The 71,874-nt window shown below is 45.4% G+C and overlaps 3 protein-coding genes across 4 annotated transcripts; 2 read left to right on the top strand and 1 right to left on the bottom strand.

Moving 5' to 3' along the window:
* Positions 1-40,901: 40,901 nt before the first annotated feature.
* LOC123439570 lies at positions 40,902-45,235 on the bottom strand. The gene is made up of 11 exons (XM_045116269.1): positions 44,618-45,235; positions 44,454-44,523; positions 44,235-44,363; positions 44,010-44,126; positions 43,308-43,679; positions 42,688-43,001; positions 42,487-42,586; positions 42,336-42,395; positions 42,165-42,251; positions 41,491-41,631; positions 40,902-41,403 (listed from the first exon to the last, which is right to left on the bottom strand). The coding sequence occupies exons 1-11, from the start codon at positions 44,785-44,787 to the stop codon at positions 41,044-41,046; spliced, it is 1,920 nt and encodes a 639-aa protein (XP_044972204.1). The 5' UTR covers positions 44,788-45,235; the 3' UTR covers positions 40,902-41,043.
* A 1,121-nt stretch (positions 45,236-46,356) lies between these two features.
* LOC123439581 lies at positions 46,357-49,590 on the top strand. 2 transcript variants are annotated; one of them, XM_045116279.1, is made up of 3 exons: positions 46,357-46,657; positions 47,568-47,749; positions 48,892-49,590. In XM_045116279.1, exons 2-3 carry the CDS (start codon positions 47,639-47,641, stop codon positions 49,342-49,344), a joined length of 564 nt encoding a protein of 187 aa, XP_044972214.1. In that variant the 5' UTR covers positions 46,357-46,657; positions 47,568-47,638; the 3' UTR covers positions 49,345-49,590. The 2 variants fall into 2 exon arrangements, with proteins under 2 accessions (XP_044972214.1, XP_044972220.1); XM_045116285.1 differs by lacking the exon at positions 46,357-46,657 and adding an exon at positions 46,816-46,839.
* A 1,983-nt stretch (positions 49,591-51,573) lies between these two features.
* Positions 51,574-53,809, top strand: LOC123411791 (VAN3-binding protein-like). Its single transcript, XM_045104756.1, has 6 exons — positions 51,574-52,140; positions 52,243-52,627; positions 52,762-52,908; positions 53,026-53,075; positions 53,160-53,217; positions 53,333-53,809. Exons 1-6 carry the CDS (start codon positions 51,865-51,867, stop codon positions 53,566-53,568), a joined length of 1,152 nt encoding a protein of 383 aa, XP_044960691.1. The 5' UTR covers positions 51,574-51,864; the 3' UTR covers positions 53,569-53,809.
* Positions 53,810-71,874: the final 18,065 nt, after the last annotated feature.

Below are 71,874 nucleotides of genomic sequence, written 5' to 3'. Positions count from 1 at the left end.
ATGAATCCCGGTAACAAAAGCTCCTCCCTTCTTCTATTTGGTTGTTCTTCGTGTTCTAGGGTTAGGAGCATTGGGGATTGGATTCATCTTGTTGATCCTATGGCTAGTTATTGGATGGCATGAAGGAAATATTTGAGGGGAGTATAGGTCCAATGGTTTGTTGTTATGATTGCTGCCATGGTTTAGGATTTCATCGTCTTAGATCGAATACTTGAACCTTCGGATTAGATCTAAAACGTGCTCTCTCTTGCCTAGGCATGTTTGTACCTCGTGTTGCTATGTGTTTCTCATGACAGTAGGGCTGGGGTGTACATCTTAGTGTTCATATTCAGTCCATGCCATCGAAAACGAGTTCTATATGTGTAGATCTGAAAGTCAAACCCCCAGCGGTACTACCGCCAGGGGGTAGCGGTACTACCGCTAGGACCCCAGTGGTACTACCGCCAGGGGTAGCGGTACTACCGCCAGGCCCCAGCGGTACTACCGCCAGGGTGGCGGTACTACCGCCAGAGGATTCACTATGTATTTTCTGCTTGTTTTTGCTTAGCAATCCGTGTTTACTTGTTTCGCGTTTTTCAAGATTCATTGCCTTGACTCTTCTTGTCGCCTCTTTCTTGCTTTGTGGTCTGTGTCACAGGTGGCTCTGCTCGCCGTTCGAACCCCCCACGGGAAACGCAATCCAAACAGTTTCGCAACCCAGAGGCGCCCGAGGGGTCCGCAACGTCTGGCCTGCCTCCCAAGAAGAAGTCCTTCAAGAAGGTCGCTCATAAGAGGGTGAATGTCCGTACAATGTCCCCCAAGGACTTTCTACAATTCTGCACCAAGAACCACTATCTCCAGGAGAGGGATGAGATTGATGGTGTTGACCATGTCTGGGTAAAGGACCATTGCAGGATCTATCGGGATGTTATTGCCAACTTCAAGAAGAACTATGTCTCTGTCCAGTGGATTGATCTGCCACATCTCCAGCGGAACATGGAGTACTTTGGTGATGCCCTTGCCTTGATTGACAAGCTGGGCATCAAAAACATCATCTCCTTCAAGACGGATTTTGATCCCACGGCAGTTGCTCAGTTTTATGTCACAGTCCATTTCTCCCATGATGAACAGCGCTCCATGATATGGATGACTGGGTCAAAGAAGATGACCGGTTCTTGGGCAGAGTTCATGCAGTTCCTTCACATTGACTTTCAGGGTGCTGACGCTCCTCTTGGGCTGCGTCCTCACGCTCCAGCCCCCACTAATAGGGCCCTCGCAAAGGACAGACTGCAGTCACTGTATCTGAGGAAGGGGGTGCTTCCCAAGCACCTGGACATCATGCATCGCATCTTTCGCAACACCCTCTTCCCTCGGAGTGGTAACTTCGATGAGGTCCATGGCTACTTGGCTGAGATGCTGTTACTTTGTGAGGAGGCTATGTCTCAGGAGTCTGCTCCACTGGATATTGCAGATGTGATGTTCACAGAGCTCTGGAACTGCATCATCAACCGTAAGGTTCCTATCTATGGGCCTTACCTGTTTGCATACATCAGTCATAAGTGGCAACAGGCGTTTCCGGATGAGGTGCTCTACGCACAGTCTGATTACATTGTGCATGACCCAATCAAGCTGCGCGTCAAGGACAAGTGGGCCAACCCATCTTCATCTTCTCAGCACATGGACACTGATACAGAGACCGCTGCTGGCAGACGACCTGCCTCTCAGCCCCGCTCGTCTGCCATGCCATCTTGGGCTATCAAACTGCAGGATAAAATGAAGACACTTTTCTGTACGCAGGCCAAGGGACAGTACCAGACACATGTGGCTCAGAAGCAGAGCCGCTAGAGGCATAAGCGTGTTCTCAGGACCTTGGATGTGGACATCTCCAGCGGCTCCGAGGACGACATCACTCCGGAGGCCACGTGGATGCAGGCTCAGGGGTACCAGTGGTCGGGCGATGAGGCAGCAGAGGAGGAGCAGACCGACCAGGAGGGGACAGACGAGTCTGGTGATCCTGAAGACGAGGAGTAGTTACCTGTGGCATTAGGTGTGCCCCTTTTTGGTGTCTTGTGCCAAAGGGGGAGAGAGTCTAGGATTTGCTTTCATTTCGAACTTTGCATTGCTTTGCTTTATCTCGTATGGTTTGCGTTGAACTTGGTTTGATTCGTTTGCTATCTTGTGTGAGACATGATCTTTCTTATGTGAGATTACATTATTTCCATCATATGTTGTGAGTCATATGTCATATATCTCTATCTTTTTATTCTCATATTATTAATCTGTGCAAATCCGGTATTGTCATCAATCCACCAAAAAGGGGGAGATTGTTGAGGCATAGTTTATGCCTAAGTAATTTTGGTGATTGATGACAGTACCGTACAGGACTAATTGTGTGTGTCAAGGTTTCAGGTAACACTCGTCAACGGCACAAGACGACACGTCCCCTCTCTTCTGGAACGGAAACACGGCGCTCTCTACGATTCTCTTTATTTGCGTCATAGGAAAGCCGTACTATTAAGAGGGGATCCGTAGTGGAAAGGTTTGGGTGGAATCTATCTTTACACACGCACACTTCACAATTCTCCCCTTCCTTGTTTAGAGCGGCACTCGCCTAATTCGTCTTGAGCATCTCTGCAAAATGGTCCCCAGCGGTAGTACCGCTGGTGCCAGCGGTAGTACCGCTGCAGCCAGCGGTAGTACCGCTGTCTGGCGGTAGTACCGCCACTTGATAGCGGTAGTACCGCCAGCCAGCGGTAGTACCGCCCCCTGGTCAGCGGTAGTACCGCTCCAGGTGCCTTGTTCCACCTACCTAGCGGTAGTTCGTGGACGGACCCTTTTGCGAAGACTTTCCCGACGATAGTAGTGCTTATGCACTACCAAGGGGCCAGCGGTAGTACCGCTGGTGCCAGCGGTAGTACCGCTGGAATCCCCAGCGGTAGTACCGCTGCATCCAGCGGTAGTACCGCCAGGCAGCGGTAGTACCGCTCCTTCCCAGCGGTAGTATCGCTGCATCTCGGGCAGAGAGTGGGAAAACGGTCTGAATTTTCCCCCCACTATATAAAGGGTTCTTCTAGTTGAGGAACCCTATCTCTTACCTCTCTAAGCTCCATTGTTGCTCCACAAGCTGAAAAGTGCCCGATCTCTCTCCCTAGCCAATCAAACTTGTTGATTCTTTAGGGATTGGTTGAGAAGGCCTAGATCCACACTTCCACCAAGAGAAAAGTTGATTCCCCCACCTATCCCTTGCGGATCTTGTTACTCTTGGGTGTTTGAGCATCCTAGACGGTTGAGGTCACCTCGAAGCCATATTCCATTGTGGTGAAGCTTCGTGGTCTTGTTGGGAGCCTCCAAGCTTTGTGTGGAGTTGCCCCAACCTTGTTTGTAAAGGTCCAGTCGCCGCCTTCAAGGGCACCTATAGTGGAATCACGGTACCTTGCATCGTGCGAGGGCGTGAGGAGAATACGGTGGCCTTAGTGGCTTTTTGGGGAGCATTGTGCCTCCACACCGCTCCAACGGAGACGTACTTCCTGTCAAAGGGAAGGAACTTCGGTAACACATCCTCGTCTCCATCGGTTCCACTTGTGGTTATCTCTAACCTTTACTTTGTATTTGCTTTTACTTGTGACTATATCTTACTTGTCTTAATAGGTCTTGTTGGTAGCTTCTATAGGGGTCACCTCTTTGTCATATTATTTGTGAACCCGCATAGTGTTTACCTTAACTTGTTAAGATTAATTAAAAAGTGGTTGTTGTCTATTCACCCCCCCCCCCTCTAGCCAACCATATCGATCCTTTCAATGGTAGTTTTCTTAGGTTATGAATCTAGTCCTAATATGATGGGTATCCAAGAGGGATATAAGAAAAACTTTCATATAGAGTGCATCGAATACTCTGAGAAGTTTGATTGTTTGCACGTAGTTTTGATATATAAGGATGGTGATATTAGAGTCATGATAGTGAGTAATCGTGGATTGATAGAAATACTTCTGTTAGAGTTTGTGATTCCCGTAGCATGCACGTATGGTGAGCCGTTATGTGATGAAATCGGAGCATGATTTATTTATTGAGTGTCATCCTTTGTGTGGAGGTCGGGATAGCGCGATGGTTAACTCCTACCAACCCTTCCCCTAGGAGCATGCGTCTAATACTTTGCTTTCATAGCTAATAAACTTTTGCAATAAGTATGTGAGTTCTTTATGACTAATGTTGAGTCCATGGATTATATGTACTCTCACCCTTCCACCATTGCTAGCCTCTCTAGTACCGCGCAACTTTCGCCGGTGCATACACCCACCATATATCCTTCCTCAAAACAGCCACCATACCTACCCATCATGGCATTTCCATAACCATTCCAAGATGTATTGCCATGCAACTTCCACCATTCCGTTTATTATGACACACATCATCATTGTCATATTGCTTTGCATGATCATGTAGTTGACATCGTATTTGTGGCAAAGCCACCGTTGCCTTTCATACATGTCACTCATGAGTCATTGCACATCCCGGTACACTGCTGGAGGCATTCATATAGAGTCATATCTTTGTTCTAAGTATTGAGTTGTAAGTAAATAAAGGTGTGATGATCATCATTATTAGAGCATTGTCCCATGTGAGGAAAGGACGGAAGCTATGATTCCCTCACAAGTTGGGATGAGACTCCGGATATTTTTTTTTTAAAAAGAGGCCAAAGAGCCCACAAAAAAATGAATGAAAAAAATGAAAAAAAGAGGCCAAAGAGCCCAAACAAAAAAATGAGAGAAAAAGAGAGAAGGGACAATGCTACTATCCTTTACCACACTTGTGCTTCAAAGTAGCACCATGATCTTCATAATAGAGAGTCTCCTATTTTGTCACTTTCATATACTAGTGGGAATTTTCATTATATAACTTGGCTTGTATATTCCAATGATGGGCTTCCTCAAAAGTGCCCTAGGTCTTCGTGAGCAAGCAAGTTGGGTGCACACCCACTAGTTCCCTTTTGAGCTTTCATACACTTATAGCTCTACTGCATCCGTTGCATGGCAATCCCTACTCACTCACATTGATATCTACTGATGGGCATCTCCATAGCCCGTTGATACGCCTAGTTGATGTAAGACCATCTCCTCCCTTGTTCCTCACAACCTCCACCATATTCTATTCCACCTATAGTGCTATGTCCATGGCTCACTGTCACGCCCAAGATGCGACCCTATCCTCAATTTGGCACGAAGGCCTCGTCAGGGATAGAAGCGCATCTCGTCATGTCAAGTTGGTATCAAAGCAGTACCGACCTAGGAGCCCCCTTGATTGATCGAACTTGGCCGAGTCGAGTCTAGTGAAAAACTGCTTTGAGTCTAGTATATATCGGAGAGTAGGATTCTTTTTTCTCCTCTTCTATGCTCTGGTGAGGAATCTTGACGTAATAATTTATTCTACTCCTCTTCTCACTCGAAGTTTTTATAGGATCACGCGGATATTCTTGGGATCTATGTGATGCTGATGTGACGGAGTTCTGTCTTGGTGCCTCCTATCTGCTTTGAGTTTCAGGGGAGTTGAGCTCCAGGGGATTCTTGAGCACATCGTTATCATTCAAATTTCTTAGTATCTAAGAACGAAGGATGTTCGAAATTGCTTCAATACTAGTAGTGGTGAGCTAACCCCGATGTCCCCAGTACTGGTGCAGATTGTTCGGGAGTACTGCCATACTTTGTATCGTTGTGATCACGAGGGTCTGTAGTAGATGAAGGTCCGAGATTCTGGTTGTGTGTTGATGGATGTGATACATGTGACGGGTTAGTATAGGAGTTGTGTGATATTACTCCTTGTATCCGTGTACCAGATTGCATGACCAGATATTTCGGGAATTCATAGGTGGGAATTCAAGTAGTTACTTATAGGACGATCTTCCAACAAATTTGTGTTGCTTCGATGTCAAGTGGTGATTTCAGACCTTTTCTAAGAGGTGTTCTCATATTTTTATGAGAGTATTAATTATTTTGCTCTATCAATTGTCTTATCAATTCCTTTTAAACCGGAGTCATCGTATCAATTCCATTCAACCAGTGTGCTTCTCTTCTGTGAATTCAATCCTCTCTAATTTTGCACATCATTCTCTCAATTCTTTCTGGAGTTCATCTCATCCGTTCCAAGTCGTCTTTGTTTTTCCCCGCCCTCCCACCCTTTTCTTCAGTGATTGGATTTTCATCCAAGAGTTTTCTTTTCATGGTGCTTCCGCTGTCTGTTATTTTCTCTCTTACCCAGTGATTCATTGTGAAGATTCTCAGGAGCTTCATGTTCATCCTTATTCAGTCTTGTTATTTTTCCAGTGAATTCAGTTTAGTTGTCCGTGTCATCTTATCCATTCATCCTTGTAATTCTTTCCTACATTGGGAATTATTTTCAGACTATCTTGTTATTAATTCCTCTCTCTTTCTATCCGGAGTGTTAAAGATATTTCACAAGTTTTTGTTTCCAATCTTTTCAATTATTTCGAGGTGCTAACCTCATCTTGTTCTCTTCATACCGGTGCATTATATCTCTTCTAAGCAATCTTTTCTAACGGTGGTTTCTTTGAGTGGGCCCATAACCCACAGGTTCTTTCCCAGGATCTTTCCTAGCTCTTTTAATCCTTGCCCGGAGATCATTAATTCTTTTCAACTATGACGTAAGTATGATTTCCATCAGTCATATCCCTTCGTCAAGATCTATTTGAATTAATTCTCATATTGGTTCAACCTTTCATTCTTCTTTATCCCGGAGTGTCTCATTAATTTTTGGTGGTGTTCTTCTCATCATTCTCTTCTTTCAAGACCGAAGGAGTGTTTCTCTCGAATCTTGGTCCATTCTCTTGAAGATTCTTCATTTAAGCTTTGTGGCATTATCTTATTATTCCCAATCATGAGTAATCTCTTTCTGGCTATCTGGTGCTTCTCTGAGTTGATTTCAGTCTCGATCCTCCGAAGGCCATCATTTCAGAAGAATCTTCGTTCTCAGCTTTCAGCTTTCATCCTCAATTCTTCTTAATTGTTGTCTCTTCGTTCGTCTCTCGATTGTCCGGTGCCTTGTTTAAGTTTTCTTCTCTCAGGTGGATTATGATCTCTTCATTATCATGTATCTCCATTAATTCGTGGTGTTCCCATTCAATTGTGAATTCTTTATGGTGCTTCCTTCAATTATGCTTCAAGTGGTGCTTATCTCTCTATCTCGTCAAGGTTCTTTCAAGAAGAATAAGTTGTATGCTAGATCCGTTGCTTGTCATCAATTTAATTTGATGAAGGACGGGCATAACATAATTCTTATTATTGTCCCTCCTTCTTCCAAGAGATTACAATTCTTCTTCCGGAGGGCTCATGATATCAATTATTTTCTCAAGTGCCTATCTTTCTTTTCCGGAGTTCCAAGTTCTTTTAAGTATCTCTTTGTGAGGCTTCATCTAAATTTTGGCAAGGTCATAATCTTATTCTTTATACCTTCTTATCGTCGCATCATTCATTTGTACACGGAGGTCCTTCATGGTGGTTCATCAAGGTTTCAATCCATTCTCAAGTGTTCTTCAAGATTCTTGTTGGAGTACCTCAAGCATTCTTTCTCTTGCATTTCCAATAGCTTCATGTTATTTTACTACGGACTCTTGAATAGATCGATCAGAAAGAATAACTTTGTGGTGGTTTCGTACCCGACAATAATCTCTTCGTTTGTTCTCCGGTATTAGTGACTTTGGAGTGACTCTTTGTTGCATGTTGAGGGCTAGTTATATAATCCAATTATGTTATCATTGTTGAGAGAACTTCACTAGTGAAAGTATGAACCCTAGGCCTTGTTTCCACGCATTGCAATACCATTCGTGCTCACTTTTATTATGAATTACCTTGCTGTTTTTATAATTTCAGATTACAAAAACCTATATCTACTATCCATATTGCACTTGTATCACTATCTCTTCGCCGAACTAGTGCACCTATACAATTTACCATTGTATTGGGTGTGTTGGGGACACAAGAGACTCTTCGTTATTTGGTTGCAGGGTTGCTTGAGAGAGACCATCTTCATCCTACGCCTCCCACGGATTGATAAACCTTAGGTCACCCACTTGAGGGAAAATTGCTACTGTCCTACAAACCTCTGCACTTGGAGGCCCAACAACGTCTACAAGGAGATGGTTGCGTAGTAGACATTAGAAATCATACATATTGATGTGTGCGGACCAATGAGTGTGGAGGCGCGCGGTGGATATCGTTATTTTCTCACCTTCACTGATGATTTCAGTAGGTATGGATATGTGTACTTGATGAAGCACAAGTCTGAAACGTTTGAAAAAGTTCAAACAATTTCAGAGTGAAGTTGAAAATCATCGTAGCAAGAAGATCAAGTTCCTATGATATGATCGAGGGGGTGAATATCCGAGTTACGAGGTTGGTACTCACTTAAGACAATGTGGAACCGTTTCATAGTTGACACCGCCTGGAACACCACAGCATAATGGTGTGTACGAACGTCGTAATCGTACTTTGTTAGATATGGTGTGATATATGATGTCTCTTACCGATTTGCCATTATCGTTTTGGGGCTATGCATTAGAGACAGCTGCATTCACTTTAAATAGGGCACCGTCAAAATCCGTTCAGACGACACCATATGAGCTATGGTATGTCAATAAGCCAAAGTTGTCATTTCTTAAAGTTTGGGGATGTGATGCTTATGTCAAAAACCTTCAGCCTGAAAAGCTGGAACCCAAAGCGGAAAACTGTGTCTTCATAGCTTACCCAAAAGAGACAGTTGGGTACACCTTCTACCTCAGATCCTAGGGCAAAGTGTTTGTTGCTAAGAACGGAGCTTTTCTTGAGAAAGAGTTTCTCTCGAAAGAATTGAGTGGGAGGAAGATAGAACTTGATGAGGTTGTGGAACCTCTGCTTCAACAGGATGGTGGCGCAGGGCAGAGGGAAATCTCTGTCGAGGCAACACCGATTGAGGAGGAAGCTAATGATGATGATCATGAAGCTTCGGATCAAGTTACTATCGGACCTCGCAGGTCGACAATATCACGTACTGCTCCTGAATGGTACGGGAACCCCATCTTATCTATCATGTTGTTAGACAACAATGAACCTGTGAATTATGGAGAAGCAATGGTGGGCCCGGATTCCAACAAATGGTTAGAGGCCATGAAATCCGAGATAGGATCTATGTACGAAAACAAAGTGTGGACTTTGGAAGTATTACCAGAAGGTCGCAAAGCTATTCAGAACAAATGGATCTTTAAGAAGAAGACGGACGCGGACGGTAATGTGACCATTTATAAAGCTCGAATTGTGGCAAAGGGTTTTTCACAAGTTCAAGGAGTTGACTATGATGAGACATTCTCACCGGTAGCCATGCTTAAATCCGTCCGAATCATGTTAGCAATAGCTGCAATTTTCGATTATGAAATCTGGCAGATGGATGCCAAAACGGTGTTCCTTAATGGTTTTCTTAAGGAAGAGTTGTATATGATGCAACGCGAAGGTTTTGTCGATCCAAAGAATGCTGACAAAGTATGCAAGCTCCAGCGATCCATTTATGGACTGGTGCAAGCATCTCGGAGTTGGAATAAGCCCTTTGATGAGGTGATCAAGGCGTTTGGGTTTATACAAATCGGAGGAGAATCTTGTATATATAAGAAAGTGAGTGGGAGCTCTGTAGCGTTTCTAATATTATATGTGGATGACATATTGCTGATTGGAAACAATGTGGAGTTTTTGGAAAGCGTGAAGGATTACTTGAACAAAAGTTTTTCAATGAAAGACCTAGGAGAAGCTTCTTACGTATTAGGCATTAAGATCTATAGAGATAGATCGAGGCACCTAATAGGACTTTCACAAAGCACATACCTTGATAAAGTTTTGAAGAAGTTCAAAATGGAGCAATCCAAGAAGGGGTTCTTGCCAGTGTTACAAGGTATAAAGTTGAGTAAGACTTAGTGTCCAGTAACTGCAGAAGGTAGAGAAAATATGAGTAACATGCCCTATGCTTCAGCCATAGGGTCTATCATGTATACAATGTTGTGCACAAAACCGAACGTCGGCCTGGCCATAAGTATAGCAAGCAGGTTTCAAAGTGATCCAGGAGTGGAACACTGTGCGACATTCAAGAATATTCTGAAGTACCTGAAAAGGACTAAGGAAATGTTTCTCATTTATGGAGGTGACAAAGAGCTCATCGTAAAGGGTTACGTCGATGCAAGCTTTGACACTGATCCGGATGACTCTAAGTCTCAAAGTGGATACGTCTTTATTCTCAATGGGGGTGCGGTAAGGTGGTGCAGTTCCAAGCAAAGCGTCGTAGCTGATTCTACATGTGAAGCGGAGTACATGGCTGCCTCGGAGGCGGCTAAGGAGGGTGTCTGGATGAAGCAGTTCATGACGAATCTTGGAATGTGCCGAGAGCACTAAATCCAGTAACTCTGTTCTGTGACAACACTGGTGCCATTGCTCTAGCCAAGGAACCAAAGTTTCACAAGAATACCAGACACATGAAACGATGTTTCAACCTCATCCACGACTATGTCGATGGAGAGGACGTAAATATTTGCAAAGTGCACACGGATCTGAATGTTGCAGATCCGCTGACTAAACCTCTTCCACGAGTGAAGCATGATCAACACCAGAACTGTATGGGTGTTAGATTCATTCCAATGTAAATCACATAGCGATGTGAGACTAGATTATTGACTCTAGTGCAAGTGGGAGACTGTTGGAAATATGCCCTAGAGGTAATAATAAAATAGTTATTATTATATTTCATGTTTCAAGATAATCGTTTATTATCCATGTTATAATTGTATTGAATGAAAACATAAATGCATGTGTGGATAAATAGACAAAACTATGTCCCTAGTAAGCCTCTAGTTGACTAGCCAGTTGATCAAGGATGGTTAAGGATTTCTGACCCTATAAAAGTGTTGTCACTTGATGACTCGATCGCATCATTGGGAGAATGATGTGATGGACAAGACCCAAACTATAAACGTAGCATGTGATCGTATCATTTTGTTGCTATTGTTTTCTGCGTGTCAAGTATTCATTCCTATGACCACGAGATCATATAAATCACTGATACCGGAGGAATACCTTGTGTGTATCAAACGTCGCAACGTTACTGGGTGAATATAAAAGTGCTCTACAGGTATCTCCGAAGGTGTCCGCTGAGTTAGCATGGATCAAGACTGGGATTTGTCACTGCGTGTGACGGAGAGGTATCTCGGGGCCCACTCGGTAATACAACATCACATATAAGCCTTGCAAGCAATGTGACTAAAGTGTTAGTCACGGGATCTTGTATTACGGAACGAGTAAAGAGACTTGCCAGTAAAGAGATTGAAATAGGTATAGGGATATGATAACCCACAAGTATAGGGGATCGCAACAGTTTTCGAGGGTAGAGCATTCAACCCAAATTTGTTGATTCGACACAAGGGGAAGCCAAAGAATATTCTCAAGTATTAGCAGTTGAGTTGTCAATTCAACCACACCTGACAGACTTAGTATCTGCAGCAAAGTTTCAGTAGCAAAGTAGTGTGATAGCAACAGTAGCAACGGTAACAGTGACAGCAGTAACGGTAACAGTAGCAGCAGTGACAGCAGTGACAACAGTAGTGGCAAAGTAACGTAGCAAGGACCGGTAGGAAAAACTCATAGGCATTGGATCGATGATGGATAATTATGCTGGATGAAATTCATCATGCAACAGTTATAACATGGGGAGATATGTAACTAGCTCCAGTTCATCAATGTAATGTAGGCATGCATTCCGTATATAGTCATACGTGCTTATGAAAAGAACTTGCATGGCATCTATTGTCCATCCCTCCCGTGGCAGCGGGGTCCTAATAGAAACTAAGGGATATTAACGTTCTCCTTTTAATAGAGAACCGGAACAAAGATTAGCACTTAGTGAATACATGAACTCCTCATACTATGGTCATCTCCGGGAGTGGTTCCGGCTATTGTCACTCCGGGGTTGCCGGGTCATAACACATAGTAGGTGACTACAGCTTGCAAGATAGGATCAAGAACACACATATATTGATGAGCACATAATAGGTTCAGATCTGAAATCATGGCACTCGGGCCCTAGTGACAAGCATTAAGCATGGCAAAGTAGTAGCAACATCAATCTCAGAACATAGTGGATACTAGGGATCAATCCCCATCAAAACTAACTCGATTACATGATAGATCTCATCCAACCCATCACCTTCCAGCAAGCCTACGATGAGATTTCTCACGAACGATGAAGAGCATCATCGAATTGGCGATGAAGGATGGTTGATGATGATGAAGGCGTCGATTCCCCCTCTCTGGAGCCCAGAACGGACTCCGGATCTGCCCTCCATAGGAAGAACAGGTGGTGGCAGCGGCTCCGTATCGTAAAACACGATGAACTCTCCTCCCTGATTTTTTTCGGGCGAGACAGACTAAATAGAGCTGGAATTGGAGGCGGCGGAGCCCCCGAGGGGCTCACAAGCCTGCCAGGTGCGGTCAGGGGGGGCGCACCTCCTGGGCTTGTGGGCTCCTCGCTCCGTCCCTCCAGGTAATTCTTGTGCCAGCATTTTTTATATATTCCACAAAAAATCCTCGTAAATTTCCTGGTCATTCCGAGAACTTTTATTTCTGCGCAAAAACAACAACATGGCAATTCTGCTGAAAACACCGTCAGCCCGGGTTAGTTCCATTCAAATCATGCAAATTAGAGTCCAAAACAAGGGCAAAAGATTTTGGAAAAGTAGATACGATGGAGACGTATCAACTCCCCCAAGCTTAAAGCCTTGCTTGTCCTCAAGCAATTCAGTTGACAAACTGAAAGAGACAAAAGAAAAACTTTACGAACTATGTTTGATCTTGTTGTTGTAATTGTGTCTAACTCATATCCAGATTTTCAGCAAGATCATAAGCTAACCACATAAGCAATGACATTTTGGTCTCAAGATGGACTCATATCAATGGCATAATCAACTAGCGAGCAATAATAATAAGTTTCAAACGTCAACACTTCAATCAGAACAATCATGAAGCAATACGAACAGATGGTATCTCGCTAGCTCTTTCTCACACCGCAAAACATAAATGAGAGCACCTTCAAAGACCAAGGGCTGACTGAGCATTGTAATTCATGGCAAAGAAGATCCAGTCACAGTCATACTCAATAACAATTAAAATCAAAGCATAAAAATGACAGAGATGCTCTCTAATTGGTGCTTTTATAAGAAGAGGATGACTCAACAAAAACATAAATAGATAGGCCCTCCGCAGAGGGAAGCATTGATTTGCAGAGGTGCTAGAGCTCAAGCTTTTAAAACAGAGATAAATAATTTTGGGTGGCATGCTTTCATTGTCAATGCAAACCAATAGTTTTCACCATCTTCCATGCTACGCACACTATAGGCGGTTCCCAAACAGAAAAGTAAAGTTTTGACTCCCCCACCACCGATCAATCACACTCCACGACTAGCCGAATCCTCGGGTGCCGTCCATACCAACAACAATCCAGGGGGGTTTTGTTTGCAATTATCTTTTTGATTTGAGCATGGAACTGGGCATTCCAATTACCGGCCCCTTTCTCGTGAATGATAGTGAATAAACACATATCGAGGATAACACGCCTAGCATGGAAGATACTGACCGCCCCTTGTCACCATATGAGCGGTTCGGGCATGCAAAACAGATTATTTCTTGAAGATTTAGAGAGTGGCACATGAAAATTTACTTGGAACGGCAGGTAGATACCGCATATAGGTAGGTATGGTGGACTCATATGGAACAACTTTGGGTTTATGGAAGTGGATGCACAAGCAGTATTCCTGCTTAGTACAAGTGAAGGCTAGCAAAAGACTGGGAAGCGACCAACTAGAGAGCGACAACAGTCATCAATATGCATTGAGATTAACCAACATTGAGTGCAAGCATGAGTAGGACATAAATCACCATAAACATGAATATCATAGAGGCTATGTTGATTTTGTTTCAACTACATGCGTAAACCTGCGCCAAGTCAAGCTACTTGAATCATTCAAAGGAGAATACCATCCTATCATACTACATCATAATCATCTTGAAATTCATGTTGGCATCCAAGACAAACAATTATAAGCTCCTAGCTAATTAAGCATGGCATCAGAAACTATGATCTCTAAGTTGTCATTGCAAACATTTTTCTCTCATAACAAAGCTGAATTAGGAACGATGAGCTATTCATATTTACAAAAACAAAATAGGTCGAGTTCATACCAGCTTTTCCAGGCTCAGTGACTTCATCATATATCGTCATTATTGCCTTTCACTTGCACGACCGAATGATGTGAATCATAATGAGAGTGTTCATGCATTGGACTAAGCTGGAATCTGCAAGCAAACACAAAGGAGAAGACAAAGTAATATGGCTCTTTGACGAATAAACAGATATGCACATGAGAGCCACTAAACATTGTAACCATGGTCTTCTACCTTGACCCAAAGAAAAAGAAAACTATTTACACGGGAAAGCTCCCAACAAGCAAAAGAACAACGGGAAATCTTTTTGGGTTTTCTCAATCTAAGTAAACATACAAGAAGAAAGCGAGAAAAAGAAATAATCTAGCATGGATGATACAGTGGCAAGGTGTGAACACCGACTAACAAAGTGAAAGCGTGAGAAAGAATATAAAGTCGGTGAGAAACACGTACTCCCCCAAGCTTAGAATTTGGCGTAAGTACCAGTACAAGAAGTGTCAAGCATGGTGCGATCATCATGAGAAAGCCGAGCATAGAAGTTTTGAATGATAATTTCTCTCGAGAGCTCATGGTTGGGGCATGAATATAACATTGATATAAGCCTCCCCCAAGCTTGAGCGATGCTTTCTCTGTCACGAGGCCAAAAATTATAAATATAATTCCGACCACGATGTACTAAATGCATAGGATAAAACTTTTGATGAAATTCCAATTTCAACCGATTGTAGTTCCATGATCCAGTATCATCACATAGCCTATACCATGTCAACGCCTTATCCCTCAAAGAAAAGGGAAATACCTTCTTCTTGACCTCATCCTCGGGCAAACCTGCAAGCTTAAATAAACCACAAACTTCATCTACATAGATTAGATGCAAGTCTGGATGTGATGTTCCATCCCCTGTAAAAGGATTAGCGAGCAGTTTCTCAAGCATACCCGAAGGAAATTCAAAGCAAATATTTTCAGTACGTGCAGCAGGTTGAGGAGCAACTCTTTGTGCTTCTGTTCGAGGTGAAGATACCCCAAACAAGCCCCTCAAAGGATTAGTTTCCATAGTGACAAGTGACAATAAATTTCAGCACACTATATGAATGTTTCCTTACCAAGTTCCAGTTACCAAAGGCGCTTCACTCCCCGGCAACGGCGCCAGAAAAGAGTCTTTATGACCCACAAGTATAGGGGATCTATCGTAGTCCTTTCGATAAGTAGGAGTGTCGAACCCAATGAGGAGCAGAAGGATCTGACAAGTGCTTTTCAGCAAGGTAATATCTGCAAGCACTAAAATTATCGGTAACAAGTAGTTGTGTGGTGAGATGATTCGTAGCAAGTAGCAAGTAACAAAAGTAGCAACGGTGCAGCAAAGTGGCCCAATCCCTTTTGTAGCAAGGGATAAACCTGGACAAAGTCTTATAGGAGGTAAAACACTCCCTAGGACACATGGGGATTTCTGTCATGCTAGTTTTCATCATGTTCATATGATTCGCGTTCGTTACTTTGATAGTTTGATATGTGGGTGGACCGGCGCTTGGGTACTGCCCTTACTTGGACAAGCATCCCACTTATGATTAACCCCTCTCGCAAGCATCCACAACTACGAAAGAAGAATTAAGATGAAGTCTAACCATAGCATTAAACTAGTGGATCCAAATCAGCCCCTTACGAAGTAACGCATAAACTAGGGTTTAAGCTTCTGTCACTCTAGCAACCCATCATCTACTTACTACTTCCCAATGCCTTCCTCTAGGCCCAAATAATGGTGAAGTGTTATGTAGTCGACGTTCACATAACACCACTAGAGGAAAAACAACATACAACACATCAAAATATCTAACGAATACCAAATTCACATGACTACTATTAGCATGACTTATCCCATGTCCTCGGGAACAAAAGTAACTACTCACAAAGCATAATCATATTCATGACCAGAGAGGTAATGAGTAGCATCAAGGATCTGAACATAAACTCTTCCACCAAATAATCCAACTAGCATCAACTACAAAGAGTAATTAACACTACTAGCAACCTTACAAGTACCAATCGGAGTCGCGAGATGGAGATTGGTTACAAGTGATGAACTAGGGTTTGGAGATGAGATGGTGCTGATGAAGATGTTGATGGTGATGAGTCCCCTCCGATGATAGGAGTGTTGGTGATGACGATGGCGATGATTTCCCCCTCCGGGAGGGAAGTTTCCCGTGCAGGATCGTCCTCCCGGAGCTCTAGATTGGTTCTGCTCAAGTTCCGCCTCGTGGCGGCGGCGAATCCTCGAAAAAGCCTCCTCCTGGTTTTTTTTCGGAATGAAACCCTTCATATAGCAGAAGAGGGGGCCAGTGGGCCAGCAGGGAGCCCACAAGCCCCCTAGGCGCGACCAGGGGGGTGGCCGTGCCTACCAGGCTTGTGGCTCCCTCGTTGCACTCCTCTGGCACTTCTTCGGCATAGTATTTTTTATATATTCCCAAAAAAATCCACGTTGATTTTCACGGCTTTTGGAGTTGCGCAGAATAGGCATCTCAAACTTGCTCCTTTTTGAGGCCAGAATTCCAGCTGTCGGCATTCTCCCTCTTCATGTAAACCTTGCAAAATAAGAGATAAAAGGCATAAGTATTATACCATGAAGTGAAATAACAGCCCAAAAAGCCATAAATATCAACATGAAAGCATGATGCAAAATGGACGTATTAGTCGTCAAAAGAAATCCGTCAATGAGGTTGATCAAGTCTCCTTGACAAACTTTTTTCGAATCGCATAAAATCGGAGAATTTTCGAATAGTCACTAGGTTACCAGAATGGGGATGTGCATATCCCCAACAAGAAAATCATACTTCATCTTAACAGTAGGTATAGGGCATTCAAAGCTCCCAATAAGAATCGATGAAGTTTTTTCAATAGCATTGATGCAATGTACTCGATATTGTTTCTACGGAAAGTGCACCATATGATCATTACCATTGACATGGAAAGTGACATTGCCTTTGTTGCAATCAATAACAGCACCTGAAGTGTTTAAAAAGGGTCTTCCAAGGATGACCGCCATGGCATCATCCTCGGGAATATCCAGAATAACAAGTCCGTTAAGATAGTAACATTAGCAACCACAACAGGCACATCCTCGCAAATGCCGATAGGGAAAGCAGTTGATTTGTCGGCCATTTGCAAGGAGATTTTAGTGGGTGTCAACTTATCCAATTCAAGTCTATGATAAAGAGAGAGAGGCATAACACTAACACTGGCTCCAGGATCGCATAAAGCAGTTCTAACATAGTTTCCTTTAATGGAGCAAGGTATAGTGGGCACACCGGGATCACCTAGTTTCTTAGGAATTCCACCCTTGAAGGTGTAATTAGCGAGCATGGTGGAAATCTCAACCTCAGGTATCCTCCTTTTGTTAGTCATAATATCCTTCATGTACTTAGCATAAGGAGACATTTTGAGCATATCTGTCAAACGCATTTGCAGAAAGACAGGTCTAATCATTTCAACAAAGCGCTCAAAGTCCTCATCATCCTTTTTCTTGGATGGTTTGGGAGGAAAGGGCATTGGTTTCTGAACCCATGGTTCTCTTTCTTTACCATGCTTCCTAGCAATGAAATCGTTCTTATCGTATCTCTTGTTCTTAGGTTGTGGGTTATCAAGATCAACACTAGGTTCAATCTCCACATCCTTATCATTACTAGGTTGAGCATCATCATGAACACCACTATCGATATTGCCATTAGGCTCATGTTCATCACCAGATTGTGTTTCGACATCAGAAACAGAGACATCGTTTGGATTCTCGGGTGTAACAGCAACAGGGTTGCTAGCATGCAAGTTCATATCATCTTTCTTTTGCTTCCTAGGATGACTAGGTGCCTCAGTGCTAACTCCTCAAGAATATTGTTCAATTATCTTAGGATAGCCCTCAGGATACAAAGGTTCCTGGGTCATTCTACCACCTCTAGTGATAACTCCAACAGACTTGTCATTCAGCTCATTGAGCAAATCATTTTGAGCCTTAAGTACTTGTTCTACTTGAGTGGTGACCATAGAGGCATGTTTACTCAAAAGCTTAAGGTCATTGACATTTCTATCCACACAAGCACTTAAATGACTAAGCATACGAGCATTCTGTTCCAATTGTCTGCTAACATAATCATTGAAACTTTGTTGTTTGGCAACAAAGTTATCAAATTCATCTAAGCATAAGCTAGCAGGTTTATCAAAAGGAATATCACTCTCATTGAATCTTCGGAGAGAATTTACCTCTACTACCTATGTTGGGTTATCAAGACCGTGTATTACTTTTATAGGTGGTAGATTCTTGACATCTTCAGATTTAATGCCTTTCTCTTGCATAGATTTCTTAGCTTCTTGCATATCTTCAGGACTGAGGAATAGGATACCTCTTTTCTTCGAAGTTGGCTTCGGAGGTGGTTCGGGAATAGTCCAAGCATTCTCATTGCACAAGATATTATTCAATAGAATCTCAGCTTGTTCCACAGTTCGTTCCCTGAAAACACAACCAACACAACTATCTAGGTGGTCCCTAGAAGCATCGGTTAGTCCATTATAGAGGATATCAAGTATTTCATTTTTCTCAAGAGGGTGATCATGCAAAGCATTCAGTAGCTGGACAAGCCTCCCCCAAGCTTGTGGGAGGCTCTCTTCTTCAACTTGCACAAAGTTATATATATCCTGCAAGGCAGCTTGTTTCTGATGGGCAGGAAAATATTTCTCAGAGAAGTAGTAGATCATATCCTGGGGACTACACACACAACCAGGAGCAAGAGAAGTGAACCAAGTCTTAGAATCACCCTTTAGTGAGAAAGGAAACAGCTTAAGGATATAGTAGTGGCGGATCTTTTCCTCACTCGTGAATAGGGTGGCTATATCGTGCAGTTTGGTAAGATGTGCTACAACCTTTTCAGACTCATAACCATGAAAAGGATTAGATTCGTCCAAAGTGATTAACTCAGGATCGACGGAGAATTCATAATCCTTATCGGTCGCAAAGATAGGCGAAGTAGCAAACTTAGGATCGTATTTCATTCTAGCGTTTAGAGATTTTTCTTTCCACTTGCGCAATAAGTTCTCAAGATAATAGCTATCCTTACAAGCAAGAAAGTACTTAGCTACCGATCCCTTCATAACATAACCCTCGGGTATATCAGGCAATTCATATCTAGGAGGGCTAGTTCTAACAGGTGAAATAGCAGGTGCTACTTCAATAATCTCAGCAGTTTGAGAAGTATCATCACATTCAGCAGCAACTCTAGAAATTTGTGCATCAAGGAATGCACCCAGTGGCAAAGCAGTATCAAGCAAAGCATCATCATAAGCATCATGGATAGCAGAAGTAGCATCATCAAGCACAGGCGACATATCATAATTTCTAGTAGGCGGTGGTGTCGCAAACTTACTCATAACTGAAGGTGAATCAAGTGCAGAGCTACATGGCAGTTCCTTACATGTCCTCGTAGTTGAGGGCAAGACTTCAGTTTTTGGATCTCTCGGATTCCTCATACTGATCAACAGACGTAAATCCCAAGTGACTCAGAGAATAGAGCTATGCTTCCCCGACAACGGCGCCAAAAAATAGTCTTGATAAACCACAAGTATAGGGGATCGCAACAGTTTTTGAGGGTAGAGTATTCAACCTAAATTTGTTGATTTGACACAAGGGGAAGCCAAAGAATATTCTCGAGTATTAGCAGTTGAGTTGTCAATTCAACCACACCTGAAAGACTTAGTATCTGCAGCAAAGTTTCAGTACCAAAGTAGTGTGATAGCAACAGTAGCAACGGTAACAGTAACAGCAGTGACAGCAGTAGCGGTAATAGTAGCAGCAGTGACAGCAGTAGTGGCAAAGTAACGTAGCAAGGACTAGTAGGAAAAAATCATAGGCATTGGATCGGTGATGGATAATTATGCCGGATGACATTCATCATGCAACAGTTATAACATGGGGAGATATGTAACTAGCTCTAGTTCGTCAATGTAATGTAGGCATGCACTCCGTATATAGTCATACGTGCTTATGAAAAGAACTTGCATGACAACTATTGTCCATCCCTCCCGTGGCAGCGGGGTCCTAATGGAAACTAAGGGATATTAAGGTTCTCCTTTTAATAGAGAACCGGAACAAAGCATTAGCTCTTAGTGAATACATGAACTCCTCATACTATGGTCATCTCCGGGAGTGGTTCCGGCTATTGTCACTCCGGGGTTGCCGGGTCATAACACATAGTAGGTGACTACAACTTGCAAGATACGATCAAGAACACACATATATTGATGAGAACATAATAGGTTCAGATCTGAAATCATGACACTCGGGCCCTAGTGACAAGCATTAAGCATGGCAAAGTAGTAGCAACATCAATCTCAGAACATAGTGGATACTAGGGATCAATCCCCATCAAAACTAACTCGATTACATGATAGATCTCATCAAACCCATCACCGTCCAGCAAGCCTACGATGATATTACTCACGAACGGTGAAGAGCATCATGGAATTGGCGATGAAGGATGGTTGATGATGACGAAGGCGTCCATTCCCCCTCTCCAGAGCCCAGAACGGACTCCAGATCTGCCCTCCAGAGGAAGAACAGGTGGTGGCGGCGACTCCGTATCGTAAAACGCGATGAACTCTTCTCCCTGATTTTTTCCGGGCGAGAGAGACTAAATAGAGCTGGAATTGGAGGCGGCGGAGCCCCGAGGGGCTCACAAGCCTGCCAGGCGCGGCCAGGGGGACCGCGCCTCCTGGGCTTGTGGGCTCCTCGCTCCGTCCGTCCAGGTAATTCTTGCGCCAGTATTTTTTATATATTCCACAAAAAATCCTCGTAAATTTCTAGGTCATTCCGAGAACTTCTATTTCTGCGCAAAAACAACACCATGGCAATTTTGCTGAAAACAGCGTCAGTCCGGGTTAGTGCCATTCAAATCATGCAAATCAGAGTCCAAAACAAGGGCAAAAGAGTTTGGAAAAGTAGATACGATGGAGACGTATCAGGATACCGACGATCAAATCTCGGGCAAGTAACATACTGAAGGACAAAGGGAATGGTATACGGGATTATTGTTGGAAATATGCCCTAGAGGCAATAATAAATTGGTTATTATTATATTTCCTTGTTCATAATAATCGTTAATTATCCATGCTAGAATTGTATTGATTGGAAACTCAAATACATGTGTGGATACATAGACAACACACTGTCCCTAGTGAGCCTCTAGTTGACTAGCTCGTTGATCAAAGATGGTCAAGGTTTCCTGGCCATAGGAAAGTGTTGTCACTTGATAACGGGATCACATCACTGGGAGAATGATGTGATGGACAAGGCCCAAACTATAAACGTAGCATATGATCATGTGAGTTTATTGTTACTGTTTTCTGCATGTCAATGTATCTGTTCCTATGACCATGAGATCATGCAACTCCCGGACACCGGAGGAATACCTTGTGGGTTATCAAACGTCGCAACGTAACTAGGAGACTATAAAGGTGCTCTACAGGTATCTCCAAAGGTGTCTGTTGGGTTGGCATGGATCAAGACTGGGATTTGTCACTCCGTGTAACGGAGAGGTATCTCGGGGCCCACTCGATAATACAACATCACAACAAGTTTTGCAAGCAATATGACTAAGGAGTTAGTTACGGGATCTTGTATTACAGAATGAGTAAAGAGACTTGCCGGTAATGAGATTGAACTAGGTATGGAGATACCGACGATCGAATCTTGGGCAAGTAACATACCGAAGGACAAAGGGAACATCATATGGGATTAACTGAATCCTTGACATAGAGGTTCAATCGATAGAGATCTTCATAGAATATGTGGGAGCCAATATGGACATCCAGGTCCCGCTATTTCTTATTGACCAGGGAGTGTCTCAGGTCATGTCTGCATAGTTCTCGAACCCGCACGGTCTCCACACTTAAGGTGACGTCTCGGTATAGTTGAGTTATATGTGTTGGTGACCGAAGTTTTGTTCGGAGTCCTGGATGAGATCCCGGACGTCACGAGGAGTTCCAGAATGGTCCAGAAACAAAGATTGATATATAGTAAGTTGGTATTTGGATTCCGGAAGGTTCTCGGGCATTGCCGGCAGTGTACCAGGAGTGACGAATGGGTTCCAGGGGCCCACTGGGGTGGGCCCACCATGCCCCAAGGGGTCCACGTGGTTTATTGGATGTGCAATAAGGCATAATGGGCTGACAAAGTCATCCAAGGAAAGCCCATGAGGAAAAAGTGGAAAATCCAAAAGAGGTGGGAAATTAAGGAAGGAGTCCTAATCCAAGTGGGATTGGAGGAGGACTCCTCCCCTCCTCCACTTCGGCCGACCCAAGGGCTCCTCCCTTGTGGCGCAAGGCCTGCCACCTCCCTCCTCCTATATATACTAGAGGTTTAGGGCTGTTTGAGACACAACTTTGCCACATGCAACCCTAAACCTCTACTTCGTAGTTCTTCCTCTAGATCGGTTTTCTGCGGAGCTCGGGCGGAGCCCTGCAGGAATAGATCACCACCACCACCGGAGCACCGTCGCACTGCCGGGCAACTCATCTACATCCCCGTCTCTCTTGCTGGATCAAGAAGGCGGAGATCGTCATCGAGCTGTACGTGTGCAGAACACGGAGGTGTCGTCCGTTCGGCACTTGATTGGGACGGATCGTGGGACTGATCGTGAGACGGTTCGTGGGATGGATCGTGGAACGGTTCGTGGATGGATCGTGGAACGGTTCGTGGGACATATCGTAAAGATGTACCACTACATCAATCATGTTTATTAGCGCTTCCGCTTAGCGATCTACAAGGGTATGTGGATCCGATCTCCCTCTCGTCGATGATCATCACTATGATAGGTCTTCGTGTGCGTAGGAAATTTTTTGTTTCCCATGCAACGTTCCCCAACAATTATATGAATCCTTGGCACAGAGGTTCAACCGATAAGATCTTTGTATAATATGTAGGATCCAATATGTACATCCAGGTCCCGCTATTGGATATTGACCGGGGAGTGTCTCAGGTCATGTGTGCATAGTTCTTGAACCCGCAGGGTCTGCACACTTAAGGTTCAGTGACGTTTCGGTATAGTTGAGTTATAGGTGTTGGTGACCGAAGTTTTGTTCGGAGTCCCGGATGAGATCACGGACGTCACGAGGGTTTCCGAAATGGTCCAGAAACAAAGATTGATATATAGGATTGTTACATTTGGCTTCCGGAAAGATTTTGGGCATTGTCGGTGGTGTACCCGGAGTGACGAATGGGTTCCAGGGTTTTACCGGGAGGGGCCACCCACCCGGGAGAGAACCTAATAGGCCCATGGGTGGTATACCATCCCTTAGTGGGCTGGTGTAGCCAGCCCAATAGGGCTATTTTGGCCAAGGAGAAAAAACAATGCAAAAGAAAAAAAGAGGAGGTGGGAAGGAAGGAAGGGACTCCTCCTTCCAAACCGAATTGGAGTAGGAGTCCCTCCTCCTCCCTTCGTACGATGCCCTAGAGGCTTCCTTGAGCCTCAAGGCTAGCCCCTCCCCTCCTCCTATATATACTAGAGGTTTTAGGGTTTCTATGGATCTCGGTCGGAGCCCTGCAGGAATAGATCATGACCATCACCGGCGCGCCGTCACGCTGCCAGAGAACTCATCTACTTCCCCGTCTCTCTTGCTGGATCAAGAAGGCGGAGATCGTCATCGAGATGTACGTGTGCTGAACGTGGAGGTGTCATTCGTTCGGTGCTAGATCGGGACAGATCGTGGGACGACGGTGATTTGAATCACGAAGCTGTTCCACTACATCAACCGCGTTTCTTAACGCTTCCCGCTTAGCAATCTACAAGGGTATGTGGATCCGATCTCCCTCTCGTAGATGAACATCGCCGTGACAGGTCTTCGTGTGCGTAGGAAAATTTTTGTTTCCCATGCAACGTTCCCCAACACATAAATGGTACGTGCATTTTTTGTAGCGATGTGCAGGCTAATGGACCCAAATATCACCTAAAGACGAAGGTACTCGAGCGCAGTACAGCCGCGGAGCAGACGCTCAAAATACTCCTTCGAGGTGTTGATGCCAATGAGCTTGAGGTCCTTTAGATTTGGAAGATGAAGAGCATGTGTGACATAAATGAGGGGAAAAAGCATTCCCTCAACGTAACACGAAGCAACGTGGGCACAAGACGGAGTGTGGACGGAGGCAGCAATCGATATCCATCTTCAAATCTAAGCTCCTCGAGCTGATCTAGGGCGGGGGATGAGAACATCTCATGAAACTTGGGTTTGACCTTGTAGTTGGAACGGAACTTGCTGATGGCAAGGAGTGTGACTGGCGTAGTGTGTGTGGCGAGGTTGTGGGACATTGCGTCCCTGCGTTTGCGATCCCCTCTGCAAAGTTCATCGTCGTCGATGAGGTCGAGGGGGTGGAGTGCTAGAGGGGGCTGGAAGGATCTATATGGTTTACTAGAGGGGGTGAATAGGCTATTACAATTTTTAGCTTTTCTTAAAAAATTAGTTTTAGCAACAAATAGGTTGTCTAAATATGCAACTAGGTGAACAACCTATGTGATGCTAACAACAACTACAATAATGCAAGCAAACAAAGGATACACAACAAGTAAAACTTGCACAAAGTAAAGGTAAGAAATAACCACAAGTGGAACTGGTGAAGATGAGGATGTGTACCTAAGTTCCTTCCCTTTGAGGGGAAGTACTTCTCCGTTGGAGCGGTGTGGAGGCACAATGCTCCCCAAGAAGCCACTAGGGACACCGTATTCTCCCCATGTTCTCACACAATCTGAGATGTCGTGATTCGACTAGCGGTTCCCTTGAAGGCGGCGACCGAAACTTTACAGACAAGGTTGGAGCAATCTGCACAACTTAATTGGAGGCTCCCAACACAACCATGAAGTTTCACCACAATGGAATGTGGCTCCAGGATGATCTCTACCATCTAGGGTGCTCAAACACCCAAGAGTACCAAAATCCACACAAGAAAGGATGAGGAATCAATTTTCCTCTCGTGGAAGTGTAGATCTAGATCCTCTTCTTCAATCCCTAGAAAATCAACAAGTTTCAGTGGCTGGAGAGAGAGATCGGGCTAGAAAGCTAAGGAGGTAGGTGGAAGAACCACCCCTTTTATAGTATCCCTCAAATCCAACCGTTAGAACCATTCTACACTAAGAGGTACAACCGCTCCATGCACTGGTACAACTGGTACACACGGGTATCATGCAGAAAACCCTAGCGAGCGATACAACTGGCGGAGTGGGCGGTAGTACCAGTTGCAACTAAGAACCGAAACAACCGCACCACCACCTCTCAACCACCACTTTAAAATAGAGAGGAGTCACCCTCGAGCGATGTATGAGACGATGGTTACCCCGATGCAATCGCTAAGCCCGAGCATGGGTGGTGGCTAAGTCCCGAGCGGTACAACCGCTTAAGACACCGGTAGTACTAGGACACAACCTCCCCAGAAACCGCTCCACAGTAGAACCCAGTCCAGCGGTGGAGCGGTATTGAGTTGGTGCAGCCGCCCGAAGCTTCTTACCAAGATTGGCTAGAACTATGAGCGGTACGACCGACCGGAGGCAGCGGTACAACCGCTGGCATCAAGCTGGGAGTAGCAACCCCATGGTATCACCCCCCGTGTGGTAGTTTCACTAGAAGTGCTCGCCTAGCGGTACAACCGCCTGGGAGTAAAAACGTTGTATTGGAAAGGAATTGAGGACCTCTTTCTCGACGAGCGGAAGGTTATTCTATGGGTGAAAAGAGATGTGTACGTGCATTGATTCACCCAATACTTTCCGATGAGGATTCCCTCTTAATAGTATGGCTTTCCTATGACCAAAGAAATAAACACGTAGAAAACACCATCTTCGTCTTTTTTCATATGAAGGGAATGCCTAAACGTTTTGGGCCAAATTGAGAGTACCTTAAGAACTTGGCACACGATTAGAACATAAGATGGGTTGTTATCATCACCAAAATACTAAGGAGGGAAATGCCCTAACAATCTATCCCTTTTTGGTTAGTGATGACAATAACACAATTTGCATTAGGGGTCTAGAAAATATAGACGAGCTACCCCTACATGTGTGCACTGGTATGATTTGCTTTTGGAATGCACCATGCTCACATATGCGTCAAATCTCCCCCTAGATTTTATAGACGCACCAATGAGTATAAATGAAATGAAAAGACAAATAGACATGCATTTGTGCGAGATAAGAAGTAGAGTAAGGATGAAGGGCAACAATATAAATCAAGCTCTACAAGAATATGGGACAAGATAGATGACTAAGTAAAATGGAATCTAATGTCTCACACCATGCACACGGTCTCCACACATGATAAGTTCACAAACCAGCTTAAGGCAAATAAAAGTTCAACTTGAAAAGGAAAAGGAGATAACCACACCCATGCAAATCCCGACCTAATAGAACTCTCTCCCCCTTTGGCATCAAGACACCAAAAAGTAAAAGAGCAATGCTTACGCCCCACAGCTTAGTAGTCCTCATGTGACTCCTCGGTCTCCTCTAGATCATCACCATCGGACTCCTCACCATCCTTCATAATATCATCAACAACAACAACAAAGGTTGAGGTAGCAATATGGTCCAAGGCCTCATCATCAATCCAGGTGCTATGCTCATAAATCCACTAGTCCTTAGGAGTGATGATCTTCTTAGGACCATTTGTCAGCCTTAAGGTTGAGAGCCTGCATAATCTGGATCTGTCTACGCGTGGCTAGGTTCTCGTTAACATGGGCTTCATAGAGCTTCTTCTAAACTTGGGACTGCAAGCAGAAGGTCTTATTTACCTTATGAATGAGCTTGGTGAACCAAGAGGGCTTCGCCCCCGGCCTTGAGCTCAAAGTCATTGTCGCTGGAAATGGCAAAAACATCCCCAGGATGATCAGGAGGAATGCAGGGCTCAACATGCTTCTTCTTCTTGAGTTTCTTGATATCATGCGCAGTGAGGTTGTTGGGAGAAGAAATAGGCTTTCCAAGCATACGAATTACCCAAACAGAGTTCAGAAAGCACGTGATAAATGGAGCATAAATAGGAACCTTTTGGTAAATGACCATGGTGTACATCTCCTCCCACAGCCACTTGGACACATCAAAAGTAGCACCATAGCCCACTTTCGTCGGTGATCATGTCTATAAGACGGCCAACGCTGGGGCATGCCACCACACTGCTTCTTCCTTACTCCTGATCCTGTGCCGCTCCTGCATCCCCGTGCGAACATCGCCTCCTTTGTTCCTTCTCCCATTCCATGGCGACTGGAAGGGACGCTTCCGACGATGAGGCACGCGCGAAGCCTTCAGAGTTGCGGCTGGCCCCACTATGACGATGCTGGGCTGCCAGCGACGAGTAAGTACACCACTGCCGTTGCTTCTTCTCGCGTGTCTTGCTTGGCGTGACGAATCGTGATCACCGGACCTTTCAGGGCGCCCACGCCTGAGAGGTGTCGTGTGGGCCTGCTAGGGGCGTACTCCCGCGCCGCTTTCCAAGGAGGCCTCCTCCTCCACGTGTGGCATGGCGAGGCCCGTGGGACCCGTAGCCCCAGCTGGAGCATCGACCGGGCCCTTGGAGCATGCAGCCAAACTCGCCATGCCTGACCCACGGGGCACCAGGCATGAGGTGGTCCTCGACAGTAGCGAACCTGCCTGGCAGGAGGACCGCGTGCGGCTCAGGTGCGAAGCACTTCAGGCAGAGACGGGCGCGTTCAAGGCCCAGCTGTGAGATGCTCAGGCCGCACTCCAGGCCGACCCTTAGGGGCGAGGAGGCGCCAAGAAGGAGCTGGCCGCGCTCGAGTCCCAAATTGAAGAAGCCAACGACGTCGTGTAGGAGGCCAAGGACAATGGAGAACATGCGCGGATGATGAAGGTACAACACGCCAAGCAGTCCCTTGAGCTCGCCCTTCGTGCGAACGATGCGTTGCGTCGCTTCGTCGCGGACGCCTCGCCGCTGCCACGCATGCATGGCGACGGCGGCTACCTCGACTTCTTCCTCAAGGTGGTGGAGGCGCTTGAGTCGGGCGTCTCCAAAGTGGACGTGTAGGGTCGAAAGTATGTCTAGAGCGGGTATGATTAGACTACTTGACCAATAAAACTTAGCGTTTTCCCAATTTTAGTTCTGGGCAAGTTTTAGCAATTATTGCAAGTCAAGTACACCCTACACATGCATATCTAAGAGTATAGTAGCGGAATGTAAAACATGCAAGTGTAAAGTATAAGGAGTCAGGTAGGTGATACGTCTCAAACGTATCTATAATTTTTGATGGTTTCATGTTGTTATCTTGTCAACTTTGGATGTTTTATGTACCTTTTATATCTTCTTTGGGACTAACTTATTAATTCAGTGCCAAGTGTCAGTTCGTGTTTTTTCTGTGTTTTTGACTCATTTTAGATCTGATTTAGGAACGGAGTCCAAACAGAATAAAATCCTAGAAATAATTTTTTCCAGAACAGAAGAAGATCGGGGGACTTGAGGGCCAAGGCAGGAGAGCCACAGGTGGCCCACAAGCCCTGTAGCCGCCACCAGGGGGCGGCGGCTACCAGGCTTGTGGCCCCCGTGGAGCTCCCCTGCCCTAGCTCTTTCGCCTATAAATTCCCTAAAATCCCGGAAAAAATCAGGGCATCCACGAAAACACTTTTCCGCCGCCGCAAGCTTCCGTTTCCGCAAGATCTCATCTGGAGACCCTTCCCGGTGCCCTGCCGGAGGGGACTTTGGAGTTGGAGGGCTTCTACATCAACATCATCGCCTCTCCAATGACTTGTGAGTAGTCCACTTCAGACCTACGGGTCCGTAGTTAGTAGCTAGATGGCTTCTTCTCTCTCTTGGATCTTCAATACAAAGTTCTCCATGATCTTCATGGAGATCTATCCGATGTAATCCTCTTTGGCGGTGTGTTTGTCAAGATCCGATGAATTGTGGATTTGTGATCAGATTATCTATGAATTATATTTGAGTCTTTGCTGATTTCTTATATGCATGATTTGATATCCTTGTAAGTCTCTCCGAGTCTTGGGTTTTGTTTGGCCAACTAGATCTATGATTCTTGCAATGGGAGAAGTTCTTGGTTTTGGGTTCATACCGTGCGGTGACCTTTCCGAGTGACAGAAGGGGCAGCAAGGCACGCATCATGTTGTTGCCATCAAGGGTAACAAGATGGGCTTTCATCATAAATTTGAGATTGTCCATCTACATCATGTCATCTTGCTTAAGGTTTTACTCTGTTCCTTTGAACTTAATACACTAGATGCATGCTGGATAGCGGTCGATGTATGGAGTAATAGTAGTAGATGCAGAAAGTATTGGTCTACTTGTTTTGGACGTGATGCCTATAGATATAATAATTGCCTTAGATAACGTCATGACTTTGCGCGGTTCTATCAATTGCTCGACAGTAATTCGTTCACCCACCGTCTACTTGCTTTCATGAGAGAAGCCACTAGTGAACACTACGGCCCCCGGGTATATTCACAACTATCGTCTCCACTTTCACTTTTACTTTGCTTTGTTTTCTTTTTGCTTTCAGTTCTCACTTTGCAAACAATCTATAAGGGATTGACAACCCCTTCATAGCGTTGGGTGCAAGCTCTTTGTGTTTGTGCAGGTGCTTGTGACTTGACACGATCCTCCCACTGGATCGATACCTTGGTTCTCAAACTGAGGGAAATACTTACCGCCGCTGTGCTACATCACCCTTTACTCTTCAAGGGAACACCAACGCAAGGCTCCAAGGCCGCGGGGAAATCCTTTGCATATTTGCCAAGGAAGTCCCTATAGGCGTAGCCCGTAGCAGAAGGATTCCTCGCGTCGTTGCCAGGGAAGGTCTGTTGACGCAGTAGCAGAAGGATTACTGGCGCCGTTTCAGGGAGGAGGATCACTTGCCGAGGAGTATCAAGACAAGAATAATGTCCCGTCAACACACCTATTTCTGGTGCGGGGAAGAGAGATCAAGTCAAGATCTATCCAAGTAGGTGTCACAAACTCATCTCTTGCATTTACCTTTTTTGCCAGTTGCCTCTCGTTTTCCTCTCCCCCACTTCACATTTGCCGTTTTCATTTGCCTTTCTCCTTTGCCGTTTTCATTTGCCTTTTGTCGTTTTCCTTTGCCTGTTTTCTTGCTTGCTTGTGCTCTTGTTGGTTTGTTGAAGTCATCATGGCTGAAAACACCAAACTTTGCGACTTTTCGAGTACTAATAATAATAATTTTATTAGTACTCCGATTGCTCCCCCCACTAGTGCGGAATCGTATGAAATCAACGCTGCCTTGCTAAATCTTGTTATGAAAGAGCAATTCTCTGGCCTTCCTAGTGAAGATGCTGCATCCCATCTCAATACCTTCATTGAGATTTGCGATATGCAAAAGAAAAGAGATGTGGATAATGACGTGATTAAATTGAAGCTTTTTCCTTTCTCGTTGCGAGATCGTGCGAAAACTTGGTTTTCTTCTTTGCCTAAAAATAGTACCGATTCTTGGGATAAGTGCAAAGATGCTTACATATCCAAGTATTTTCCACCGGCTAAGATTATCTCTCTACGTAACGATATCATGAATTTCAAGCAACTTGATCATGAACATGTTGCACAATCTTGGGAGAGGATGAAGTTACTGATTAGAAATTGTTCCGCTCATGGCTTGAGTTTGTGGATGATTATACAAATCTTTTACGCTGGTTTGAATTTTGCTTCTCGCAATATCTTGGACTCCGCCTCAGGTGGAACATTCATGGAAATCACGTTAGGAGACGCTACAAAACTCCTAGACAATATCATGACCAACTACTCTCAGTGGCACACTGAAAGGTCACTGCTAGCAAAAAGGTACACGCTATATAAGAAATTAACTCGCTTAGTGCTAAGATGGACGAGTTGATGAATTTGGTTGCTAGTAGAAATGCTCCTTTAGATCCTAATGACATGCCACTATCTTCCTTGATTGAGAGTAGCAACGTTAGCTTGGACGTTAATTTTGTTGGTAGGAACAATTTTGGCAACAACAATGCTTTTAGAGGAAACTATGTTCCTAGTCCTTTTCCTAGTAACTCCTCTAACAATTATGGCTATTCCTACAACAACACTTATGGAAATCACAACAAATTACCCTCTGATTTAGAGAGTAATATCAAAGAGTTCATCAACTCTCAAAAGATTTTCAATGCGTCCATAGAGGAAAAACTACTCAAAATAGACGATTTGGCTAAGAGCGTTGATAGGATGTCTTGTGATATTGATGCTTTGAAAGTTAGATGTGCTCCTTCCAAGGTCAACTAGGATGAAACTTTAAAAGCTATGCGTGTCTCCATGAATGAGAGCAAAGAAAGAACCGCCCAAATTCGCGCTAGGCATGAATGGTTTAAAAGGGCGCGTTCTAGTGATGCAAATCACGAAGATCTTAAAGTGCTTGGTGTGACTCCTCTTGAATCTTTGTTTTCTCGTGTCAAGCCTATTGATGAAGGGGCTGGATATGAATCCACTTTGGTTGAAAAACGCACCAATGATTCGGAGTCCACCTATCTTGATGATAAAGGTGTGGAGAGTGGAGTAGAAGAAATCAAAATATTGGGTAGTAATGAAACTCCCACTTTGGATTTCAAGGAATTCAATTATGATAGTTGCTCCTTGTTTGAATGCATTTCTTTGATGCAATCCATTGCAAACTCCCCACATGCTTATAGCCAAAGCAAAGCCTTTACCGCACATATCGTAGATGCTATGATGAAATCTCTTGAAGAGAAGCTCGAATTAGAAGTCTCCATACCTAGAAAACTTCATGATGAGTGGGAACCTACTATCAAAATCAAGATCAAAAACTATGAATGCAATGCTTTGTATCATTTGGGTGCTAGTGTTTCCGCGATTCCAAAGTCTTTATGTGATAATCTTGGTTTTGATGAGATTGAAGAGTGTTCTCTTAATTTGCATCTTGCGGATACTACTGTCAAGAAACCCATGGGAAGGATCGATGATGTTCTTATTGTTGCAAATAAGAACTATGTACCCATGGATTTCATTGTACTTGACATAGATAGCAATCCTTCATGTCCCATTATTCTTGGTAGACCTTTCCTGAGGACTATTGGTGCTATCATCGATATGAAGGAAGGGAATATTAGATTTCAATTTCCTCTAAAGAATGGCATGGAGCATTTTCCTAGAAATAAAATAAGATTGCCTTATGAATCTATGATGAGGGCTACTTATGGTTTGAGCACCAAGGATGACTATACGTGATTCCATCACCTTTTGCCTAGCTAAGGGCGTTAAACAATAGCGCTTGTTGGGAGGCAACCCAACGAATCTATCATTTTTCTTTCTGTTTTGTGTTTTCCACACTTTCATAATTCTGGTATGATTGTGTTTTTTGTGTTTCTTTTGCGTTTGTGCCAAGTAAAACCGTTATGATTAGTCTTGGGGATGATCGTTTGGTCATGCAGGAAAAGACAAAAACTTTCTGCTCACGAAAAGAATTTTAATTTTTTTCTGTAAGAGCTTTTGAGTTGATTCTTTTTGCTTCTGATTGCTACGCCAATTCTTCAGACTGTAGTAATTTTTCAGAATTTTTGAAGTACCAGAAGTATACGAAGTATACAGATTGCTACAGACTGGTCTATTGTTAACAGATTATGTTTTTATTGAGTTGGTTTCTTATTTTGATGAAACTATGGATAGTATCGGGGGGTATTAGCCATGGAAGATTGAAAATACAGTAACCCAACATCAACATAAGTAGAATTTAAGTTTGCTACAGTACCTAAGGAAGTGGTGGTTTGCTTTCTTATACTAATGATATCACGAGTTTCTGTTTAAGTTTCGTGTTGTGAAGTTTTCAAGTTTTGGGTGAAGCTCTTATGGACAAAGAGATAAAGAGTGGCAAGAGCTCAAGCTTGGGGATTCCCAAGGCACCCCAAGTTGATTCAAGGATGCCGTAAAAGCCTAAGCTTGGGGATGCCCCGGGAAGGCATCCCCTCTTTCGTCTTCAATCCATCGGTAACGTTACTTGGGGCTATATTTTTATTCACCAGATGTTATGTGTTTTGCTTGGAGCGTCTTTTCTGTAGGAGTATTTTATTTTTGTTGTGTCACAATCTTACTTGGTGCACACCTAGAGAGAGAGACATGCACTCACCGTGATTTTGTCGAGCTTCACTTATATCCTTTGGTTAGACAATTCAGCTCACATGTGCTTCACTTATATCTTTTGAGCTAGTTGATTTTGCTCTATGTGCTTCACTTATATCTTTTAGAGCACGGAAGCGCGTGGCTTGGTAGTTGATCTATGCTATGAAAGTAGTCTCAAAAGGGGTAGTTATCCAAAAGGATATGAAAACTTCCATCTTCATGTGCATTGAATAGTTAGAGAAGTTTGATTCCTCTCAATTAGTTTTGAGATGTGGTTGTGGTAATATTTAAGTTATGTTAGTATGGTGTTGTGGATCTAGAAATACTCGTGTTGAAGTTAGTGATTCCTGTAGCATGCACGTATGGTGAACCGCTATGTGATGAAGTCTGAGCATGATTAGTCTATTGATTGTCATCCTTTGTGTGGCGGTCGGGATCGCGCGATGGTTTATACCTACCAACCCTTCCCCTTGGAGTATGCGTTGAATGCTTTGTTTCGATTACTACTAAAACTTTTGCAACAAGTATATGAGTTCTTCATGACTAATGTTGAGTCCATGGTTTAGATGCACTTTCACCTTCCACCATCACTATCTTCTTTAGTGTCGTGCAACTTTCGCCGCTGCACAAAACCCACCATTAGCCTCCCTCAAAACAGCCACCATACCTACCTACTATGGCTCTTCCAAAGCAATTCCGAGATATATTGCCATGAAACTACCACCATGACATGTGCCACTACATCTACATTGCCATTGTATGATCGTAAGATAGCTAGCATGATGTTTCCGTTGATGTCTATGCCATGCTAGATCATTGTCACGGTACACTACCGAAGGCATTCCATATAGAGTCATCATTTCTCTAAGTTTTGAGTTGTAAGTGTGATGATCATCATTGATGGAGCATTGTCCCATGTGAGGAAATAAAAGAGGCCAGCGAAGCCCATTTACAAAAAGAGGCCAAAGATGCCCACCAAAAAAAGAGAGGCCAAAGAGCCCACCAAAAAAATGAGAGAAAAAGAGAGAAGGGACAATGCTACTATCCTTCCACACTTGTGCTTATTAAGCACCATGATCTTCATGATTGAGAGTCTCTCGTTTTGTCACCACCATATAGCTAGTGGGAAATTTTCATTAGATAACTTGGCTTGTATATTCCAATGATAGGCTTCCTAAAATTTGCCTTAGGTCTTCATGAGCAAGCAAGTTGGATGCACACCCACTAGTTTTCTTTAAGAACTTTCACATACTCTTAGCTCTACTGCATCATTCGTATGGCAATCCCTACTCATTCACATTGATATCTATTGATGAGCATCTCCATAGCTCATTGATATGCCTAGTTAATGTGACCATCTTCTCCTTGTTTGTCTTGCAACCTCCACCACACTCCATTCCACTTATAGTGCTACAACCATGGCTCACGCTCATGTATTGCGTGAGAGTTGAAAAAGTTTGAGAAAGTAAAAGTGTGAAAACAATTACTTGGCCAATACCGAGGTTGTGCATGATTTAAATTCGTTGTGCAAGGATGATAGAGCATAGCCAGACTATATGATTTTGTAGGGATAACTTTGTTTTGGCCTTGTTATTTTGAAAGTTCATGATTACCTTGCTATTTTGCTTGAAGTATTATTGTCTCCACGTCAATAGAAAACTATTGTTTTGAACCTAATGGATTTGAACATTCATGTCACATAAGAGGAGTTAAAAAGGACATCTATGCTAGGTAGCATGAAAGCATCAAAAAATCATTCTTTATCACTTCCCTACTCGAGGACGAGCAGGAGTTAAGCTTGGGGATGCTTGATACGTCTCAAACGTATCTATAATTTTTGATGGTTTCATGTTGTTATCTTGTCAACTTTGGATGTTTTATGTACCTTTTATATCTTTTTTGGACTAACTTATTAATTCAGTGCCAAGTGCCAGTTCCTGTTTTTTCTGTGTTTTTGAATCTTTTCAGGTCTGATTTTGGAAAGAAGTCCAAACGGCATAAAATCCCTGAAATAAATTTTTCCAGAACAGAAGAAGATCGGGGGACTTGAGGGCCAAGGCAGGAGAGCCACGGGGGGCCCACAAGCCCTTTAGCCACCACCAGGGGGGCGGCTACCAGGCTTGTGGCCCCCTGGAGCTCCCCTGCCCTAGCTCTTTTGCCTATAAATTCCCTAAAATCCTAGAAAAAATCTGGGCATCCACGAAAACACTTTTCCGCCGCCGCAAGCTTCCGTTTCCGCAAGATCTCATCTGGAGACCCTTCCCGGTGCCCTGCCGGAGGGGACTTTGGAGTTGGAGGGCTTCTACATCAACATCATCGCCTCTCCAATGACTCGTGAGTAGTCCACTTCAGACCTACGGGTTCGTAGTTAGTAGCTAGATGGCTTCTTCTCTCTCTTAGATCTTCAATACAAAGTTCTCCATGATCTTCATGGAGATCTATCCGATGTAATCCTCTTTGGCGGTGTGTTTGTCGAGATCCGATGAATTGTGGATTTGTGATCAGATTATCTATGAATTATATTTGAGTCTTTGCTAATTTCTTATATGCATGATTTAATATCCTTGTAAGTCTCTCCGAGTCTTGGGTTTTGTTTGGCCAACTAGATCTATGATTCTTGCAATGGGAGAAGTGCTTGGTTTTGGGTTCATATCGTGCGGTGACCTTTCCCAGTGACAGAAGGGGCAGCAAGGCACGCATCGTGTTGGTGCCATCAAGGGTAACAAGATGGGCTTTCATCATAGATTTGAGATTGTCCATCTACATCAAGTCATCTTGCTTAAGGCATTACTCTGTTCTTATGAACTCAATACACTAGATACATGTTGGATAGCGGTCGACATGTGGAGTAATAGTAGTAGATGCAGAAAGTATCGGTCTACTTGTTTTGGATGTGATGCCTATAGATATGATCATTGCCATAGATAACGTCATGACTTTGCGCGGTTCTATCAATTGCTCGACAGTAATTCGTTCACCCACCGTCTACTTGCTTTCATGAGAGAAGCCACTAGCGAACACTACGGCCCCCGGGTCTATTCACAACTATCGTCTCCACTTTTACTTTTACTTTGCTTTGTTTTCTTTTTGCTTTCAGTTCTCACTTTGCAAACAATCTATAAGGGATTGACAACCCCTTCATAGCGTTGGGTGCAAGCTCTTTGTGTTTGTGCAGGTACTTGTGACTTAACGCGATCCTCCCACTAGATCGACACCTTGGTTCTCAAACTGAGGGAAATACTTACCGCCGCTGTGCTACATCACCCTTTCCTCTTCAAGGGAACACCAACGCAAGGCTCCATGGCCGTGGGGAAATCCTTTGCATATTTGCCAAGGAAGTCCCTATAGGCGTAGCCCGTAGCAGAAGGATCCCTGGAGCCGTTGCCAGGGAAGGTCTGTTGACGCAGTAGCAGTAGGGAGATCAAGCGCAAGAGGTTGACACGACGATTTTTGGCATGGTTCCGATAGGTGGCGCTATCGTACGTCCATGTTAGAGGAGACTTCAACCCACGGAAGATAACGGTTGCGAGAGTCCTTGGAGGGCTCCACCCACAAGGGGTCCACGAAGAAGCGGCCTTGTTTATTCCACCATAGCTTCCGCCCACGAAGGAGTAGCCTCACTCACGGTAGATCTTCACGAAGTAGGCGATCTCCTTGCCCTTACAAACATCTTGGTTCAACTCCACAACACAAAGTAGGAGGCTCCCAAGCGAAAGCTAACCAATCTAGGAGGCACCACCCTCCAAAAGGTAATAGATGGGGTAGAACAATGAACTCCTTGCTCTTGTGCTTCTAAAGATAGTCTCCTCAACACTCAATCATTCTCTCACATAATATGCATGGGTAGGAGCGATTGATTTGGTGGAAAGCAACTTGGGGAGGCTAGAAATCAAGTTTCAAATGAATGGATTGGGATATCTTGATCTCAACACATGAGTAGGTGGCTCTCTCTCATAAAAATGGATCTGGCAATGAAGTGTGTGTTGTGAGTGCTTCCTCTACAAATGAGAGGTTGGTGGAGGAGTATATATAGGCAGCACCCAAAATCCAACCGTTACACCTAAAGTGACTAACTCGATGACACCGAAGTCATAAACTCGGTGGTATCGACTTGCACAAAAGGCATCAACTTTTGAATCTCGGTAAGACTGATATACACAACTCGGTAGAACCGAAAAGGTGGCTAACGGCCAGATGACCCAACTTGATGACCCCTATACCCAAACTTGGAAATTCTGATTTTGTGTACCAAGGCAACAAAAGGTTGGTCCCTTGAACTCGGTAGCATCGATGCAGAATTGGTTGTACCAAAATGGTAGGTTTGTCTAGGGTTCTGTCTGGGTTGAAAATCGGTAGCGCTGAATCTGAAAACTTGGTGGCACCGATTTTGAATATTTGGCTTTGGACAAAATGTTATGTGGGAAAATGACTGAGTACTTTTGGTGGCTATCTCTGAGCACTTCAGCAACCAGTTCATTTTAATACCTCACCCCCTTTTAATAGTATTGGCTTTCCTATGGACTCAAAAGTGATTTCTCACAAATATAAAATGAAGAGTCTTCTTGCTTGAAGCTTGAGCCAATCTTATTCCTTTCTTGCATCAAGGGGATTGGAATATCTTGGTTTCAACACATGAGTAGATGGCTCTCTCAGAAAAATGGATCTAGAAATGAAGTGTGTGTTCTGAGTGCTTCTTCCACGAATGAGAGGTGGGTGAAGGGGATATATAGGGAGCACACAAAATCTAACCGTTAGACCCAAAGTGACAAACTCGGTGACACCTAAGTGGGAAACTCGGTGGTACCGGCATGCACTAAAGACAACATCTTTTGAATCTTGGTGAGACTGATATATGAAACTCGGTGGCACCGAAAAAGTGACTAATGGTCAGATGAGCACACTCGGTGACACCGATACTCAAACTCGGAATTCTGATTTTGTGCACCGAGGCAACCGAAAGTTGGTCACCCAAACTTGGTAGCACCGATATGGTTTTCGGTTGCACCGATTTGGTGGGAATGGCTAGGGTTCTGTCTGAGGTCAAACTCGGTGGGATTTTTTGTGACACCGAATTTGAGTATGTGGTATTGAACATAATAGTTATGTGGGAAAAATGACTGAGTATTTTGGTGGCTAACTTTGAGCACTTGAGCAACCAGTTCATTTTAATACCTCACCCCCTTTTAATAGTATTGGCTTTTCTATGGACTCAAAAGTGATTTATCACAAATACAAAATGAAGAGTCTTCTTGCTTGAAGTTTGAGCCAATCTTATTCCTTTCTTGCATCAAGGGGCATCTCCACATAAGCTTTAGCCAATGCATCTTTTGAACTTTTCTGAAATATAATTGGACAAGATCATTAGTCCAATGATGCATATATTGTGATCAATTATCAAAACCACCTTAGGGAGCAATTATTCTTTCACGACGACAACATCGAGTCCCGTGTGCACGACCTCCCGGGCGACGCTTTGACGCGTGTGTTCTCGAACCTGAGCCGCCGTGATCCCGCATTCGATCTCCCCCTCATGACGGAGCCGGTGTAGGTATAAACAAATTCACTTTTATTTCTCATGAACCAACCATCATGCTAATATTCTCTTTGCCAAAGGTTTATAAAGAATGTCAATATTGGATTGGGAACCTAACATCACTCCACATTTTAAATAATTACTTCCCATAAACCGACCCAAGGTCATCCAAGTACACACACATTAGGGAAAATGAGAGAATGTTGATTGGGATTTTTTGAGAAGTTAAAAAAAGAAGTTTGGACTCAATACGGCTGGATCATTAGGCAACAAGAGCGGAGATTTTCATGCAAGAGATGTACTAGAGCTATGAATGTCTGAAAGCTCAACTATGGAAAAGTGAGGTGTGCATTCAATTTACTTGCTCATGAAGACCTAGAACATTTGCGGAAGTTCATCCTTGAAATATACAAGCTAAGTTCTATAACCTAAAATTGCTCACTCATGTATGAAACATGAAATACATGAAAACTCTCTATTACAATGCAGCAGTGCTGCTTTGAAGCACTTTATGATATCTACTAAGATCAAGTGTGTGACATCCTGGTCTTCACAACTTTTCTTTTCAAAAACCTATTTGACAATTTGTTGAAATTTGCATCAGATTTGCATTTGAATGGCTCTATGGACTTAAAAGCTTGGGAATTTTCTTCCTTTCCTTTCCCGAGTGAATCAAAGCTTTCAAAAACTTCCCCAAGTCATGCCATGTCTATTCTAGCCCAACCCCAATTCTTGTTGCAACTAAATATTCCTTTTTTCTATTAAAAATAGTCCTTTTGTCCTAGGTTGATTTCTATCTTTCTCGAAATTCCAAGAAATTTTTCATAAATATTCTGGACCAGATGAAACTTCCATGTGTGAAAATATTCAAGATTCCAAGCTCACGTGAGCACGCCATCCAATTCCTGCTTCTCGTCATATTTTTACTTTGTGAAGCAAATATATTTTATATTGCTTCATAATGGCTGAAAAATTTCCAGGTCATGCTCTCACCTATATTACTTCCATTCCCAAAAATTGAGCTCAATTGGTCTAGCCAATATTTGTCAATAATTCTCCTAAAATTATGTCCAGTAGGGGTCACTGTGAAGAAAGTACCATTTGTACTTACCCTAATCATCCTCTTTCACCAAATTTTAGCTCAAGCTATTCAAACAAATGAGCACAACATCAGAAGCTAGTTCCTGGATCAACTTTACAGTTGTGAAGGAACTATGTTCAAACTTTGCCTAAATCCTCTGAAATTTCTCCAGCCCGGGCACCTTCCTACTCCATTTCATTTTGACAACGTTTCTGTCCCATTTAACCAGCCATTTTACGCCATAAATCCAGCCAAGTTTCTGTACAGAAACTTATCTGGATGCTGCTGAGCTGTCCAGGCAGGCTATGGTCAAATAAATGACACAGGGAAGATACCCGAGGAAGGGATAACATCCCAGACACAGTCTGCCAGGTCAGGTTGCTTCGCGGACACCAGTGCATGCGGTGACCATGCAGTTGGCATGCCAAACGCGTGCTCTGCCCGTTGAGTCGCCTCGGGTCCCGTCGGTGCAGCTCGCCCGCTTCACCGTAACCTCTCTGGAAGCTCCCCACTGTCCACGTAACCGCTCTGGAAGCTCCCCGTCGCCGGCAGCCAGCTCCGCCGGGGCCACGATGACGACAACGAATGCATCAATGACTCACGGCAGGCGTCGACTTGGTGGCCACGCTCGAGACAGAGAAAGCACCTTTCTCGAGCCCGATGCTTGAAGGCAAGGCTACGCTTGAGATCTTCCTTCACCGGCTTGGGGGGGGCACCCTGACCGGAACGGAGCCGTAGCGGCAGCAGAGGGGCCACTGCATGCCATCGCTTGCTGCCATATGAGCTGCCATAGGAGAAGGAGAATGAACAAAAACGCTGCCACTTTTATCGCAGCACAAAATCTCCAGTGCCTTGTCCGTTGTCTCTCTGTCTCTCACGTAGCTCGGTGTTTAGGCTGACAGTATGAGAGTATAGACTATCATCTAAAAAAGCACACTGAAGCATACCAGATGGCCCCTAGTAAGTTTCATCCATGCTTTGATTGCTGGTTCGAGTTTCATTCCCATCAATTCATCATCATCTCAATCCCAAAACCATATATATATACTAGTACCCCGCAGTTGAAGCTGCAGCCGGTAGCAGCTACGAAGGCGAGGACAAATCTAGGCTAGCACCGCGGCGGCTTGCTTGTCGACCATGCTCCTGGCGAAGGCGTAGCGGAACCTGGCGTTGTACGAGAGCCACTCGAAGGCCTGCGATGCCCTGCGCCGGCCGCCGGCTGCCGCTGCTGCTGCGGCGGCGCACCGCTGGATTGCCTCCTGCGCGGCCCGGCCGTCCAAGTTGTCGCGCGCCCACGCTAGGATGCCGTCGCCGACGGGGAGGCCGGCCTCCTTGGCGTACCGCTCCACGAGGCGCGGCAGGAACACCTTCCTCGACTTCCGCACCACCACGCCGGCCTGCAGGAACTCCCGCTTGGCCCGCTCCAGCTCCTCCGTCACGTTCTTCGCCGTGTACACCTTGAGCTGCAGCGCGATGCAACGCCAGAGCTCAGCTCAAGCCTCGAGGAGGTCAGTCAAGTATGGTAGCGGGCGGCGTCAGGGTGTACGTACCGTGGGATCCGAGGAGGCACCGGTGCACAGCGCGAACAGCGCCTGAGGCTGGCAGTCCGGCAGGCCGAACTTGAGCTGGACAAGCTGCTTGTCGTCGGCGCATCTCTTCCGCATCGCCGTCGACAGTATCGATTCAAACCACTGCGGGTAAACTTGGATCAGACCTCATTTCTCCAGAAAAGAAATCACGTTTCTCTCCCTGTGCTAATTTGACTACTCCTAGAGTGTTATCCAGTGTTCTTGCTTTGTTTTTCCTGAATTCATGAACAGTTGACCAAACTGAAATTTAGGGCCTTGATTCAGATTTCACAAGTACAGAGTTCTTCAAGCATATAAACAGCTTGCTTCCTAAAAGGGGTCCTAAATGTAGAATTTTAAAATTGATTTTGGATGTTTTATCTGAAGCTGACGACATTACATGAATTATCTTAATTTATGTTCAAACTTAGCATGAGATAAAAGGTCGTACTTACACGAGTTAGGGCAGCCGTCAGCGTGCAAATTCGATTACTAGGGTGTGTTATTCATGTTCTTCCGTTTGTTTCAGTGAATTTGATGAACAGTTTACCTAACTGAATTTAGGGTCTTAAATTTTATTTGAAGTTCTGTCAACTTTACATGAACTATCGGAATCTAAATTCAGGATTTGGCATGAGATCGCAAATCATACGTACACGACCAATCCGCGGGGATCTGCAACATAGCAACGAGTGTTCAATGGAATTGGCTGTCACAGCATATCCACCAACATTGTAGGCAGCCTGCAATATGTGAGTTATTTGTTAGCCACATCATTATGAGCTCCAGCACTCCAGGGACAACTGTAACTAAAATATCCTTTTCACCTTGTGAAATAGAGCCATTCTTTTCAAAGAGCTGTTTGGAATTCCATATGCTAGATATGCCTGCAAAGCAATTACACGTGGGATGACACACTGGCAAAATCACAAAAGAATAAAAAAACAGAGAAACCAGTATAGAGTTTTTGGCAATTACATGCATGACAAGAGAATTGTACACGTTGATCCAAAAGGCCAGTTTGATACTGGTTTCTGACATACTTAGATCAACCCTTTCAAGCTGCTCCACAAGCAACCTGAGCTCAAAGCAACACCATGAAATTTGTTATGCAATTATTAGAAAAATGAATTAGTCTTCAGGATATAAAGCAGGATAATCATCATTTTTTCAACAAACCTGTAGTGGGTAATTGCACAGGAGACATCTGGCATCTGATTCTTTTCGACTGAGATTGAACATACTTCGACAATGCATTTATTATTTGATGGATTAGTCTCCTCGCCATTACCCCTCCGAGGAAGAATGACACTTGTTGATGATCTTGACAAGAACGGTGAGCGAACCTTTTCAGGCTTTTCTGGTGACTCCGTGCGCAGAAGACAGTATATAGAGGCCATGCATCTAACCATTTCTTCAGATATTTTGCTTGGGCATTGGTAGAGATGATCTTTCAGAGTACGTGCCAAAGAACTACTCCCTGAATAAGGCAGCTATTTGTAAAGAAGAAAAAAGGCAAAACAAAGTAAGAAGCAAAAGTTAAAATAAGTCCAATATGTGCATTTTCTGCTTGAATGTACTGCATTGAACACAGCATCTGCTGATTTAAGATCAGCAGGTTCTGACGTACAAAATTGGGACAAAATGCATGCTCCTGAAAGAACCACAATGCAGAGAATTTGCATTCCAGTATGAAAAGGGCATACACACAACTGTTTGTAAATATTAGCAAGTAGAATGCACTAAATTAAATGTCGGTATGGATTTAATGAAACTATATTTTCTTTTGTATGTTTTACCTTCCTTGGATCTGATGCAAGGGAAGCAGGACGGACATCCAATGTTTCGCTTGAGAAAGAGTCATGCTTGATCTTGGTCTTGAGCATGTTCTTGGTTCTACCCGACTCCGACACTGATGTCATGATATGGAAAGGTTGGAGAGGCAGCTTCTTAGATGAGCAAAATGCACTTGATATTATGCTCGATTGCCGCCGTCTCGTCCTTGAATTTATGCTCTTGGCATGAGCAGGGGATGAAATACCGGAACTCTGCCCCGATGATGGCCCAGATACGCACTGATCAAATATACTTCTGTAGAGTGAGAGGACGTGCTGTTCACGGTTCGCGATTTCCTCTTCGAGCAATTCAATCTCTGCTATCAGTTCCTTTGTCTGCAGGAATAACAGCAAGAATAACACTCTGCAGCACAGAATTGAAATTGCACTTTTTTTTTGCCAGCCATCTGGAATTGTATTTTTTTTGTTTTACCAATATCTGAAAACTGTGCTCGGAACAGCATGGAGTGAGGTGACACTTTCCTTTATGTGCTATCTTCACCCAGCAATTGCACTACTTCTATTCACTAAAATGCTAAAATTGCACTAGCCTGACGATTGCAAGTAAATTTTGGTTTTCATGGAAGGAAATGTAAACGATTTTTTGGGATATTTTTTATCATTGTCATTGTGCAGTAGAACTGTAGGAGATGAATGGTACGGTACCTGAGCTGGAAAGTGCCTATGACCAGGAGACAGAGTGCTAGAAGCCCGACCGATCGCCCGGTCAAGCATGATCCGGATGGACCTCTCCTGATGCAGATGGAGCTGCAGCTGCGAGACCTGCCACAATCCAGCAATTGCCAACACCAATTACTCAGACGGAAAAAAAGAGGCCATGGCGCATCTTAGCGTACAGTGTCCAATTGTTACAGTATTTTTTTTACTCACGTCGTTCTCTAGCGAGACGCGGTGGTTCGGCGACGCCGTGGCCGTGCTCGTCCGTGGATCCCTCGTCGGGGGCCGGTGAACGGAAGAACCATCCGTGGAGCAAGAAGACTTCCTCGGGTCCGGCGGGTTCTGCCATGGAATTTTCACAGAACCCGATCAGTAATTCGCGAAGGCAAGCACCTGCGCTTTATCAACAATCTGCACTCATGGAGGCAGCACCTGTGCTTGGTTGAAGCGTTGCTCCGCGACGACATGCTTGCAAGTCTCCAAGTTCCTACCCGAAGAAGCACTGGACAGCGGATACATAGAAACAGAAAGAAAGAAGCAGGGTTGAGATGAAGGGCAAGCAAAATCAAGACGGAGAAAATAAAATCGGCAGAGACCTCTTGGATCGCCGGTGATGTGGAAGTGGCACAGCAGCGGTTGCGGCCTTGGACGTCGACGCCGTCTCGGGAGCCTCGCCGTTCTTGGCGCCGTCGACCTTGCCCGGTTCTTGCGGTCCGTTCACCACCTCTGCAGCCTGCTCCATCTTCCCTTGTTGGACCGCCGCCATGACAGCGCCACCAACCTTAGCTACATGGCATCAATCCAGAAGGGCGCCGCATGAGCATTATATGAGCAGGGTCCGGGCGGCCGGATTGATTTCGTGGCGCGGGGGGGCAAAGAGCATCCGGCGCACAGGGCCGTGCCCACTCCCTGGGCTGCGCTGCGACGCCGACGGGTTAAACTGCTGCTGCCGCGGCAGCGACGTTGGTGCAGTGCGCAGCACCAGTCGCAGAGGAAGAGGATGCGCGGGTCGGAGCGGGAGGCCGACAGGGAGAGTGGAGAGTGGAGACGGATGGGGAGGGGAAGCGGGAGGAGTAACTGCGCGGAAGCGAATGAGTTGGTGAGCCGCGTTAATGCACTGACGCACTGCAGCAGAGTAGGAGTAAATGGCTCGAGCAAAGAACTCGCCATGCCATGACCTGCCATCGTCCCTCCCTGTTCTTACGTAGGCTTCGTGGTCTGCATACGACGCTTCTTACGTGATATACACTGTTGAAGCTGCACTAAGTCGTCACTCTACATCTAAAAAAGAAAAGAAAGAGAAAACTCGTCACTCCAGAATTTTGACGGCTACTTTTGTGAGTGAGTGGCTCTGCTCCTAACATGGTCGTAGTGTTCGTAGTCCAAGAAACAAAAGGAGCGGAATTCTAGTAGTATCTAGAAGCTGCACGCTGCGGCTGCAGGTCAGAGAAACGCCACCACGACCGACTAGTCCACTGAGAGCACACAGCACTAGTACATGAGAAGAGAAACTGTTGCGTAGCCATCCATACATCGGCGAGACTGTTGCCGGTGATAATAATATACTCATGGCGAACCTCGGCAGCGGATCGATGTTCATGGCTACGGCTACGAGATATGCGATTCCTTCCCTGGCTGGCCTGCTGCCTGCTAGTAGTATGCGTGTTCTCTCCTCCTCCACGGCATTGACCTGAGCTACCTACCGGCCGGCGCATCGCATTCGCATGCAGCATGTCACGAGGTAGGCAGGCGACGGCATGAATGCGGGCGTTAAATGCCCCCACCCCCCTGTGTACTAGCAATGCAGTGGGAAAAGCTTCCGTCGACAAGGGAACCCGACGAACCGGGTTACGACTTACGACACCGGCCCCGGCCCCGGCTAGCTTAATGATCCACCACCAGCCATCTGAAACCGAGACCAACTGCATGTACAATGCCAATGTACTCTACTGTGCGCGGCTAGAGGCAGCGGGAGAAGAAGGGCGAGCCATGTCCATGTGGTTGAAGGGGCCAAGGTGGAGGAGTAATGGCCGATCGCCGGCAGCGTCGTCAGGGTTGGGGCTTACTAATTCAGATCAGAGGCCAGGTACGAGCGGCACGGTGAGGTGAAGTGAGGTGGGCGAGGCGTGCATTGATTTTGATTGATTCTTGGGGTTGGATTACATGGCGATCAGGGCATGGGTTGTCTCCTTCATTCACCCACGATCCTCGCGTCGCCTTCATTCATCCAGGGTCGGCTGGTGGCCATGTACGGTGGTGGCGTTAAAACGACGCCCACGCCTTGCTCTCTCTCAAGGCCTTCATGGGCCCTTGAAGGCCCAACTAGCCCAGCCAGAGGGGTTAGGGCCTCCAGGTCGCCCAACACACACGTGGGGTCAGTCGCACTCGGCGAGTGTGTTCCAGAGGCGCGGTCGAAGCTCCGCCGCCGCCGCCCCTTGCAGTCGCCGGTGACCGCTCTGCTGGGACGAAGCCGCGCAAGGCCGTGCGACGTAGCCACGCCGCCTTTCCTCTGAAACCCCCGACGCGGCCTAATTTTCTCTCTGTTGCCCCCCTGTGCTGTTATCTCTCCGCCCGCCGTCCCTCGTCCTGCTCCGCCACGTTTCCCCCCCTCCCCCGCCTTCCATTGCTGGCCCAAGGTAAGGCAACCTCTCCCCCTCCTTCTATTTTTCACAGATTTTGGGTTCTTCCTCTGGTACAGTTTCTGAATCATTCAACCCTAGGTGTTGTGTGGGATTCATAGGGGGGTTTGAGTGGGAGGGGCTGGATTGACGAAGGGGTGTGCCCTGTTCTAATTGAATTGTTGTATGCATGAGATTTGGTGTGTCGAATTTCTAATTTTCCTGTCTATATTGAATGGATGTGAGTCTATTATTCCTAGTCTGTTTGTGTAAAAAGCTATTGATTGTTGCAAAATGTCTTGTACAAAGTTGTGTCTTTTAAATTGAATTTGAATTGCGCCATTTCAGTTTCCTCTACTGATTTGGAATTCAGACCAATTCAATACAGAGCTCTCCAATGGAGACATGCAAACGAAGCCTGTGTTCCCCCCGGAAGTTTTTCCTGGTGTTCACTTTGATGCACTCTTTGCGGATTTGCGTGCTGCGTTCTCTCTAACGAATTATTGGTTTGTAAGCTTAACCGGCAATTGCTGTGTTGGAGAGTAATCTGCCTTCACAAGTAATTATATGGAAATCTCGTTTGTGGAGCAACCTTAGTTTAGATACAAAGTGATTCATGGGCATGCCACTAGTACTCATCCAAGTAACTGTCGCAGGTTGTCTCAGATATTGCTTTAAATTTCTAAACTAGTTTAACTACCCCCTCTAAAGAATTATAAGAGCGTTTAGATCGCTACTTTCTCTAATTCAGAGCACTAGTGTCCCCACTTTAGATCTGCCCCTGGTGTCTGATGAGTAGTTATGTCTTTGGAACTGCAAATGTGTGGCTTTGTTGTGTGGGCTGCCACAGTGGAGGAACTGTGGCCATTAAATTTCTGAAGGAAGGTGAAGAATTTTGAGCTCTAAAATAACTTCTTTTCTTGCACAGTGACCTAGAGGTTAGGCTACCAATAATTCGTGTTTAGCATTTCTTGAGCATTGAGGGTGCTTGAGATAAAGATGCTGAAGAATGTCTTGAGTCAGTCATGGAGGAGGGGAGCACATGTCCTACAGGAAGGGCATCCAGCTGAAGCACTGTATGCTTGCTCAAGTCGATTTCACAGCGGGCAGGTAACAAAACACATTTCTATTCTCTGCCTGTTATCTGTTGATAATCAACCCTTGAAGCATCTATGTTGTTACAGTGCTTGGATTTTAGCAACTTGGATATGTTGATAAAAATGAGTTGGTAATAGGTATAAGTTTTGTAGTGATAGCTCGGAAATGCTTGTAATAAAAAGATAGCTTGGTAATGCTTCACAGGAATTTGTGCTTACCCGTAAACTAGGGTAATCCTGTGGGCATGCAGTCTGAATTCTACACTACTTGCAGTGACTACATAATGTATATTTCCAGCACATTTAGACGTTAAGAAGTAACGAGCTCATCAATTCATTTAATTGAGAGTTGAAATGCAAGCTCCGTTCAAAATTTCCATCCTGAATTTTCCAAGGCTTAAAGCTATGTCAGACTGGTCGAGTAAAGCATTTCCGGTCATTCTTACCAGTTACCACCATATGCATGTCGTCTGATGTATATACTGGCTAAATAATCGGTTTAAGTTTGATTATCTATTGCACCTGCACCTGATTCAGTTTACAGATTACCTTTTTTAGATTATTATGGCATCGACAATTTATTTCACCAGTTAGTTACACTGAATGCACTGGACAATTCAGTAACTTTTCTATGAAAAAAACAATTAAGTCACTTTGATATACATTCATTTTGGAGCCGCTTGGCACTGCCTTGAAGGAATTCAGTCATATAACTTGTTGTAATCATGTGGGCATGAAACTGTTGATAAAGTTTGATGCTGCCTCAAGGGCTCAAGGCTAGTGCAATTTGTTGAACAATTCATTTTGCTTTTCTCTTTAGACCAAGCGTTTAGCTCTTCAGCATTCCGTTTACCCAAAAATGCAACCTCACCCACAATCCTTTCAAATTCTGATCCTGCGTCTCTTGTTGCCCTAGTTAAATATTTCCAGTCATATGCAAGTCATTGGATACACATACACGATTCGTTCCAGTCTTCCAGTGGCATCCAATTCAATCCTGACATTACGATGGCATCAACATTCCATTTCAGCAGTTAATCACACTGACTGCAATGGACACTGCAGTCTGTTGATCTATGTTTCAGTTTCATTCGCTAAAATGGATAGAAGTTGCTGAGCCGCGGCTTTGACCTCTTGACTCATTCATTTGTTCAGGCGTTGAGATCGTCGAGGAGCTTCTTTGGCGTGGAGGACTTCATGGACGAGGACAACAGCAAGCCCTACACGTACAAGAAGGAGAAGCGGTCCAAGAACCCGCACAAGCACATCTCGTTCAAGCAGCGGACGATTGCGCACATGGAGCCCTTCACCCTGGACGTGTTCATCTCGAAGCGGTTTGTGTCGGCGTCGCTGACCCACCGGTCGACGTGCCGGCAGGTGGCGGTGGCGGGCACCAACTCAAAGGACGTGAAGGCGGCGCTGACGTCGCGGTCGGACGTGCCGGCGTGCCTGTCGGTGGGGCGGTTCCTGGCGGAGCGGGCCAAGGAGGCGGACGTGTACGCCTGCACCTACACGCCCCGGGAGCGGGACCGGTTCGAGGGCAAGATCAGGGCCGTGGTGCAGTCGCTCATCGACAATGGCATCCACGTCAAGCTCTACCTCGACTGATCCCGTGTCTGTGTGGTGTTTGTTGCGCTCTGCTTTCTCCACCTGCTGCTGAAGAAAAGAGTGTTGGCCTTCGCTGAATGCACCGTGCTGCCTGCTATCAGCCGTGTGACTTTTGCGGATGTCCCAAGCCTGTTGCAAGAAATTTCGCGGACTTCCTCACGGGTTGCTCCTCCCCATGTGAAAATGTCAACCACACTTGACATTTTGGAGTTTTTATTGTTAAGAAGATGATGGTATGCTTTTTTACAGCTGAAAATGATAGACTAGGTTTGGTGTGGGTTGGTTGCAGCGTCTGCGACGGCCGACGAGACGGGAGCATCGAGCCCCTGCCCACTTTTCCCATGGGCGCGCGCGAGTCCGAGGGAGGAGGAGGTCCTCTCCCGTCGCAGGCGCCGCGCCGGTGGTCTTTATCCATGTGCGCCTTTGGCGATAGCAAAAGTACGGGCGAGAGAAAAGAAGCAGCGACTCTCCTGTGTCCATCATGGACGCCTTCTTTGCCTCGCTCACTCATGACTCATCAAACAGGCACGAGGCAAACACCATCATCTCCTGCAGTAGCTCCTCTCACCGGTTAAAATTCCCGGCCGACTCATCGCATCCGTGCATCATCCTCGCATGACGAGGAAACGCCACGCGTGAGCACAGCCGCATCTTCTCCTCCCCCCTGGAATATCCAAGCGTCGTCGTCAGGCAGGAAAAGACACGGATGTGCTCTCGGCTCCTGTGCTACTAACAGTAACAGTGTTTTGTTTGCGACACGACAGATCCGTCGCTTCCACCGGACGCAAGCCGAAAGGGACTTGACGAAGCTTATCAGCTGCCAGTACCATACTATCACACTAGCATAGTTACTCCTCACGCATGTGGTAGCACACTTGCGTTGGCGGGAAAAGTTGCATCATGGGTGTTCCCTAAACCAGCAAAACTAACCTAAATGCTCAAAAAAGTCAAATCACGGCTGATGCCGTTGCGAACAGGTTACGGCGACCAATTCCCTGCTCACTCTCAGTCTCAGTCTCAGTCTCAGTCTGTTGTTAATCAAGCAGGCAACACGATGATTTCGGTGAGCAGGCAAGCGCTGCTGCACAATCATGGGGCCGGCCGGGCCGGGCGGCATCCTTCTCCTTTCCTTTGGGCATGTTGTTAGTGGAGGGTATAGATAGGCATCACCGAACCGATGATGGCGATAACGCAGGCGCGCGTGGGATGAGATTCCCAGTCCGGTGGCGGTGGCGGTGGCGGTGGCAGTGGCCCGGATCATTGGGCGCGCCACTCGCCACCTCGCGCACGCACGCTCGAGGCTCGACGTGCTCAGGGACGGACGGGACAAACATCTGGCATCTCCTGCAGCGGTGGCAGGGACGGCCACCTCACGACACGACACATAGCAGCGCAGCACAGCGTGTGTGGTGCGTAGTATTATTTCCATTTCTGCACTTGCCCAGTCCCACCAGCACCTGGTGAGCTTTACTAGTTGGGAAAAAAATAATGGTGCTGCTCCTGCCTTGGCGGTCGATCAAGCGGCTTGACCGTCCCACCGAGTTTGAAGCTCCGGTGATCGAAGCAAAGGATACCACCGATCGATCGCCTTCACGTACCCTACACTTGTACGTGGAAACGGAGACATGCCCAAGCATCAAGCATTCAAGCCCCACCGCACCTGATAAAAAGAAGAAGAACAGAGAGTCAGAGACGCACAGGCACGAGTAGAATTCAAACAATGAAACAAGGTGGATGCGATGTGTGGATACAGCCGCGCACGCTGCCAAGACCGATCAAGCAGAGCAGACCGACCGGCGTCCAGCTTACCGGGTGACGGGTCTCCTGTCGTCAAGCTCCTCCTTGACCGGCCTCCGAGCCCAGCTGCGTTGATTAGCGGGGACGGCGGCATCATCGGTAGCTAATACGCCGGGAAAACTGGAGGTCTCTCTTGGAAGCATCGCATCGCAGAACGTTGCTGCAAGTTCAAACTAGTCTTCCTACAATTGACTAAACGTTGCTATACTGGCAGAATACAGCTCCTGCGCACCTCCAACCAACGTAGGTACTACAACAAGTTCAAAAAATAAAACAAGAAAACAGTAGGTAGCAATCCATGGTTGGTTTTGTTTCGATAAAGCGTCGGAGCAATCCATGTCATGAGACCCTCCGAGGTCCCGGATAGCTCAACTGCCGGGAACAGATGGCTAGAGAACAGCAACGGCAGCACTAGTATATTGCACCAGCAAGCAGCAGTGGTAGTAGAAAATATTCAGTCCCAGGTGGTGGAAGGGAGACTTGTTGGAGACAGACAGGAAGGAGTAGCAGAGAAAGCCAGGGGCCTGTTGGCCAGCCTCGTGTCCCCTTTCTTCCTTCTGCCACGCCATGGCGGCTCCACGCCCCCGTCCTCGTGCTCCGTGCGTGCCTCCTCCGCTATAAGTAGGCGACCGTCGCCTCCTGCAACCAAACACTCTGAGCGAAGGGCGTAGTACACTACACACACTAGTGTCAACTGTCAAGTGCGGAGAGTCATTGTGTGGGATGGCCATGGAGAGAGGCTGGAAGGCCGGCAGCGCGTTCCGGGTTGATGTGGTCGAGGAGGAGGAGGACGCGGCGGCGGCGATACCGCCGCCGCAGACGCCGCTCGAGCCCATGGAGTACCTCTCGAGGTCCTGGAGCGTGTCCGCGTCGGAGATATCCAAGATCCTCGTCGGAGGCAAGAAGAGCCTCAACCGGCTGCCGCTGCCGGAGATGCCCATCCCGGAGGCCTCGGCAGTGCTTGCCACGACGGCCATCGTTCCGCGCCATCGACACCACGTAAGCGAGCAGCCCACTGCCGGCTACCGTCCTTCCTCTGCTCTCTCCTTTTTCTCTTCTGAACTGAATGTTTCCGTCTGTTGTCTGGCCATTTTCGAGCAGATGGATGCAAGGCGGAGTTCCATCAGCGGCATCGGCCACCATCAGTCCATTGGCAGATGGTTCCAGCACAAGGACGCGAGCCGGTCCAAGCAGAGCAGCAAGGAGAAGCTGCGCGCCGACAGGGCCCACGTGCACGCCATGGTGTCCGTGGTCCGCGTCGCGGCCGCGGTGGCCGCCGTCGCGGCGGCCTCCACCAGCTCCGACGCCCAGGCCTCCAAGATGGCCGCGGCCATGGCGCCGGCCACGGAGCTGCTGGCTTCGCACTGCGTGGAGGCGGCTCGGATTGCCGGGGCGAGCCACGAGCAGGTGGCCTCCGCCGTCCAGTCCGCGGTCGGCGTCAGGAGCGCCGGTGACCTGACCACGCTCACAGCGGCAGCGGCAACCGGTAAGTAAGGGCTCGCTCGATGCGGTGAACGGCCGTGCCGCCATTGCCATCATCAGAATGGGCACTTCCATTTCCGTATGATACGATATCTCGTGCAAGAACCGAAGCTGAGTTTCGTGTGGAATTCGTGTCAGCGCTGCGAGGAGCTGCGACGATGAAGCAGAGGGTGCAGCGGGAGGCGGCGAGGAGCAACGCGAGCGTTCTTCCCTACGAGAAGGGCCATTCGTGGAGCCCTGATGTCTGGTGCAAGGAGGGGGAGCTGCTGAAACGCACAAGAAAAGGTACGGACTAGTACACACCTGTGCAATATTCAGAACATTCAGTCATGGACCAACATCTTTTATACTCCAAACAAGGTGATTAAGGCTCATAATCTTCATTTATTTTTGCTGGTGCAGGGGATTTACACCGGACAAAAGTGTCTGTCTACATCAGCAAGAGGTCTCAGGTAAGTAGAACAAAAGACTCTGACTGAGAACAAAATAAGATGTATGTCCAGTTACTGAGTGACAACATAGCCAAATGATAACAGGTCATGCTGAAGCTGAAAAGCAAGCACATTGGAGGTGCACTGTCCAAGAACAACAAGAGTAAGTTCAGCAGCACTCGAAAATAAACATCATATACTAGTACCATTTCTGCCTCTGTCAGTTCAGTTTGTGAGATTTTAACATTCAGCGTTTCGCCTGTAACAATCTTCTGCAGGCGTGGTTTACGGCGTATACAGCGAGCTTCCGACGTGGGTGATCGAGCCGGGGAAGGCCTTCATGGATGAGAAATGCTGCTTCGGCCTGAGCACGGCGCAAGGTATCGTAGAATTCGAGTGCCAGGACGGCGCGAGTAAGCAGAACTGGGTGGACGATGTGCAGAACCTGCTTCGACAAGTTGCCGCGGAGGATCGTGTGGGAGATAAGCTGGAGTCGGTAGTGAAAATGGGTTGATGTGTGAGCCGTCTGCTCGGTCTGAGGTGATAGTATGTTGTGATATAAGGGGGTTGTTACATATATATGACATAATGGTGTTGATGATACTCTTGTAAGGTACTGTAGTTTAGTTCAGCTCTGTATTGTAATGCATACAAAACGATGAGATAGAGAGTTAGTAGATTTTACTACGTGTGTTCCTCTATTAAGCTCACCGTGTTGGTGACAAAATGGCAGATTTCCTGCCTTTTTTTTAGCTGAGATTTCTGCCTTTGGTGCAAAGAATTGAGAGAAAGCTCACTAGCTGCTCCACACTTCTATCCTTCCTGGGGGCAAACTTGCAGATAGTTAAGTTAGTTTTCTCTATCATGCCAACATTCTACATGTGCACCAGCAGATGCCATTGACCAGATTAATAAATTCACGGGGGATTGTTTATGGAGAAAACATGGTGTATAGGGGATAAAGGACCATCTCTCATTGCATGAACCAAAGTTTGCAAAGCAAATCACAAGGTGGACTAGGAGTCTTTTGTGGCAAAATTGCCTCTATAAAGGCGTATCTTTTTTGGCTTTGTGAATTGCTTACACCTTACTCAAGGGCAGCCTACCGGAGAATCTAGACACTCGGAGCTACATCTGACAATCAAGAAATTTCTGGCCCATGAAATTACAAGCAAGTCATGGTAACCCAACTTACTGTAGGTCCTTTCAACTGGCTAGGAGCCTAGGACAAAGCTGTTGTAAACTGAAACATAAAGTTTTCTTTTGGCTGGTACTGCAACAAACAGGAGTACTACAAAATAAAAACATGGACTTCCCTAGCTAAATGATGGTGCGCGTTGTTCGTTGGGAGGCAAGCCAGACGATGCGCCGCCCACAGGGCTACCTGGCCATGAGGATTGTACACGCCTTCAACCAATGCAGGGAGCCTCCGAAGAAAAGGCTGGCTCTTGGCACGCAAGCAAATGACTATTCTACCGATGAGTTCCCCAGGTCGGTTTAGGACTAAAGTTTTCGTACCGTCAGTTGGCCTGATCATAGGTTGTGTTATTATAAACTTATGTTGGTTTGATAAACCCCGAGATTACTTAAAGGAAAGGTAAATGTTTACGTTCGGCGCGCCAGCCGAACGCTACGCCGGATTCGCGCGCGTCGTTTGATGGAAACAAATCGGATGACCCTATGGGTCAACCTTATCCTCTCTTCCTTCCTTATCTCCTTCTCAATCTTATCCTCTTGCCCTCTCCCTTCGTCCTCCTTCTCTCATTTTTCTCTCCTTTCTCCCCGGTTGCTCCCTTCCTTCGTGACTTTTCCTCCACTGACCTCCGTTTCCTTCGTTAACGCCTCCATGGCTGCCCGCACACGCCGTCCTCACTGACCTCCACGGAAAAGCTACATCCGTTTGCAGAGCCAGTGTTGGAAATATGAGCAATTTACCAAAGGATTTTATTAAAAGAAAAGCTAGGATAAACATAATCATCATAACTAAGACGGAAGAAGGCATGCTATATAGAGATGAAAAGACAAAAGACATGTGCACATATGATCTAGAAAAGAACATGTGTGTAACCGTTCTATATAGACAAGGTATCATATGAAGTGATGAGCAGACACGGAACATATCTAGAAGAGATACTATAGCAAAAAGTTGCGATAGAAACTGAAAGAAGAAGAACATGAGTACGTACTGAGTAGCAGCAGCAAGATTGGTGTTGGCGTTGTCGTTGGCCATGTTACCAGAGACATGGTCGACGTCGGGGAAGTAGTCGTCGTCCGGGAAGAAATCGTCGGTGTCCGTGATGGAAGCCAGTAGTCGTGCTGAGCGCTCCCCAAAAACCTTATCGCCCTTCTCCCGTACAGGACTCGAAGAGACGGAGTTTCGGAGGTCTACTGTCCCGACGAACGGTGCACGCCGCAAGACGGGATGGGGAAGAACGTAGCAGCAGCACAGAGAAAGGAACCGGTGGCGAGAGGAACTTCTGATGCACTCTTCTGATAGGCACAGGAGAAGGAGGCGAGAGGCCAGCGACGGGAGCTGAAGAGAACACGAGATATGAAACGAACAGACTGCAGCGATGAAACTGCAGCGTTCACTTTTAGTATCCACTAGCAAACACGTTCAACTTCTCCGAGTGGACTTTCGTATACGAGTCGTGCGCGGCAAAAATTTAGTTTGGCTCGGCTCATTCCCGCAACGTGTCGTGACGAGGCGAGGCGGGCAGCGGAGGAGGAGGAGCGTGCGTGTATGTCTCTCTTGGTCTCAAGCTCATACATGTGTGGAAACATCCTCCCTTATAAGGAGGTCCAACTCCCACTAAACTAGCAATGTGGGACTAAACATTTCCACCTCTTGCCTTGCACAAATGGGCTGCGTGGGCCTCTAGGATTTATTAGGAATTATATATTGGGCTGGCCCAAATAATGAAATAATTAGACAAAATTCTAGCAATCCCCCACTAGATCCCAGAGGCACACAAAATTTGCCTTTGGTTCCAAAACACTGTTTTATATACCGATACTAGAGTGGAGACTGTTAAGTTGAACTTCCACCTAGAACTCTATGCTACACTAGTAAGCAACTTGAACAGTGGACTAGGCCTTGAACTGCAAGTTTTCTACGAAACTAGATTCACATAGAGGTTTGATCGATACTAGGCTACCGTGGGACTTCCCCGCGGGTGGAGCTTATGCGTCATACTCCGAGACCTTTCATGAGTTTACTAGAGAGCACCCTACTCTCATAGATTGCGACGTTAACAATCAGACTCATATAGGCATGTTCTTCAAAAGATGTTCTACAGGATAACATCTCTGCTTCAATAAGCCACTTAGAACATATTAAGACGTATATCAACCTGCCATGCAGTTTAGGAAAGTTTTGCATCTTCCTGGAGTGGTATTATTAATGATAAGGATACTTTCCTCTCAGTTGACCAACATCTTGTCTTCCACATCTAATCCACGGGATCTCCGATCACAAAGAATAGGTTACCACTGTGAACAACTCAAATTGTGGGTCTCATACCCATCTCCCTCGATGCATTTTCTATCACATTACGTGATAGACCCTTTGTAAAAGGATCTGCCAGATTTTTAAATGTTTGGATATAATCCAATGCAATAAATACGGAGTTTCTCATTTTCCTGAAAGATTTAACCTTCTCTGAATGTGTCTTGATGACTTCATGTTATCCTTTGAGCTGCTCACTTTCGTGATCACAGTTTGATTGTCGCAGTTCATAAGGATACCCGGTATAGGTTTTTCGACAACCGGCAAGTCACTCAAGAGCCGGCGAAGCCAATCTGCTTCGACCATAGCTGTATCTGGTGATGTGAGTTCTGCTTCCATTGTTGACCTTGTTAAGATCGTTTGCTTGCAAGACTTCCAAGAAACAGCGCCACCTCCATGAGTGAATACATATCCGCTCGTGGCCTTTATCTCATCGACATCAGAGATCCAATTTGAATCACTATACCCTTCAAGCACCTTTGAGTGTCCAGTATAGTGAATTCCATAATTTGCAGTGCCTTTCAAATGACGCAAAACTCTCTCTAGAGCTTTCCAATGCACATCTCCTGGTTTTGAGACAAACCGACTCAGTTTGCTAACAGCAAAAGAGATGTCAGGTCTTGTAGCACGGGCTAAGTACATAAGCGAGCCAATAATCTGAGAATATTTCAATTGGTCTCTAGCAATTCTTCGATTCTTTCGAAGCAGCACGATCGCATCATATGGTGTGGGAGAGGACTTGCAGTCACTATACCCAAAGCGACTCAAGATCTTTTCCACATAGTGAGATTGAAGCAACGTAATCCCACCATCTTCGTCTCTTAACAACTTGATGTTCAGAATGACATCAGCCACTCCTAAATCCTTCATCTCGAAACAGTGAGATAGGAAATCCTTGACCTCTTTAATAACGTTCAGATTTGTTCCGAAAATCAGTATGTCATCAACATACAAGCAAAGGATAACTCCCTCGCCCCCACCATGGCGATAGTACACACATTTATCAGCTTCGTTTACAACAAAGCTTGCAGTTGTGAGAGTCCTTTCAAACTTCTCATGCCACTGCTTGGGTGCTTGCTTAAGTCCATATAAAGACTTCAGCAACTTGCATACTTTCCCTTCCTGACCATCTACTACAAACCCATCTGGTTGTTCCATGTAAATTTCCTCATCCAACTCTCCATTTAGGAAAGCGGTCTTAACATCCATTTGATGAACGAGACGACCATGCGAGGCGGCTAGTGAAAGTAGTACTCGAATAGTGGTCAGTCGAGCCACGGGTGAGTAAGTATCAAAGAAGTCTTCTCCTTCCTTTTGGGTATAACCCTTAGCCACTAGCCGTGCCTTGTACTTTTCGATAGTACCATCAGGCCTAAGCTTCTTCTTGAATACCCATTTGCATCCTATAGGTTTGCACCCATAAGGACGATCAGTGATCTCCCAAGTTTCATTTGCCAAGATGGAATCCATCTCACTACGGACTGCTTCCTTCCAGTAGTCAGCATCTTCACACGCATAGCTTCCGAAATAGAACTGGGAGTGTCATCTATGAGATACACTAGAAAATCATCACCAAAGGACTTTGGAGTCCTCTGTCTCTTGCTCCTGGTAGGAACTTCACTGTTCTCCTCCACAATATTCTCAAAGTGTTCCATCGAAATGATAGGTTCAGTAATTGTGACTAATTCATGGTTTGATGAATTAGGCATCTCCTGATTAGATGAGGTAGTTATATCCTTCATGGGAAAGATATCTTCGAAGAAAGTCGCATCATTTGACTCCATGATTGTACCGACATGCATGTCAGATACTTCAGATTTTACAACCAAGAATCTATATCCAATGCTATGAAAAGCATATCCCAGAAAAACACAATCCACAGTTTTTGGTCCTAGCTTGCGCTTCTTTGGGATTGGCACATTGACTTTCGCCAAACAACCCCAGGTTCGTAGATAAGAGAGTTTTAACCTTTTCTTTTCCCATTCCTCGTATGGAGTTATCTCTTTGTTCTTTGTGGGAACTCGATTCAGGACATGACATGCAGTCAATATCGCCTCCCCCCACCATGCCTTGGAGAGACCCGATGTGTCTAACATGGCGTTAACCAAATCAGTTAGAGTATGGTTCTTTCTTTCGGCTATTCCATTTGATTGAGGTGAATAGGGAGGCGTCCTCTCATGAATTATACCATGTTCCGCACAAAAAGAATCAAATTCATTTGAGAAATACTCTCCACCACGATCGGACCTAAGCCTCTTGATCTTTCGATCAAGTTGGTTTTCTGCTTCAGCTTTATAGATCTTGAAAAAGTTCAAAGCCTCATCCTTAGACTTTAGAAGATACACTCGGCAGTATCTACTGGAGTCATTGTTGGGTAACGTAGCATAAATTCAAAATTTTCCTACGCATATTCAGATCTTCCTATGGAGAGACCAGCAACGAGAGAGGGGTAAGAGCATCTTCATACCTTTGAAGATCGCTAAGCGGAAGCGTTGCTAGAACGTGGTTGATGGAGTTGTACTCGCAGCGATTCCGATCTAGTGCCGAACTACGGCACCTCTGCGTTCAACACCCGTGCAGCCCGGTGACGTCTCCCGCACCTTGATCCAGCAAGGACGAGGGAGAGGTTGGGGAAGAACTCCAGCAGCACGACGGCGTGGTGTCGATGGAGAGACGAGGTCTCCCGGCAGGGCTTCGCCAAGCACCGACAGAGAGGAGGAGGAAGAAGGGCAGGGCTTCGCCGAGAGAGAGAGAGAAAACCGTGTGCAAAACAGCCCCGAAACCTCAACTATTTATAGGGGGAGGGGGAGGGGGCGCAACCCTTAGGGTTCCCACCCCCAAGGGGTGCGGCAGCCCCAGATGGGAGAGGTGGAGGCGGCCAGGGCAGGGAGGAGGGGTGGTGCGCACCCCTGGTGGGCCTTAGGCCCACCTGGCTTAGGGTTTGCCCCCCCCCTTCCCTCTCCCCTGTGCATTGGGCTGAGTGGGCAGGCGCACCAGCCCACCTAGGGGCTAGTTCCCTCCCCCACTTGGCCCATCTTACCTCCCGGGGTCATTTCCCCCCTTCGGTGGACCCCCGGGGCCACCTCCGGTGGTCCCGGTGGTCCCGGTACGTTACCGGTGATGCCCGAAACACTTCGGGTGTCCGAAACCATCCGTCCTATATATCAATCTTTACCTCCGGACCATTCCGGAGCTCCTCGTGACGTACGGGATCTCATCCGGGACCCCGAACAACTTTTGGTAACCTCGTATAACAATTCCCTATAACCCTAGCGTCATCGAACCTTAAGTGTGTAGACCCTATGGGTTCGGGAGACAGGCAGACATGACCGAGACACCTCTCCGGCCAATAACCATCAGCGGGGTCTGGATACCCATGGTGGCTCCCACTTGCTCCACGATGATCTCATCGGATGAACCACGATGTCAAGGATTCAATCAATCCCGTATACAATTCCCTTTGTCTGTCGTTATAGAACTTGCCCGAGATTCGATCGTCGGTATACCTATACCTTGTTCAATCTCGTTACCGGTAAGTCTCTTTACTCGTTCCGTAGCATGTCATCGTGTGATTAACTCCTTAGTCACGTTGAGCTCATGATGATGTTCTACCGAGTGGGCCCAGAGATACCTCTCCGTCACACGGAGTGACAAATCCCGATCTCGATTCGTACCAACCCAACAGACACTTTCAGAGATACCCGTAGTGCACCTTTATAATCACCCAGTTACGTTGTGACGTTTGATACACCCAAAGCACTCCTACAGTATCCGGGAGTTGCACAATCTCACGGTCAAAGGAAAAGACACTTGACATTAGAAAAGCTTTAGCATACGAACAATACGATCTAGTGCTATGCTTAGGATTGGGTCTTGTCCATCACATCATTCTCCCAATGATGTGATCCCGTTATCAATGACATCTAATGCCCATGACCAGGAAACCATGATCATCTATTGACTAACGAGCTAGCCAACTAGAGGCTTGCTAGGGACACATTGTGATCTATTCATTCACACATGTATTACTGTTTCCTGTTAATAAGATTATAGCATGAACAATAGACGATTATCATGAACTAGGAAATATGATAATAACCATTTTATTATTGCCTCTAGGGCATATTTCCAACAGTCTCCCACTTGCACTAGAGTCAGTAATCTAGTTACATTGTGATGTATCGAACACCCATAGCATTATGGTGTTGATCATGTTTTGCTCGTGGAAGAGGTTTAGTCAACGGGTCTGCAATATTCAGATCCGTGTGTACTTTACAAATATCTATTACTCCACTCTGGACATGGTCCTGGATGGAGTTGTAGCGGCATTTGATGTGCTTCGTCTTCCGGTGAAACCTTGGCTCCTTGGCTATGGCAATGGCCCCAATGTTATCACGGAAGAGTGTCATTGGACCCGACGCGCTTGGAACCACTCCAAGGTCGGTGATGAGCTCCTTCATCCAAATTCCTTCATGAGCTGCATCTGAAGCATCTATGTACCCCGCTTCACATGTAGATGCTGCCACGACTTCTTGCTTGCTGCTGCACCAGCTCACTGCCCCACCATTCAAAACATATACATATCCGGTCTGTGACTTAGAGTCATCCGGATCTGTGTCGAAGCTAGCATCAGCGTAACCCTTTACGACGAGCTCTTCGTCACCTCCATAAACGAGAAACATTTCCTTAGTCCTTTTCAGGTACTTAAGGATATTCTTGACCGCTGTCCAGTGTTCCACACCGGGATCACTTTGGTACCTCCCTACCAAACTTATGGCAAGGTTTATATCAGGTCTGGTACACAGCATGGCATACATAAGAGAGCCTACGGCTGAAGCGTAGGGGACATAACTCATCTTCTCTCTATCTGCTGCCGTGGTCGGTGACTGAGTCTTACTCAATCTCATACCTTGCAAAACTGGCAAGAACCCTTTCTTTCAATTTTCCATATTGAACTTCTTCAATATCTTGTCAAGGTATGTACTTTGCGAAAGACCTATGAGGCGTCTTGATCTATCTCTATAGATCTTGATGCCTAATATGTATGCAGCTTCTCCAAGGTCCTTCATTGAAAAACTCTTGTTCAAATAGGCCTTTATGCTCTCCAACATCTCTATATTATTCCCCATCAATAATATGTCATCCACATACAGTATGAGGAAAGCTACAGAGCTCCCACTCACTTTCTTGTACAGACAGGCTTCTCCGTAAACCTGTATGAACCCAAACGCTTTAATCACCTCATTAAAGCGAATGTTCCAACTCCGAGATGCTTGCACCAGCCCATAGATGGAGCGCTGGAGCTTGCACACTTTGTTAGCACCCTTAGGGTCGACAAAACCTTCTGGTTGCATCATATACAACTCTTCCTTAAGGTTCCCGTTAAGGAACGCTGTTTTGACGTCCATTTGCCAAATTCATAATCATAAAAGGCGGAAATTGCTAACATGATTCGGATTGATTTCAGCTTCGCTACGGGAGAGAAAGTCTCTTCATAGTCAACTCCTTGAATTTGTCGAAAACCCTTTGCGACAAGTCGAGCTTTATAAATGGTTACATTACCGTTTGCATCAGTCTTCTTCTTGAAGATCCATTTATTTTCTATGGCTCGCCGGTCATCGGGCAAGTCCACCAAAGTCCATACTTTGTTCTCATACATGGATCCTATTTCGGATTTCATAGCTTCAAGCCATTTGTTGGAATCCGGGCCCGCCATCGCTTCTTCATAGTTCGAAGGTTCACCGTTGTCTAACAACATGATTTCCATCACAGGGTTGTCGTACCACTCTGGTGCGGAGCGTGCTCTTGTGGACCTTCGGGGTTCAGTAGTAACTTGATCCGAAGCTTCATGATCATCATCATTAACTTCCTCTTCAGTTGGTGTAGGCGCCACAGGAACAACTTCCTGCGCTGCGCTACTATCCTGTTCGAGAGGGGGTGTAATTAACTCATCAAGTTCTACCTTCCTCCCACTTACTTCTTTCGAGAGAAACTCTTTCTCTAGAAAGGATCCGTTCTTGGCAACAAAGGTTTTACCTTCGGATCTAAGATAGAAGGTATACCCAATAGTTTCCTTAGGGTATCCTATGAATACGCATTTCTCCGCTTTGGGTTCGAGCTTTTCTGGTTGAAGTTTCTTCACGTAAGCATCGCAGCCCCAAACTTTAAGAAACGACAACTTAGGTTTCTTGCCAAACCATAGTTCATACGATGTCGTCTCAACGGATTTTGACGGTGCCCTATTTAAAGTGAATGCTGCAGTTTCTAATGTGTATCCCCAAAATGATAGCGGTAAGTCGGTAAGAGACATCATAGATCGTACCATATCTAATAAAGTGCGATTACGATGTTTAGACACTCCGTTGCGTTGCGGTGTGCCAGGCGGCGTCAGTTGTGAAACGATTCCACACTTCCTTAGGTGTGTGCCAAACTCGTGACTCAAATATTCTCCTCCACGATCAGATCGTAGACACTTAATTTTTCTGTCACGTTGATTCTCGACCTCACTGTGAAATTCCTTGAACTTTTCAAATGTCTCAGATTTTTGCTTCATCAAGTAGATATACCCATACCTACTCAAATCATCGGTGAGAGTGAGAACATAGCGATAGCCACCGAGAGCTTCAACGTTCATTGGACCACACACATCAGTATGTATTATTTCCAATAAGTTGGTTGCTCTCTCCATTATTCCTGAGAATGGAGTCTTAGTCATCTTGCCCATGAGGCACGGTTCGCATGTGTCAAATGATTCAAAGTCAAGAGACTCTAATAGTCCATCAGTATGGAGCTTCTTCATGCGCTTAACGCTGATATGACCAAGGCGGCAGTGCCACAAGTATGTGGGACTATCATCATCAACTTTACATCTTTTGGTACTCACACTATGAATATGTGTAACACCACGCTCGAGATTCATCAAGAATAAACCATTCACCAGCGGAGCATGACCATAAAACATGTCACTCTTATAAATAGAACAACCATTATTCTCTGACTTAAATGAGTAACCGTCTCGCATTAAGCAAGACCCTGATACAATGTTCATGCTTAAAGCTGGTACTAAATAACAATTATTAAGGTTTAAAACTAATCCCGACGGTAGATGTAGAGGTAGCGTGCCGGCGGCGATCACATCGACCTTGGAACCATTCCCGACGCGCATCGTCACCTCGTCCTTGGCCAGTCTCCGCTTATTCCGCAGTTCCTGCTTTGAGTTGCAAATGTGAGCAACAACACCGGTATCAAATACCCAAGAGCTACTACGAGCGCTGGTAAGGTACACATCAATAACATGTATATCACATATACCTTTAACGTTGCCGGCCTTCTTGTCCGCTAAGTATTTGGGGCAGTTCCGCTTCCAGTGACCTTTTCCCTTGCAATAGAAGAACTCAGTCTCAGGCTTGGGTCCATTCTTTTTCTTCTTCCCGGCATCTGGCTTACCGGGCGTGGCAACAGCTTTGCCGTCTTTCATGAAGTTCTTCTTACCCTTGCCCTTCTTGAAACTAGTGGTCTTGTTGACCATCAACACTTGATGCTCTTTCTTAATTTCTACTTTTGTAGACTTGAGCATCGAGTACAACTCGGGAATGGTCTTCTCCATCCCTTGCATGTTGTAGTTAAGCACAAAGCCTTTGTAGCTTGGTGGGAGAGACTGGAGGATTCTGTCAATTATAGCATCATCCGGAAGTTCGACTCCAAGTGAAGTCAGACGACCGTGTAACCCAGACATTTTGAGTATGTGCTCACTAACAGAACTGTTCTCCTCCATCTTACAGCTAAAGAACTTGTCGGAGACTTCATATCTCTCGACACGGGCATGACCTTGAAAAACTAGCTTCAGCTCTTGGAACATCTCATATGCACCGTGTTGCTCAAAACGCCTTTGGAGCCCCGTTTCTAAGCTGTATAACATGCCACACCTAACCAGAGAGTAGTCATCACTTCGCGTTTGCCAGACGTTCAGAATGTCCTGGGCTGCTGCGGGAGCGGGAGGGTCACCTAGCGGCGCATCAAGGACATAAGACTTTTTAGCTGCTTCAAGGATGAGCTTCAAGTTGCGAACCCAGTCCGCATAGTTGCTACCATCATCTTTCAGCTTGTTTTTCTCTAGGAATGCGTTGAAATTGAGGTTGACGTTGGCCATCTACAATATTTATAAAGACAACTTTTAGACTAAGTTCATGAAAATTAAGTTCCTTTAATCATATTAAGTATGAACTCCCACTTAAATCGACATCCCTCTAGTCATCTAAGTGATACATGATCCATGTTGACTAACCCGTGTCCGATCATCACGTGAGACGGACTAGTCACCATGGTGAGCAACTTCATGCTGATCGTATTCAACCATACGACTCATGTTCTACCTTTCGGTCTCTTGTATTCGAGGTCATGTCTGTACATGCTAAGCTCGTCGAGTCAACGTAGGTGTTTCGCGTGTGTAAATCTGGCTTACACCCGTTGTATGCGAACGTTAGAATCTATCACACCCGATCATCACGTGGTGCTTCGAGACAACGAACCTTTGCAACGGTGCACACTTAGGGGAATACGTTCTCAAAATTTTAAGAGGGATCATCTTATTATGCTACCGTCGTTCTAAGCAATAAGATGAAAAACATGATAAACATCACAATGCAATCATATAGTGACATGATATGGCCATTATCATCTTTGCCCTTTTGATCTCCATCTTCAGGCATCGCATGATCATCATCGTCACCGGCGTGACACCATGATCTCCATCATCATGATCTCCATCATCGTGTCTCCGTGAAGTCTTCACGCCAACTACTACTATCACAATTACTATAGCTAACCGTTAGCAATGAAGTAAAAGTAGTAAGCACATGGCGTTGCATCTCATACAATAAATTAAGACAACTCCTATGGCTCCTGCCGGTTGTCATACTCATCGACATGCAAGTCGTGAAACCTATTACAATAACATGATCATCTCATACATCATACATGCAACATCACAACTTTGGCCATATCACATCACATGTCAAACCCTGCAAAAACAAGTTAGACGTCCTCTAATTGTTGTTGCAAGTTTTACGTGGCTGATTTGGGTTTCTAGCAAGAACGCCTTCTTACCTACGTGACAGCCACAACGATGATATGCCAAAGTTATTTACCCTTCATAAGGACCCTTTTCATCAAATCCAATCCGACTAGAGTAGGAGAGACAGACACCCGCTAGCCACCTTTATGCATGGTGTGCATGTTTGTCGGTGGAACCAGTCTCACGTAAGCGTACGTGTAAAGTCGGTCTGGGCCGCTTCATCCCACAATACTGCTGGAAAAGAATAAGACTGGTAGCGGCAAGCAAATTGACAAATCATCGCCCACAACTTTTGTGTTCTACTCGTGCATAGAATCTACGCATAGAAAACCTGGCTTGGATGTTGGGAACGTCGCATGGGAAACAAAAATTTTCCTACGTGCACGAAGTCCTATCATGGTGATGTCCATCTACGAGAGGGGATTTCCGATCTACGTACCCTTGTAGATCGCACAGCAGAAGCGTTAGTGAACGCGGTTGATGTAGTGGAACATCCTCACGTCCCTCGATCCGCCCCGCGAACCGTCCCACGAACCGTCCCGCGATCCGTCCCATGATCTAGTGCCGAACGGACGGCACCTCCGCGTTCAGCACACGTACAGCTCGACGATGATCTCGGCCTTCTTGATCCAGCAAGAGAGACGGAGAGGTAGATGAGTTCTTCGGCAGCGTGATGGTGCTCCGGAGGTTGGTGGTGATCTAATCTCAGCAGGGCTCCGCCCGAGCTCTGCAGAAACGCGATCTAGAGGTAAAACCGTGGAGGTATGTGGTCGGGCTGCCTTAAAAGTTGTCTCAAATCAGCCCTAATTGCTCCATATATATAGGAGGAGGGAGGGGAGGCTTGCCTTGAGGCTCAAGGAGCCCCAAGGGCTGCGCCACCAAGGGAGGAGGAGTCCTCCTCCAATCCTAGTCCAACTAGGATTGGAAAGTGGAGTCCTTCTCTCCTTTCCCACCTCTTTTTTTTCTTTTCTCTTTGATTTTCTATCCTTGGCGCATAGGGCCTTCTTGCGCTGTCCCACCAGCCCACCAAGGGCTGGTGCGCCACCCCCAAGGCCTATGGGCATCCCCGGGGTGGGTTGCCCCCCCCCCACGGTGAACACCCGGAACCCATTCGTCATTCCCGGTACATTCCCGATAACTCCGAAAACCTTCCGGTAATCAAATGAGGTCATCCTATATATCAATCTTCGTTTCCGGACCATTCCGAAAACCCTCGTGACGTCCGTGATCTCATCCGGGATTTCGAACAACATTCGGTAACCAACCATATAACTCAAATATGCATAAAACAACGTCGAACCTTAAGTGTGCAGACCCTGCGGGTTCGAGAACTATGTAGACATGACCCGAGTGACTCCTCGGTCAATATCCAATAGCGAGACCTGGATGCCCATATTGAATCTCACATATTCTACGAAGATCTTATTGTTTGAACCTCAGTGCCAAGGATTCATATAATCCCGTATGTCATTCCCTTTGTCCTTCGGTATGTTACTTGCCCGAGATTCGATCGTCAGTATTCGCATACCTATTTCAATCTCGTTTACCGGCAAGTCTCTTTACTCGTTCCGTAATACAAGATCCCGCAACTTACACTAAGTCACATTGCTTGCAAGGCTTGTGTGTGATGTTGTATTACCGAGTGGGCCCCGAGATACCTCTCCGTCACACGGAGTGACAAATCCCAGTCTCGATCCATACTAACTCAACGAACACCTTCGGAGATACCTGTAGAGCATCTTTATAGTCACCCAGTTACGTTGCGACGTTTGATACACACAAAGCATTCCTCCGGTGTCACTGAGTTATATGATCTCATGGTCATAGGAACAAATACTTGACACGCAGAAAACAGTAGCAACAAAATGACACGATCAACATGCTACGTCTATTAGTTTTGGGTCTAGTCCATCACATGATTCTCCTAATGATGTGATCCCGTTATCAAGTAACAACACTTGCCTATGGCCAGGAAACCTAGACCATCTTTGATCAACGAGCTAGTCAACTAGAGACTTACTAGGGATAGTGTTTTGTCTATGTATCCACACAAGTATTGTGTTTCCAATCAATACAATTATAGCATGGATAATAAACGATTATCATGAACTAAGAAATATAATAATAACTAATTTATTATTGCCTCTAGGGCATATTTCCAACAGTCTCCCACTTGCACTAGAGTCAATAAGCTAGGTCACATCACCATGTGACTCCAACGAATCCAACACCCATATAGTTATGGGGTCTGATCACGTCTTGCTCGTGAGAGAGGTTTTAGTCAACGGTTCTGAAACTTTCAGATCCGTGTGTTCTTTACAAATCTTTATGTCATCTTATAGATGCTGCTACTATGTGCTATTCGGAAATACTCCAAATATCCACTCTATTATACGAATCCGTTTCACTACTCATAGTTATTCGGATTAGTGTCAAAGCTTGAATCGACATAACCCTTTACGACAAACTCTTTAACCACCTCCATAATCGAGAAAAATTCCTTAGTCCATCAGTTACTAAGGATAAATTTTGACCGCTGCTAGTGATTCAATCATGGATCACTCTCTGTACCTCTCAACAGACTTTGAGTCAAGGCACTCATCAGGTGCGGTACCCAGCATGGCATACTTCAGATTCTACGGCCAAGGCATAGAAGACGACCTTCGTCTATTCTCTTTATTCTGCCGGGGTCGGATTTTGAGTCTTACTCAAATTCACACCTCACAACGCAACCAAGAACTCCTTCTTTTCTGATCTATTTTGAACTCCTTCAAAAACTTGTCAAGGCATGCATCTTGTTGAAACTTCTATTAAGCGCTTTCGATCTATCTTCATAGATCTTTGATGCTCAACGTTCAAGTAGCGCAATCCAGGTATTCCTTTGAAAACTCCTTTCAAACAACCTTGTATGCTTTACAGAAATTCTACATTACTTCTGATCCACAATATGTCAACCACATATACTTATCAGAAATTCTATAGTGCTCACACTCACTTCTTTGGAAATACAAGTTTCTCATAAACCTTGTACAAACCCAAAATCTTTGATCATCTCATCAAAGTGTATATTCCAACTCCGAGATGCTTGCACCAGTCCATTGAAGGATCGCTGGAGCTTGCATACTTGCTAGTATCTTTAGGATCGACAAAACCTCCTGGTTGTATCACATACAATGTTTGCTCAAGGAAACCGTCGAGGAAACAATGTTTTGACATCCTATGAGAAATATTTCATAAATAATGCAGCAACTACTAACATAATTCTAACAGACTTTTAGCATCGCTACGAGTAAGAAAGTCTCATCATAGTCAACTGTTTGATCTTGTCGGAAACATCTTTGCGACAAGTCGAGCTTTTCTTAATAGTGACTTATCACCATCATCGTCTGTCTTCCTTTTAAAGATCCATCTTTAATCAACAGTCCTATGACCATCAAGTAGTTCTTCCAAAGTCTACACTTTGTTTTCATACATGGATCCTCTCTCGGATTTCATGGCTTCCAGCCATTTGTCGGAATCCGGGCCCACCATTGCTTTCTCCATAACTCGTAGGTTCACTGTTGCTCAACAACATGACCTCCAAGACAGGGTTACCGTACCACTCTGCATTAGTACGCGACCTTGTCAACCTACGAGGCTTGTGGTAACTTGATCCGATGCTCGGTGATCACCATCATCAGCTTTCACTTCAATTGGTGTAGGCGCCACGGGAACAACTTCCTGCGCCCTGCTACACACTGGTTGAAGTGATGATTCAATAACCTCATCAAGTTCTACCACCCTCCCGCTCAATTTTTTTTGAGAGAAACCTTTCCTCGAGAAAGGATCCGTTTCTAGAAACAAACACTTTGCTTTTGGATCTGAGATAGGAGATGTACCCAACTGTTTTGGATATCCTATGAAGATGCATTTATCTGCTTTGGGTTCGAGCTTATCAGACTGAAACTTTTTCACATAAGTGTCGAAGCCCCAAACTTTCAAGAAACGACAGTTTAGATTTCTCTAAACCTCATTCTATACTGTGTCATCTCAACGGAAATACACGGTGCCCTATTTAAAGTGAATGCGGTTGTCTCTAATGCATAACCCATAAATGATAGTGGTAATTCGATAAGAGACATCATAGCATGCACCATACCAAATAGTGCGTGGCTATGACGTTCAGACACATCATCACACTATGATGTTCCAGGTGGCATGAACTGCGAAACAATTTCCACATTGTCTTAACTGCGTACCAAAACTCGTAACTCAAATATTCATTTCTATGATCATATCGTAGACAGTTTATCCTCTTGTTACGACGAACTTCACTCCTGAAAGAGAATTGAACTTTTCAATATTTCAGACTTGTGATTCATTAAGTAAATACTCTTGTATCTACTCAAATCGTCATTGAAGTAAGAACATAATGATATCCACTGCGTGCCTTAGCACTTATTGGACTGCACACATCAAAAATGCATTACTCCCAACAAGTTACTCTACTTGTTTCATGTGGCATGTTTTGCATGTCTCAAGTGATTCAAAATCAAGTGAGTCCAAACGATCCATCAGCATGGAGCTTCTTCATGCATTTTACACCAACATGACTCAAGTGGCAGTGCCACAACTAAGTGGTACTATCATTATTACTTTTTTTATCTTTTGGCACTAATATTATGAACATGTGTCACACTACGATCGAGATTCAATAAATCATTGAGGGTAATTATTCAAGCAAATAGAATAACTATTATTCTTTTAAATGAATAATCGTATTGCAACAAACACGATCCAATCATGTTCATGCTCAACGCAAACACCAAATAACAATTATTTGAGTTTCACCACCAATCCCGATGATAGAGGGAGCGTGCGACATTTGATCATATCAACCTTGGAAACACTTCCAACACGTATCGTCACCTCGCCTTTAGCTAGTCTCCGTTTATGTCATAGCTTTCATTTCGTGTTACTAATCACTTAGCAACCGAACCGGTATCCAATACCCTCGTGCTACTAGGAGTACTAGTAAAGTACACATCAACATCATGTATATCAAATATACTTCTTTCGACTTTTGCCAGCCTTCTTATCTACCAAGTATCTAGAGTTGCTCCGCCTCGGTGACTGTTCCCCTCATTACAGAAGCACTTAGTCTCGGGTTTGGGTTTAATCTTGGGTCTCTTCATTAGTGCAGCAATTGTTTTGCCATTTCACGAAGTATCCCTTCTAGCCCTTGCCTTTCTTGAAACTTAGTGGTTTTACTAACCATCAACTATTGATGCTCCTTCTTGATTTCTACTTTCGCAGTGTCAAACATCGCGAATTGCTCAAGGATCATTGCATCTATCCTTGATATGTTATAGTTCATCACGAAGCTCTCACAGCTTGGTGGCAGTGACTTTGGAGAACCATCACTATCTCATCTGGAAGATTAACTCCCACTTGATTCAAGCGATTGTCGTACTCAGATAATCTGAGCACACGCTCAACGATTGAACTTTTCTCCCTTACTTTGTGGACAAAGAGTCTTGTCAAAGGTCTCGTACCTCTTAACAAGGGCACAAGCATGAAATCACAATTTCATCTCTTTAGAACATCTCTTATGTTCCGTGACGTTTCAAAACGTCTTCGGTGCCTTGCTTCTAAGCCATTAAGTATTTTGTACTGAACTATCGTGTAGTCATCAGAAACGTGTATGTCGGATGTTCACAGCATCCACAGACGACGCTCGAGGTGCAGCACACCGAGTGGTGCATTAAGGACATAAGCCTTCTGCGCAGCAACGAGGACAATCCTCTGCAAAGTTTGCTACTATCAACTTTCAACTAAATTTTCTCTAGGAACATATAAAAATAGTAGAGCTATAGCGCAAGCTACATCGTAATTCGCAAAGACCATTAGACTATGTTCATGACAATTAGTTCAATTAATCATATTACTTAAGAACTCCCACTCAAAAAGTGCATCTCTCTAGTCATTTGAGTGGTACATGATCCAAATCCACTATCTCAAGTCCGATCATCACGTGAGTCGAGAATAGTTTCAGTGGTAAGCATCTCTATGCTAATCATATCAACTATACGATTCATGCTCGACCTTTCGGTCTCATGTGTTCCGAGGCCATGTCTGCACATGCTAGGCTCGTCAAGCTTAACCCGAGTGTTCCGCGTGTGCAACTATTTTGCACCAGTTGTGTGTGAACGTTGAGTCTATCACACCCGATCATCACGTGGTGTCTCGAAACAAAGAAC

The sequence above is a fragment of the Hordeum vulgare genome, chromosome 1H, assembly GCF_904849725.1.
Source record: "Hordeum vulgare subsp. vulgare chromosome 1H, MorexV3_pseudomolecules_assembly, whole genome shotgun sequence".
In the NCBI taxonomy this organism is placed as follows: domain Eukaryota; kingdom Viridiplantae; phylum Streptophyta; class Magnoliopsida; order Poales; family Poaceae; genus Hordeum; species Hordeum vulgare.
Note: the sequence above shows the minus strand (reverse complement) of the source record. Positions and strands in the feature narration are given on the sequence as shown.

What these genes read in the sequence shown, in the direction of transcription:
- LOC123411791 (XM_045104756.1), top strand. Translation starts at nt 51,865, where the DNA reads ATGGCCATGGAGAGAGGCTGGAAGGCCGGCAGCGCGTTCCGGGTTGAT. An exon ending in CACAGCGGCAGCGGCAACCG is followed by an intron (nt 52,628 to 52,761) that starts GTAAGTAAGGGC and finishes AATTCGTGTCAG; the next exon opens with CGCTGCGAGGAGCTGCGACG. An exon ending in ACATCAGCAAGAGGTCTCAG is followed by an intron (nt 53,076 to 53,159) that starts GTAAGTAGAACA and finishes AAATGATAACAG; the next exon opens with GTCATGCTGAAGCTGAAAAG.
- LOC123439581 (XM_045116279.1), top strand. Translation starts at nt 47,639, where the DNA reads ATGCTGAAGAATGTCTTGAGTCAGTCATGGAGGAGGGGAGCACATGTC. An exon ending in GTCGATTTCACAGCGGGCAG is followed by an intron (nt 47,750 to 48,891) that starts GTAACAAAACAC and finishes TCATTTGTTCAG; the next exon opens with GCGTTGAGATCGTCGAGGAG.
- LOC123439570 (XM_045116269.1), bottom strand. Translation starts at nt 44,787, where the DNA reads ATGGCGGCGGTCCAACAAGGGAAGATGGAGCAGGCTGCAGAGGTGGTG. An exon ending in TGTGCAATTACCCACTACAG is followed by an intron (nt 42,587 to 42,687) that starts GTTTGTTGAAAA and finishes CTTTGAGCTCAG; the next exon opens with GTTGCTTGTGGAGCAGCTTG. An exon ending in ACAATTCTCTTGTCATGCAT is followed by an intron (nt 42,396 to 42,486) that starts GTAATTGCCAAA and finishes ATTGCTTTGCAG; the next exon opens with GCATATCTAGCATATGGAAT.